Source organism: Anabas testudineus, chromosome 17 (genome assembly GCF_900324465.2).
Source record: "Anabas testudineus chromosome 17, fAnaTes1.2, whole genome shotgun sequence".
In the NCBI taxonomy this organism is placed as follows: Eukaryota; Metazoa; Chordata; class Actinopteri; order Anabantiformes; family Anabantidae; genus Anabas; species Anabas testudineus.
Genome location: NC_046626.1, coordinates 1,512,717 through 1,573,664, shown reverse-complemented (window position 1 = coordinate 1,573,664; position 60,948 = coordinate 1,512,717). Strand labels below are relative to the sequence as shown.

The 60,948-nt window shown below is 39.5% G+C and overlaps 5 protein-coding genes across 7 annotated transcripts in view; 4 read left to right on the top strand and 1 right to left on the bottom strand.

The window, feature by feature from the left end:
- Positions 1 to 5,591: 5,591 nt before the first annotated feature.
- Positions 5,592 to 18,174, top strand: c17h5orf22 (chromosome 17 C5orf22 homolog). Its single transcript, XM_026375351.1, has 10 exons — positions 5,592 to 5,809; positions 7,359 to 7,504; positions 8,844 to 8,993; positions 9,159 to 9,292; positions 10,923 to 11,248; positions 13,435 to 13,497; positions 15,931 to 16,052; positions 16,679 to 16,745; positions 17,458 to 17,597; positions 17,715 to 18,174. The coding sequence occupies exons 1-10, from the start codon at positions 5,735 to 5,737 to the stop codon at positions 17,869 to 17,871; spliced, it is 1,380 nt and encodes a 459-aa protein (XP_026231136.1). The 5' UTR covers positions 5,592 to 5,734; the 3' UTR covers positions 17,872 to 18,174.
- Positions 18,175 to 20,732: 2,558 nt separating this feature from the next.
- Positions 20,733 to 26,860, top strand: LOC113172463. Its single transcript, XM_026375433.1, has 7 exons — positions 20,733 to 21,072; positions 23,952 to 24,096; positions 24,205 to 24,300; positions 24,872 to 25,016; positions 25,152 to 25,297; positions 25,424 to 25,563; positions 26,331 to 26,860. The coding sequence occupies exons 1-7, from the start codon at positions 20,748 to 20,750 to the stop codon at positions 26,477 to 26,479; spliced, it is 1,146 nt and encodes a 381-aa protein (XP_026231218.1). The 5' UTR covers positions 20,733 to 20,747; the 3' UTR covers positions 26,480 to 26,860.
- Positions 26,861 to 28,493: 1,633 nt separating this feature from the next.
- Positions 28,494 to 32,196, top strand: LOC113172368 (actin-related protein 2/3 complex subunit 5-A-like). Its single transcript, XM_026375306.1, has 4 exons — positions 28,494 to 28,747; positions 30,209 to 30,281; positions 31,133 to 31,309; positions 31,496 to 32,196. Exons 1-4 carry the CDS (start codon positions 28,608 to 28,610, stop codon positions 31,556 to 31,558), a joined length of 453 nt encoding a protein of 150 aa, XP_026231091.1. The 5' UTR covers positions 28,494 to 28,607; the 3' UTR covers positions 31,559 to 32,196.
- A 3,829-nt stretch (positions 32,197 to 36,025) lies between these two features.
- Positions 36,026 to 45,940, bottom strand: LOC113172369 (E3 ubiquitin-protein ligase RING2). The gene is made up of 9 exons (XM_026375307.1): positions 45,884 to 45,940; positions 43,624 to 43,720; positions 42,858 to 43,018; positions 41,749 to 41,831; positions 41,531 to 41,663; positions 41,327 to 41,426; positions 40,941 to 41,113; positions 39,216 to 39,405; positions 36,026 to 38,372 (listed from the first exon to the last, which is right to left on the bottom strand). The coding sequence occupies exons 2-9, from the start codon at positions 43,708 to 43,710 to the stop codon at positions 38,271 to 38,273; spliced, it is 1,029 nt and encodes a 342-aa protein (XP_026231092.1). The 5' UTR covers positions 43,711 to 43,720; positions 45,884 to 45,940; the 3' UTR covers positions 36,026 to 38,270.
- Positions 45,941 to 46,993: 1,053 nt separating this feature from the next.
- The window catches only part of LOC113171439 (ADAMTS-like protein 2), a 28,203-nt gene continuing 14,248 nt past the window's right edge, over positions 46,994 to 60,948 (top strand). For all 3 annotated transcript variants that reach the window (XM_026373786.1, XM_026373785.1, XM_026373784.1), the window contains exons 1-10: positions 46,994 to 47,114; positions 51,485 to 51,574; positions 51,780 to 51,883; positions 56,452 to 56,527; positions 56,615 to 56,717; positions 57,062 to 57,207; positions 57,623 to 57,746; positions 60,234 to 60,314; positions 60,601 to 60,776; positions 60,888 to 60,948. The exon at positions 60,888 to 60,948 is cut by the window's right edge. In XM_026373786.1, coding sequence (XP_026229571.1) covers positions 47,022 to 47,114; positions 51,485 to 51,574; positions 51,780 to 51,883; positions 56,452 to 56,527; positions 56,615 to 56,717; positions 57,062 to 57,207; positions 57,623 to 57,746; positions 60,234 to 60,314; positions 60,601 to 60,776; positions 60,888 to 60,948 — 1,054 coding nt within the window. In that variant the 5' untranslated portion in view covers positions 46,994 to 47,021. The remainder of the gene's footprint in view (positions 47,115 to 51,484; positions 51,575 to 51,779; positions 51,884 to 56,451; positions 56,528 to 56,614; positions 56,718 to 57,061; positions 57,208 to 57,622; positions 57,747 to 60,233; positions 60,315 to 60,600; positions 60,777 to 60,887) is intronic.

Sequence of the window (60,948 nt, the reverse complement as noted above, 5' to 3'; positions counted from 1 at the left end):
TCACAGCCTCCTATCCGCCATGAAGACCTGGAAAGAGGGCACACAAGACAAACACACAAGAGGCAAAAAGCCAAGCATATCATTCATACATCTGGAACAGGAACAAACACAACGGAGAAAGAGAAAAACAAGGACAAATATGCACATCAGGGACAGACAACAGGACTGCATCTCCTGGAGAAAGCTCGGGATCCATCTGGTCTGAGGCACTGACAGCCGGGGGGCAGAGAAAGGTCCCAGGACGGCTGATGGTCATGCACAGAGAGGCTGCGTGAAAGATACAGAGAGGATAAAAATGAGAAGTGCAATCCAGTGACCTTGGTTCCAAAAACAGATGGTACATTACTGGTGCCCTTTAGGCACCTGAATGATGAGCGAACTCAACGCCTGTCTTTCAAGGGTTAAAAATGATTCAACCATCTAGAATCTCATTCAACTGTGTACTATGGAGTCATCTAGTGGACAGTGCTACACAGGCTGAGTGTATGGAGCAATCCTTTAATTTCTGCCATAGTCCAGACAAAAACAGAAATGGAGGCCAGTGAATTCTGTCTACTTCTCTGTTTCTCCAGGGTTACTCTCCCCAACAATATGACTAAGTCAGTATGATCCAACCAGATTCAGTGGCCTAAGGAGGCAGAAGCAGCCTTCTGCCAGATCATACAGGCCCACTGATTCCACTCATGCCTCCATAGAAGCAACAGCCATGGTTGGAGGCATTACGTTTTTAGGTTGTCTATTTGTCTAGTTAAGTGAGTGCTATATCACAGGAAAACCTTGATGGAATTTCTTAAAATTTGGCACAAATGTCTACTTGGACTCAACAATGAACTGAAATGATTACATTTTGCAAGTCAGGTCTAGCCCACTGACCTCAGGTCTGGCCCATTCTTGAGAAAGTGATATCACCAGAACATCCTGAGGAAATAGCTTCAGTTTGGGCAAACTTGAACTGATATGAGTCTGTAAACTACAACTTTGCTGCTTGGTGGAGGCAAACAACCACAATTCTTTCTTACAGGTGGGTGGAACAGTAATGTTTTAATTAAAGTCACCCTGATCCAAAAAATGTAACTTCTATGGCAGAAGCGCTGAATGATATTGAATGACCTGAATGAATATGCAATTAAACAAACATGTTTGAAATATGTGAGACTCACTGAACAAGATCCTATTTTTATTTGAAAGACAATAAATCGGAGGTGACAGCACGAACACTGCACTGGCATACAAAGAGTGAATCAGCCAAGGACTCCATTGAAATCAGTCCCTTTGAACTTTGATGCCTGATGTTACTTTACGAGGGAAAATGATTCAGGAATTTCTGAATCTAAGTCACTCTATTCACTTCCAATCTAATGCAATCAGCAAAGCCAAGCATATCCCTGCTTTCATCCTTTTGATCAGAAGGAAAAACAATTTACACTTTTTTCATTTCAGAGGCAGTGTGAAATGAAAGCGGAATAAAGGCGAGTCAGTAGAAAGGGCAAAAGACAGAAAGAGATGGGAAACAGTGGGGTGTTAGTGAATGGATGAAAAGCACTGAGCAAATTTCATTAAAGTCATCCATCATAAACGTGCTCAGCACACACACCACACATACACACACAGTCACTCACATATACAGAATTACATCCCACAAAGAACCCCTGCTAGCTGGTGGTAGCTGATAAGTTAGCTGGTTTTCTTGTAGAGTACAATTGAATGTAGTGCACATATTAAACACAAGCTCCAGACATTCAAAACTAAGGACATGTGGGTATCACCATGTACAAAATGTTACTCTGGTACAGTGGACATGCTCATAATATACCTCCACCTTAACTGATTTTATTATTATAAACATCAACATGTTGGTGTTTGATCATTCCAATTCAACCATATCACGTGTCTGTTGGAACAAACCAGAGCAAGGAAGCACAGGGAGAGAGCCCTCATCACAGGCTGGAGGGGATTTAAAATCTAGGACAAATTGGAAATCTACACAACTCACAGTCTGGCCGACTTGTCATTAATGTCACTTATGTCGTTGTCATGGAGACACAGCCACCACCACCCAACTCCAACCCCTCCTCTGCCTCCAGTTCATCTTCCTCACTTGCTGCATGTTGCCCTCTGTTTTTCTGCTGCTAACTTTCTCGTGTCCCTCCAGACTCTGTTATACCTCACTTGGCCAGCCCTACAGTCTTTTTCACCTTTTCATCTGCATCCTCTCCTCATTCAACATGCTGTAACAGTCAGGTCACTTACTTACTTTTACATACAGTAGCTCCGAATCACGAACCCCTCAAAGTCTGGAAAAAATATTGGCTTCTGTTAGAAGATGGCTTCTGATTATAAATAATGCCAGTTCCCAGTATACTCAGCAGACTGCTACAGTATGTAACTATAGCTGCAACAGTGGGATTGTATTTTCAACCCTTTGTGGATGAGAGCCTTTTTACTAAATTCTGCCCTTTTTTATATATATAATTCCAAAAAACTATTTGGTAGATATGCATTTCCATGGTGTCATTGTAAATGACACCAAGATGTGTCCATTTTCTTCTGGATCGAAAATTGATTCATTGGTGAAGGGTTGAACATGAATAAAAAGGGCCTTTTTAGATTTTGTCTCTTTTATATCTCCATATGTATGTAACAGGTAGGTCACGGTTCAACGTCTGACTTCCTGGCTTTCATAGCAGATTATCATCTGAACATATGGTCTACCTCTACCTCCTTAGGCAAGACCTCCTTACATTTACCATGCCTTTGCCTTGTACCTTGTCTCTAACTTGTAAGTTGCTTTGTATAAAAGCCAAATAACTAAACATAAAAATTTCAATGTAAACTCCACTAACCTACACGTCTGATGTACTTGCTAACCCTAACCAAACTAAAAAGCTTGAAGACCACCTCAATACTAACATTACCAACCTGCTTTGCTGTTGACTCCACCGGTCAGCCTGCAACATTTCATCTTTTGTTAATAAATCTTCTTATCTGTGGTCACTAAAGAGACAGTTATAACCCGTCACAAGATAGGCTGCTCTCACTGCTGTGTGTGTGTGTGCCTATTAACATTTATACTAATACTTTTCACACAATTGTAATGTGAGTGCTAACACGCTTATATTCCTATGGCATTAAGCCAAACAGTCCAGCTCATTCAATGTGTGGCTGGATCCTTTTCCCCGGACAGTAATAGTCCATGGAACTGCCACTTAAATAACCAAAATGACCATAACCAAGACACAGAGTGTATCCTAAATCACTCCATATTCACTCATTCACTACCCCCTATATTAAATACACTTAGTCCACTCCCTGTTGTAGTCCTCTCAACAGGGAGCAGAAAATTGATATTTCAGACACCTGCTAATGATCATCATATATCATTATCATGTTGTCCATTCATCCATTATCCTAACCACTTTACCATCTGAGAGTCATAGAAGTGGAGGAGCCTATCCCAGCTGTCACTGGGTGAGAGACAGGGTACATTCTGCACAGGTCTGCAGTCTATCACTGTTTAGGCATATAGAGACAGACAAACATTCACACCTATCTGAAATTTGAAGTCACAATCTAACTCCCCATGTATTTGAATGTTGAGAGGAAGCTGGAGTACCTGGAGAGAACCCACACAGACACAAAAAGAGCATGCAAACTCCACACAGAAAGGCACCCAACCGACCCATGCATTCATACCCAGGTCCTTCTTGCTATGAGCCAACAGTGTTAACCACTACACCACTCTTATCATACTGTGTCATCACTAATTTTCTTATCTCTCCCACAGGGAGGGGTGTAGTGTGAAATTGTTAGAAAGCTGCCTTCTTCTCCCCCCTGTAGATCTGCCCATGTTCCAGAAACATCAAACATCTTGGAAAACAAAAGGTAAAGTATTAAATGTTTGGGAGAACATTTTGGAGTCTTGCATAATTCACAGTTTGATGACTCAAATAATTTCCTCTGAATAAAACACAATGAAGTGAAGCGCTCAGGTAGCAAAATGGTTACAGTGCATCCCACTCAAGTTAACCTCTTTCATATCCTCAAATTCCCTGTCTGCTCCCTACTGTAAAGTAGCTAATAAAAGCTAAAAAGCCAAGCGACTTGCACAAATACTGTATATTGTTAAATGATGACATTATTGTTTGTATATGTTACATGGCATGTTTTGATGCCAATATTTTACAGGGTAAATTTTAGCTGTAATCTTTTCAGAAATTCTTTTGCGCTCCTGTAATGCAGGATTTTTTAGAACTGCTACCTACTGAAGAATCTGTTTTAATGAATTTTTCACCAGAAGCAGAAAATAAAGCTGTTTGTGGTTCAGTAAACTGACCCTTTGCAATAAAATCGAAGTTAAACACAGCTAAGGCCAAAACAAAGGAGAGTATAGTTCACCTAATTGTACCCTGAGCAGAAATCTCTTTTTTATTCACATTTTCTATCTTTTCTTTTTACTCCCATTACTCTCATTTTTTCATCTGCAGCAAATCTCCTGCTGTGTTTTGTGTCTTTCTCTCTCTTCCAATCCCCCAATCCACGTAGACTGAGTACGCTGTTATACTTTTAATCTTGTTCTTTTTCTCCTTCTCTCTTCTTCGCTTCACTCACCCCTATCCTGTCTGTGTCGCTACCTCCACTCATCGTCCTGCTGTCATCTCCTATGGGCCGCGGTCCAAACCAAAAGGAAGAGAGATCAAAGCATCCCATTGCTCTCAGAGGCCACCAAGATCAAAGGGTGGATACAGAAGCAGACTCTGTCTCTCACACACACACTGGATAAATCCCATCACACATCTACACAGGAACACTGGTGCAACTGATGGAGCTGGTGATGATAAAAGAGAAAATGTTTTCAGGTGTTGGATGTCCAGTTTTCATGACGTATTTTTCAGCATTTCCAGTCTCTTCCTAAATTATCAATGATCATTCTTTTTCCAGTAACTTGTGGCCTTAATAGCCAACTTTACAACATTATGGGTTAGTTTATTTCACAGGATCATTTTAACACTTGGGGGTAGTGGGACTTCATTTATGGCTCTCATTTTCCTATTTACACAGGCAATAGCCCACTAAACTTAGACATGAGCTATAAAACAACCACAAAGAGACCCCTGACAGTAGATGAAAACAAAAACAATAAAAATGACCAATAAGACAAATATGTTTAACAACACTATAAACACACACGTTTAAGCTTTTACTTTGGATATTCTTATCTCAGATTTCACATAATATAAACTGTTTGGGAATATAGGCTACTGAAATAAAGATTTTGCAATAAAGAAAATTAGCTTTTGATATCTAAACACTTTTGTTTAGAAAGCAATAAAAGAATACTTCAGGAATTAAAAAAAAACAAACAAATTAAATGATATTAGCTGGCATCATTTTTTGTGTGTGGTGAAGGTAGCCCATTTTACTGAACGCAAAAGTGTCTGAACTCGGGTTTTTCTTATATAATTCTTCACAACTTGCCACTTTTAATATAACTAACTTCGACAATGTTTTCATTTTGACGCTGAACAACACTGGGAACCTTCGTTTTGTTGACTTTAGATCCTACCCGGACACAAAACAACGTTGTGCGCCGCTTCCGGTCGGGATGTCGTTCCCACTAGCTGGGTTAGAATTAAGTAAAATATCTGAAGCTGGTTTTGCGATCTTTAAATATATATGAAAGTGTAATAAAAACGTCACCGTCACAGATGGCTCAAACTTGAGTTCCTCTGTTATAATGAGTTGTGTGAGGACACCGCTAAAGAGGTTCTACAAGGAGCTGCCAGTGTGGATTGTAGAGGACCACCACGATGTAAGCTTGTCTTCTATGTCATACAGCTTATAACTCGAACACTGCGTTGGGTCTTAAAGAGTCAACTTGAAATGAACACTGTGTTAGCCGAGCTAGCAAGCTAAAACTTTAGCTGACTAAATCTCCTGGCGAACCATTGACCGTAAACACGTTGTTTTTTATTTAATTTATTGTTATTGCTGTGTTAAGATGCTGTACGGTTAAAGTTCAAGTCACAGGCTCAGCTTTCACATCGCTGCTTTGCTACAAGTCCAGTTGGCTTGTACCTTTTACAGTAGAGGTGTTAAATGATGAGCACAGACACAATGCATTATTGGTTTGATATGAACAGAAATGAACCGTGTCGGAAGGATCATCATAAAACCTGGCTTCAGTTCAGGTGAGGTGCTTTTGCCTTTATATACCACCATAATGGACTGAAATACAAAAATTGAAATGGCTCATTAGTATTTGACTGACAAGAAGCTAATTGGCTAGATGTGGTCCATTCTGTTACTTCGAGACAAATGAAGCAGATAAAAGGTCTGGAGTTGACATCACATACTGAGTTGGTATTTGGAAGCAGTTTAACTGGAGCTACCAAAATAAAGTCCAAGGAGATCTCAATGCAGGTGAAGGAGGCCATCATTAAATAGAAACAACAACATCAGGCTATAAGAGAGATAACAAAGCTCAACAACATGTAAAAGCCTGGAAGACCACAGAAGACAACTACAGTGGATGATCACAGAATCTTTTCTTTGGTGAAGAAAAACCCCTTCACAACACCAACAGAAGTCAAGAATACTCTGGAGAAGGAGTTTACAACAAGGTGCTAATCACTGGTAACATTCAAGAAAAAGAAAGCCAGATTAGACTTTGTCAGAAAATACCTAACATTCTCCCATATTCGCGATTAAGATTCTCTGGACTAATTAAATCAGGATTAACTTGCACGTAATATGATCTCCAGTGGGAGAGAATTTGGTGATGTCAGATGATGCTATGACTTCAGACAGTCATTGACTGCAAGTGTTTTTTATTCAAGTATTAAATATTGTGGTTACATTGACAATTATGTCACTTTGCTCAAATATTATTGACTAAAAGCTGTTTACCTTCACTGACAAATCGTTTGATTGTGTAGTGATCACATTTCAACGTTTTGGCTATTTTACTAGTGTTGCATCTTCTTGAAAGATATTTGACAGTTTATGTCTGCTCGGTGTCTTGTAGGTCTCTGTTTTTTTTCCTGCAACATAAAAGCTGCCTAATAACCTCGATGTAATCCACATTCTCTCAACTATAATTTATAGTTGCTTATTTTGGTGTCATGAAAATAAGGGTTGTAGTGACTGTGAAATTATGTGTGGCATAGTTTCTGTATTGGTTTCTGAACTGTTACAACCCTAATGGAAATATTAATAAATGTCATGTAAACTGTCTGTAGAAATACTTCTGTAGCAGATTCTGTGCTTGCAATGAATGGTGAGCAGTTAGCTCAAAAAAACAGCACGCTTTAGTGACATAATAGTTGGTCAAATAAGTTAATTTACTGTATCTCACCTAGGTTGTTTGTCACATCTACCGTGCCATTGCATCAAGACATCTCCCAGAGAAGAACATAAAGATGGTTCATTTGGACTCCCACCCTGACCTCCTCATCCCTGTCAACATGCCTGCTGACACGGTCTTTGACAAAGAGAAACTCTTCAGGTACGTTTTTGTCTGGAATATGCAGTATGTTAATCCTCAGCTCATCGAATTTCAAATGTCAAGGCTGAGGCTGTTATATCAATGAGCTGCAACTGGTTTGTGTACAAGCTCAGGACAATGTGAACTTTAAGAAAAAGTCTTAACTCAGCAGAATGTACACTGTTAAAAAAAAAAAAAGAAACACCTTTGAATCATAGTTTAGCATCAAGTCAGGTAAACATCTGGGATATTAATCTGATCAGTTAAGTAACAGAGAGGGTTGTTAATCAGTTTCACTTGCTTTTATGGAAATTACATTTACAACAGGTGAACTAGAGGGACAACAATGAGACAACCCCCAAAACAGGAATTGTTTTACAGGTGGAGGCCACTAACATGTTTCCTCTCCTCATTTCCTTAATTTTGTCATTTTTTGTACTTGTTTTGCATTTGGCTAGCATCAGTGTCACTGCTGGTAGCAAGAGGCTATACCTGGACCCTACAGAGGTTGAACAGCCAGTCAAAGTCCTCCAGGGAAAATTACTCAAGCATGTCAATTAATAGGAAAATAATCAGTTGTGAGTCTGTGAGGACCTGCCTAATTCAAAGAAGAGAAATCGAGATATTCACTTTCAAAGTCTGGTCATGACAACACAGGATTGTAGAAGTGAATCATGTCTCAAATAGTAGACAGTTCCTTAGAAAAAAAGTTGTTGATGCTCACCAGGCTGGAAAGGTGCAACTACAACAACAACTACTACTACTACTTCTACTCCTACTACTACGACTACTACTACTACTACTACTACTACTACTACTACTACTACTACTACTACTACTACTACTACTACTACGACTAGTAGTAGTAGTCTGCTAAAAGAACACTGCTGCCTGTCTACACTTTGCTCAAGGCCATGTAGTTAAAGAGAAGGCAACTTGTAAACCTCTTGAGAGATGTCATATTTTTCTGATGAAAGATAAGATTCAAACAATGTGTTAGAAATGAAATTTGCTAATCCAAGGCTTATTATTGAGAAGGTAATTTAGCACAATACTGTGTCTGGGGTTCATCTAAATCTAAATGAGATTCTTTAAAATGTCCCTGTTTGTACTTTAAAACACTGATTCAGTTCCTTAATAGAGGCCTCAGACAATTTCTTTTTAATATATTTATATAAACTTGGAAATAAGTTTGCTCATTTCGAAGTGAGGACATAGATATTTAAGAGCTTTCTTCAGTGATACTATAAACAGGAGGTTTGGTTATACATATTGGATTCTGGAACAGTGTTCTGAAAGTCCAATTCACATGGTATCACAACTAGAAGTTATATTTCCTCTGTTTTTTTTTTTTTTTCAGTGAGTTGAGTATAGAAAACTGGATAATGCCCATGGTGTATGCTGGCCATGTGTCATGTGTGATGTGGCTGCATCCATACTGGGCCCAGCAAATCAGAGAAGGAGAACACAGGATGGCTGTGGGCAGAGATTCCTCCACCACCACCATTAGGTAGGATACCCTGAAACTAACAGTTTAACAGTCTGTAAAATCATTAGCAGAAATAGGAATATAGTTGTTTTCTTCCTTATCATTTAGTTTTCCTTACATAATCCTTATGAACTCTACATGTTACCTCTGTCTGTGTCTCTTTCCCTCTGTCTCTGCCCTTTGCAGGGTGACGAGCACAGACAACTACTTTCTCAGTGATGGTCTGTATGTTTGTGAGGAGCATCTGGAGGACTCTAAACTTCTCACATTGAACGTGATCAAAGTCAATCCTGTCAAACCAAGTCATGCATCACTCACAGGTGAGTACTGCCCGTCCAAAAAAAAAGTTATCACCTGGATATAACTATATATGATTGAATGAATGATTATTCTTCAGCTGGCAACAAGTTATTGAACCCTAAATGATGCAATGAGCAGCCTCTCATTTCTTAAACAACCATGTCAGAAGATAAATCCTGTCGTCACGGTAAAGATGTTAATCTGTTTCAGAAGGGACAAATTATTGGCGTGAATCAAGGAAAGAAAACATCTAGGGAGACTGTTGAAACTACTAAAACTGAGTTAAGAACTGTCTAATGGAAGAAGGTCATGTGGTCTGAGTGATGGGAGTATCAGGGTAAGAAGAGAGAAGGGTGAAGTGATGCACCCATCGTGCCTAGTGCCTACTGTACAAGCCTGTGGACGTTATGAGGTCAGCTGACTGCTTGAATATACTGAATGACCAGGTTATTCAAACAATGGATTTTGTCTTCCCTGATGGTGTTGACCTACAGTACTGTGAAAAAGTCTTAGGTACCATTACATTTTTCTTTGGTTTGGCATTGCTATTATAACTATATACCTATTTATGTTGTAGTCACGTGATTAGAATACAGATAGTGTTCATAAGAAATATGTTCACAGTGATAAAAACACAAAAATATCAGAATAAACAAGTTTGTTTTGACATTATGTGGCTAAAGTGACAAATAATAGGTGTAACCTATGTAGAGGAATCTGGAAAGGTCGAGGACAAAAACAGAAGTGGATGATCTGATGAGAAGTTTCCCAGAGTTTCGTCTTTGAGAGTCCAGCAAGAACCTGGTTCAGCATCTGGCAGCTTCATGTGGATGCCAAGTTGGTCCTTCCGCAGCCTAAAGAAACTTGAACAGAAATGTTTTTTGTGGAAAGACAAAAGCCAAGAAACCACTTTAGTGTTTTTAATGTAAAAAAAAAAGAGAGAAATAAATAGTGGTCATTGTTCATAAAAGAACAAAGAAAATGGTGCCTAAGACTTTTGCACAGTACTGTATTCCAAGCTGACAATGCCAGGATTGAGCTGGTTCAGAGTGGTTCAGGGAGCATGATACATCATTTTCACGCATGAACCGGCCACCACAGAGTCCAGACCTTAACCCCATTCAGAGTCTTTGGGATGTGCTCGAGAAGACTTTGTGCAGCGTCCAACTCTCACATCATCAGTACACGATTTTGGTGAAAAATGAATGCAACTTTAGACAGAACTGAACTGACGGGCAGTGTATTTTTTCTTGTTGAGGTCAGTAATTTTGTGTACTGTTCATTTACACGGATACGGATAGAAAGGAGTTCCAGCAGAAGGTTTACTGTGCTGCATAAGTTACAGGCCTGATCTGCCCTAATTGACAGTGAGCCAGCTTTGTTGTACCAGAAAACCTCAGTTAAACCCATAGATAGCGGGAAAATAATCTCTCTCAACTGACTTGATGAGAGTTAGTTATTACATTTTTCTTTTACTTCATATATAGTTCTTTTCTTTTGTGTTATTTCTTTGTCCTTTTGATTATATTTACATTCTTCCCTCAAATACCTTTCTATGTTATTCCTTTCAGTAGGATATATTTTATTTTCCCACTAATGATTCATTTTCCTCTGACACAGCGAGTAGAATAATCTAACATTTTATTTCAGAAAAGAAAGCAGAGGAGGACCCAGAGAGGTGTTTAGCTAAGAGACGTCGGACAGAGTGTAATCAGGCTGGGGAAGCCGGCTGCTCCCAGTCCCGCTCAACATCGACAGACACACTGCACCCAGCAGAGGGCAGCAACATCAAGAAAAAACAAGGGCACAATGGGATGGCATTGGGGGATGATGATAATGATGATGAAGACGAAGGATCAACCGATTATATTGTTAAGAGAATAAATGCAGTTTTGTCAGAGACTGAGCCTTACATCTTGGACATCGACCTGGATTTCTTCTCATGTAAGAATCCCTTCAAGGAATTATACACACAGGTACATCCCTTTGCATGAACCAGTTTCTGTAGGAAGATTTGATGTTATTTTTTAGTACTTTTGTTAACCTCCGTCATCTGTTTGATAAGAAAGCTACAATGGTTCCAGAGATTTTGCAGTCTGTATTACTTTGCACATTTTTTAGATATTTTCTCCATGATGATCTACACACTGTTGTAAAGCCCACCAACACTTCATTACATTTAGAGTATTTGGGAAACACTTTGATCCAAAGTGACTTACAAGGTACGAAGCAGAAAAAAAGCTAAGTCAGGCTGGGGACCTTCAAAGCAACATGTGATGAGAAGAGAAGTTTCAATTTTGTGAGTCAAGTGCCACACAGGAGAGTTGTTATTTATTATATTTTTATATCAAGTGCATAGGAACTTGTGTAAACTTCAACACTTATTTGAATATTGGGAGTGAGGCTGATGAGCGAGCAGACATAGGTACCCAGAACTGAAGAACTTTGTTAGAGATCTTTTTGTGTGTGGTGGATGGACCACAAGGAGCTGGTTGCTGGCAGAGAACAGTGGGCGAGAGGGACAGTAGACCTCAATGAGGGCATTCATTTATGAACAAGTGTGGAGTTGATCTGAAGGGGTTTACCCATCAGAGCTTTGAAGCTGATGGGAGAAAACACATCAGATCAACTCTACGCATGTTCGTTTCAGAACACCCTCATCCACTATAGGCCAGTACAGCTGTGAAATAGGGTTGTAAGAAAATATGAATATACTATCATAATATAATGTTTTGTGAAAAGGTATAGATTCTCAGAATGACTGTATCCATTTTTTTATTCATTAATTTTACACTAAATAATAAAAAAAAGTTCTGTTTTTTTTAAAGCTTATGCTGCAAATGGCACAGCATTAGGTAATAGATAAATCTGAGGAGATTTGTGGTGGTATATGTGCCAGTCTCCTCGTTCAAGACGCTGTAGCTTAAATTCATTAGCGTTTCCCAAATTATACAAATGTAAAAAAATAGTTGTGGACACAAAAATAAATGGGCTTACACTTTGAATTATGGTGGCTTCAGGACCACAGGTATTCAGTTATATATTTTAATTAAAGCATCATAACATTTCTGATTAGGTTATATAATAATTTATTTAATTTTGGCTGTCATCTCTTACTACTCCCATGGTTCAGTAAAAAATTCAAAAAATTCAGTCAGGTAAGTAGGAATTAGTTCTTAAAAAGTTACTATTAAAAATATAATTATATCTAAAATATAATATTATAAGAAATAACAGTAATGGAACATCACAGGTAGGAAGGCACTTTGTGATGCGTGAAACATACAACAGTCATTCAATAAATAAGGTGAATTTTTGGGTATAAGGACTTCGAATTGAGATAGAAGCTTACTTACTGGGAAGCTTACTTTTCTCTTCAAAATCCTTGCAATGTCATCCACTGACACCCTTCTGTCAGACTGAATGAGGTCATTGACTGATTCGATCACCTCCCAGGCCTGCCTTCATCCTCAACACTGCTCCGTCCTTCTTTAAACAATTTAGCCCACTTGTAGACATTTTTTGGCTGAAACATGTGGCACCATACACAGTTGACATTCTCCTATGAATTTCAATGGGTTTGCACCCTTCAGCAACCAAAACCTTGATAACTGACCGCTGTTCAATCCTGGAGCATGCTTCTTGGTCAGCCATCTTTGTTAATCGCCAAAACTCAAACTTAAGGTTTTTTTAATCTGCAAAAGAAATTAAATCCATGTGAAAAAGAAGTAAAACAAAATAAAAAAAGTAAGCTTCTATCTGTACTAAAAGTCCTTATACTGAAAAATTCACCTTATTTATTGAATGACCCTCGTATATACCATAACTTAAAGTGGGCAGCAAACTGGGTTGGAATTAATAGAATTGCAGTTGGATTTATGGATATAAGATTTAACCATGACAATGAAAAAAGTGAAAATATACTTTTAATGAAGAATATTTTTAAGGTAAAGGAGCAGAACCATAATTTGCCCATTTTGCTCAATATTGGATTCAGTTTTCCAGCTGTTTAGCTAAAAACAGACTAATACTAGCCTGAAGAACTCTAAATGTGCCAATTCACGTATACAACTTTATCCACCTACATAAGGAAGTGACTAAAACGTAGCATCAAATGTGTTCACTCTAGTTGACCCTAGCTCAATTTTGTCTTTGTGTTAAGGAAGAGTACACCATCCTGAAGGAGCTCTACAGCTTCAGGGGACCCAGCCCAGATGCCGATCAGGTCGAGGTTTTTTCCAATTCTATCATATACCATCTTACATGTACACACACAGAGTGGGATTATAAGCAATAGTCACCAGTGGGGTTGAATGTACAGTATAAGCAAGGAGTGATGCATCAGTGATGACTATATGCACATACATTACAAAACAAAACTGGTACATCATTATGCATCATCAGTACAATGTCAAATTATTTTAAAATTGTAGTACTACAACAAATGTTTTTTATTTTTAAGGTGTAGGATGTCTAAATGTCTAAGCTCATGCAAAATTGAAAAAAAAAACACATACATCAGATCTAGTGTTTGTTTCCATAATTTCAGCAGTATTTCAGTAGTCTCCACAGTGGACTTAAATGAAACTTAATTGTAGACATTGAGCTTCAATTCAAGGGTTTGGTCAAAGATATCGAATTTGTTGCACATGTAGTAAGTACATCCTACAGCTTACTACATAAGTAAGAACACCTGTGATCAGTGCAGCAGAAATGATTGCACCTGTGAATGGTCAAGTTTATAAAACAAACATAAAACATCTCAGGACCTTAGGTTTTTACAGGAAATGCCTGGAAAAGATTGGATGGCGTACAAGAGCATAAGTAGCTAATGGTACTGCTAAACTGTAACTAACAGTATTTTTCTTTTTTGAAATTTGATTCCTCTTACAAAACATTACATTAAACAGACACGAGAGCATCTAACTGGCACAAACATTATCTTTCCAGTTTAAGGTGTGATGCAGTTCTAACCTCTTATAAAATGAACATACGCAGTATGTACACACACAAGTGTGTGTCTAAATTGCACTCAGTCCTTCCTACTATTTACATTCTGAGATTCACACTGACATCCTTTGTCAGCCTAAAGTGTTGAAAGTTGTACAATAAAGACAAAAGCTGAATTAAAATACAGTGGATGGCATTGGGCAAGGTCACCCCACCGGCACCACCCCTGAGGAAGGTGACATTTATACATGCAAGTTTGTAAAACCAAACATACAATAAGAAGATTTAGGTCTCAAAAAGCTCCGAGGATGACCATGATCCTATGCACACTGCAAAATCACTAAAAAGAGTTTTGAGAGAACACAAAGTGTAAACTTTGACCAAGTTTTCCCTCTGACTTAAATCTAATATTATGTTCTCTGGAGTATGTTGCAGCTGAAGCTACTGCAATGAAATCCCTCTAGCAAAGAATAGCTGAAAAAAAAACATTTGTGGAAAAGGAGAGAATTGTTCCATACTGGCACAATCGGTGCAAAGAGAAAAGAACATAAAACACAGTATTAAATGAAGAGCTGTAATTACCATTTTATGGATACTGACCATGGGTGTACCGTATTTTCCGCACTATAAGGCGCACCGCATTATAAGGCGCACCTTCAATGAATGGCCTATTTTAAAAGGTCAGCCTGAAAGACAATCGGCGGATCCTCACACAGAGAGGTCGGTCAAACTTTATTAATAGGCCATCATACCTTTCAGTTCATAAGTTGTGACAAAGGCAGCTAAAAAGTATTATAGTGTTGTTCTTAAAAATGTATCAGAGTGAGAGTTGTGTATTTTAGTTGATCTTTGTTAAGATAATTAGTTGCAGAGTGAGCGCTCTTTCCACTCTCTGTTCAATAGTACAGCTTTGACGTACTAGTTTCCACAGTAAAACAAACTGGTTCATGTTTATGCTGAGAGTGCTTTATACGTTTGTGCCTTGGAAAGCATTTGTCTTTGTAAGTATTAACATGTTTATTGTCATTAGAAGTATGTTAGTTGTTACCTGTTGCATGTGATAAATTACGTGTGCGTGTTATTGTAATTAGCTTCATTCAAGTCAAGCTAGCGTGTCCGAGTGTAACACACCAAATGTGTAACGATGTGTATTATTTGTTAATTTAGTTTCTTTCTGTTACATAAAGAAAAGATAGGAGTTTATCCTCCAACTGTAGCCATCTCACTTTGTTCCCTGGGAAACTCTGTTTAGTCTTCTTTACTTGACCATCTTGTTGCTGCCTCCACTTCCGCACCATTGATTCGTTAATGTTAAACGTCTATTCCCGTGTTCTACTGCGTGACTGACTCAATATTGATCCATATATAAGGCGCACCGGATTATAAGGCGCACTGTCGGCTTTTGAGAAAATTGAAGACTTTTAGGTGCGCCTTATAGTGCGGAAAATACGGTACTCTGTTTTGTTGTATACTTCATATGCAGTGTTGAGCATGAACAACAAACATAAAAAATGCTAATTGAACTCTTACATAACAATTTAAACCTCTTTTTTTTAACCTAAACAGTCTGTTATCTCTTATAGTAGTTACTAGTCCCATTAACTATGGAGACATTTGTTGTGTTCAATACAGAGGGATTTGTAGAATAGAATGTGTTTTGAGTAGATAATTAACTTGTGGTGTGGTGTGTGTGTGTGTGTGTGTCCAGGAGGAGCTTGATGAGTGTGTGGATCGACGTATACATCAGTTGGAGGACCTGGAGGCAGCATTTGCTGATCTTGTAGAAGATGATGGAGAAGAGACTGTTGCACGATGGGCTAGTAACCCTGGGTAATGCTTGTGTGGGTTAATTTTACTGGTACATTATAGCATATAGTTGAATATCCTCTGCAAAAAAACGCTATAAATCAGTGTTATGATTGAGCATTTCCAGGGGTAGAAGGTACAGTAAATACAAGAGGATTCAGAATAACTGCACAAAAAGCAATGAAATGATTTTGCTTTTATACACCACCACAATGGATTTAAAAAAAGAATCAAGATGTAACTTTGACTTTCACAAAAATGTGGCATTTACCAATTAGTGCCATTTTAATTAATTAATTAATTAATTCTTCAAGACAAATGAAGCGGATAAAAGGTCTGGAGTTGACATCAGATACTGAGTTGGTATTTGGAAGCAGTTTAACTGGAGCTACCAAAATAAAGTCCAAGGAGATCTCAATGCAGGTGAAGGAGGCCATCATTAAATGGAAACACCTTTAAACACAATATTTCTAAGCTGCTAAAACACAGTTACAGTCTATCATGTGTTTGTTGAACACACTCATTAAACACACAAAATGAAAAGGTAAGTGAAACACTAAGCTCCTGATTTCACTGAATAGCAGCTGGAGTCAGGTGTTGATTTTTCAATGTGGTCAGTGCATTAAAGGACTTTTTCTCATATGTGTCAGGATGGCTTCATTAGCCCCACTGGTTTCCAGTCTGAAGTCAAGAAACACCTCCCCCGACTATGAGATGGTAAGAAGAGAGATAGCGTGTGTGTGGTGTGTGTGTTATGGTATCTGTGTTTTCAGTCTCAATCCAGACTGAAATCTCTGAGGTGTCATGACAGGTTAATTCTTGGGATAATGAAACACTGAAACTTCCAAACCTGGTGAACCACTGATGTTTCTTCTTGTGCTATATAATCTGCAAATTTGTGGTTGTGACTAAAATATCTCCACAATAATTAATTGGATTTTGAAAAGATTCAAGACATTATGATATTATTCAAAATTTTAATTGGACTTCATAATAAGGCATTCATAACATCCCCATTATTCTCAGCTGGACTTTTAGCACATGCTAATATGATAACAGGCTTAAGTGGTGATTATAGGAGACATCTGTATAAAATCAATATATTAGCATCACATTGTGATGGTAGTCTTTCATTTTGTCACATTCACAATTGTTTAATAATAGAATGATAGTACAGCATCTAAGTAAAGCCATGCATAACTAAATGTTATGGCAGATATGTTTCATTTCCATCCTCTCCCGTTACATTTTCTCCCACACTGCCTCTTACATTTTTCGTTCCTTCTGATTTATTTTACATTTTTTATTTTTTGTGTCACTCCTCTTCTGCTGTTCTTCTGGCCCCAACTTCCTCCACCCCACTATTTTATCTCCCATTCTGCTGCTCCACCCGTGTTCCTCCTCCACTCGCCCATCTGTCCTCTCTCAGGTCCACCAGGCAGGGTTGACCTGCGACTGCGTTGAGCTGCCTCACCACATCAGCACTGACGAGGAGATTGATAGACTCGTCTTAGCCCTAAGGCTGTTTCTGGTGCCTCTGCCCAAACCCATCCTGGTCACTATGTCCAGGTAAGTACGCAGAGTGAAAGATCTGCAGAAGAAAGGGTTGGAATTGAATTTTGAATTTAGCTTATCTTGTGTAAGTGTTGTAGTGAACAAAGAGGGGCTACTCTCTGTGTTTTTCAGGTCCAGTCTAGATGAATACTGCCCAGTGGAGCAGGTAGACTCAGTTCAGAGCAGAGTACTGGCTGTGCTGGAGGACCTGTACGGACCACTGGACTTACACAAAGACTATGAAAACACCAGTACAGAGACTCCGAACTGCCAGCCCCACGACTCCTAACAAATGCACACACATCACATCACATCTGGATGTACTAGAGACAAGCACATGAAAAATGATACATGAAATTCTGTTGCACTGAACCTTCAAGGACTCTCATGTCTTGTATTTAAACACTGTGGCACCTACATAAAGTTGTGGGTCTTGGATATACTGAAAGCACAGAAGAAACCAGATTACTGTGAAAATACACATCTAATGTGATTTATTGTTAATCAATCTCATCCACTACAAATATCATCACATCTGTATTCTTCTGTGCCATAGAGTGCCATTTTTGTCAAATAAATAAATAAAATCAGACTGTCGCATTGTTGCACTGTGATGTGTTCCAGCACTACCCCACACACACTCGTGCTACTTTAAATCTCAAATTAAAACCCTATATCTTTTCTTTTCAAAGTAAGAGAACATTGGCCTAAAAGTATTGAGGCCTTCATTTTATCATGGTATCGCTCATCATGGCACACGTTTGTTTTGTAAATTTAATATAAAAACAATCTATGATTCAAAATGTCCGATCCTTTTGGAGTGACACTTGTAAACTGCCCTATTGTGGATCTGCACTGTAATTATCAAATACACACTGCATGTCAGTACAAAAACCAAGACATGAAGTCCAGTGAACACTGAGTAGAACGTTTTGTCAGGAGGCCATGAGGGTTATAAAACATTTAGAAAAGCTTTGAGTGTTCCCAGCAGCACAGGGGATTATACAGTGATTGTACAATGGAAGACATTTGGAACCCCAGAACTCTTCTAGAACTGAACTGGTCTGTAGCCCCAACTCAAACCACATAGAACTGTGGAGAGGCCTGACGGTGGCAGTTCAGACACTTTCCATTCAAAGTGAGAGTTCGTTTTTCATATTCGGATAAGCTGAACAGGAGATGAATGGACTCTGTAGAAGCCACCATGTATTTTTAACTACTCAATAGTTTCTACATTAAACCCACATCAGCTCTGTCTCGCACCACGTGTTGGCTTCTGAATGAAAGCAGGCTCCATGGAAGAGGAATTCATTTTTGAAAGAGACATATGAAAAAAGCTTTTCTGTTTTGTAAAGAAAAGAAAAATCTCAAATTTAGTTTAATATGTCTAAAGCTCGTTCACTCAGAAGCACTGTGCTTCACACATATTAAACAAAATGTGAGATCTTTCTTTAATGATATCACCTCTACGGTCACAGGAGACAACCTGAATCTTCATAAAGAAAAGGAGACCTGTGAAACGCAGTTAGGGTTATCTCACATTGTACTGAAGAACCAGAGGGTTCCAGTGGTCTGGCTTCTGTCAGCTTGCTTTTAAAACAATAGCAATGTATTGCATCGAGCCAGTTTCCAGCAGAGGCACGCAGCAGTTTTTAGGACTAATGTTTTGATGAACCCACGGTGCACTACTTACCCCAAACAGGGGAGGCCAGGGATGGTTGTAGTACGCCTTGTTTGAGCATCAGTAACTCAGTGGTTGTTCATGTGGGGTCTGTCAAACCTTGATACAAGCTGTCAGAATTAGCCTACACCACCACTGCACTTGGTTGAACCCCCCCCCCAACCTGATCAATGAGAGATATTTATCTGACAAGCAGTTCATGGAAAATCTCTTTTCATGTACGTTAGCTAGTTAACTAGGTTAATGCCTTTAAACCTGTTAATTGGCTGGATGTTAAACTTAAAGTTAATATCCTGTAATAGTTTATAAAGGTATCCACCAGTATAATGTCAGAGTCAGAGTATAATGTCTGCCAGCTGACGCTGACAAGAAGTTGGGTGATGAAGCAGGACAATGACCTCAAAGTGAATCTACTACAAAATGACTTCAGAGACACAAAATCCATATTTTGGAGCGGCCCAGAGCTCAGACCTCGACCCAACGGAGATGCTGTAGATCGACAAGATTGAAGAGAGGCGTTCACACCAGACGTCCTAAAGAACGTGTCTGAGCTTAAGCAGTTTTCTCAGGAAGAATGGCCCAACGGTCCTTCAACCAGCTATTACTACTGCACTGCTTTGGTTGTAAGTACAAACTTGGTATGATTGCAGTAAAGAATTGAAAGAGCATGACTGTGTTTTATCAGTTATGAAATGATATTTGTGACTTTGGTGAACATCTGATCACATATGACCAATTCATGTAAAATATCAGGAAAGGAACTAGGAACTGAATCTTAAGAGAAAGTCATATGTGTGATTTAACAAATGAATATGACAAATTTCACTTAAACTGTTCTGCATGTTTCTTGATTGATTTCATTCAGTCCTGGAGCAGCAGTTTAAAGCAGCCAGGTGTTATCACAGCGTCATCTTTAGTTAGTGACTCTTTTCATTTTCATATATTTTCATCTGTGTTTGATTGTTTTTTGTAAACTTGCATTAGCTCCGAGTTTTGAGTTGCTTACAGAGTACCCTGTTACTTATTATGTAGTGGTGCTGGCAGAGTGTTTGCATCAGTTTAAACTGATAAACTGCACTGAGGGATTCAGCTGCTAGCTACTACATGCTCTTTGCTTATAGACATAATCTAACACTCCGTCACTAATGCATGGTTTCTATAACAAAACGTTTTCTTAGGTTTACTGGCTGAACGTGTCTCTGTTTACATCCAGAGTCAGCAGCCACGAGTGTTTCCAGCAGAGGGCGGTGTAAGCCCTCGAACGCCTCTCACATTAGTTTAAACCTCTTCAACCTCGTACGTTTGACAACTGTTAAAAGCACTATACAAATAACATTACAAATAGGACAGTGCAGACGAACTCTTCCTGTCCGTGGAACCGGTTAGAGTTGTTTACAGCATTAATAGCAGTTATACAGCATTCATGGAAAAAAAGGTCGAGCTCTGATGAAAACTGAGAACTTGTCGTTTTAGGGGGCGTCTACATGGAGCACGTGAACGCATCATTAGGTCAACGTGTGTTGTTTCTGCTCCATGACAGCAGCAGCTCACCAGTTCACCAGCAGCTCACCAGTTCACCAGTTCACCAGCAGCTCACCAGTTCACCAGCAGCAGCTCACCAGTTCACCAGCAGCTCACCAGTTCACCAGCAGCTCACCAGTTCACCAGCAGCTCTACAACAGCGCAGAGAAGAAGCTTCAAGCCGCTCAATGAAGGACAACAGCTGCCCCCGAGTGTTGCTGGTCGTCCTGTGCGCCGCGGTCTTTGTTGCCGTGTTAGTTATTAACGCTTTGGCTGGAGCAGGCAAAGGTGAGTTAGAGTCACGTTGAGTTTTCCAGTAATGTCGTATCTGAAAAACCAAGTTTTAACACGTTTCATTTGCTTTAACACGCTGCTTCGTTTTCTTCTTATACGACTGTTTACACTGGTTCCGCCGCTCGGTCGGTGCTGTTAGCTAACGGTACCTGGTCACAAGCTAGCGTTAGCTAAACGAGCAGCGTAGAGAAAGAACCAGACTCACTCCAGAAGAGCAGTCCAATAAAAAGAAAAGACCCCCGACTGTTTCTGTTGAGTCCTGATTAAGTCGAGGGACTCTGTGGACGAGGGTCGTTCTTCTCTGGTCGGGGTCTGGGTGTGGCACCCGAACCACCGTGGCTCCAGTTCTTTCTTTCCCTGTTTAACATCCACTCACTTCTGGGCCGAGTTGTAGCTTTTTCTCTATTGAAAGCGTGTTTTCCTTGATTAAAACCGTTCCTGAGAGCTCTGTGGAATATTATCTGACATCCAGAGGGATTCCTAGTAGTTCAGTACAGCTTCTTATTCCACTTTACATTCAGGATTAGATTAGATTAAGATACTGATAGAAGTGTCAGTATCTTAATCTAATCAGACACAGTAACAGTGTAGTTTGGGTTTCCTGTCATATTGGTGAGTTGTTAGTAGATTAATGTAGTTTAAAGAGGTTTCTAATGGTTTCATTGTTCTACATTTATTCAGTGGTTTGAAAAACAAGAGTTCAGGAAAGTCAGGAAGTTAGAAAAATGAACTTTGCATGTGAAAATAATGAAATTCAGTGAGTCACTCCTCGGTGAGTCACTGAGCGAGGAGAAGAGAGCGGACAGAGACGGAGCTCGAACATGGCACAAACTGAGTAAAAAAAGAAGAACCAGCCACTTTAGTGTTAGTTTTATTTTCAGTTGGACTTTGATTTCAAAATGTCAAATGATGATCTCAATGATCTCTTCCTCATCCAGTCATCTTTTGTCTTGCACATGTGGTCTCCAGGTTCTCCAGGGAGACGTCTCCCTGGGAAAGCAGCTCCATGTTTCCATACTAAATCATCTTTGGAGGCTGCTATGCTGCTCTTGCTTTCGCTTGTGTCCTTGTTGTGCTCAGTGGGTAATGTCATCATATGTCATCATACCTCTGTATCGCCGGCATTAATGCGGAGGGTCTGTTCTGGCACCCTTCTGTTGGCCAGCTTGTTGAAGTCTTCCTGTGGGCTGATGTTTGCCCAGTTGGAACAGTACCAGCCGAGCCTTAAGTCCTGGCGCAGGCTGTGCAAATGTGTCCATGAAGTGAAGGAATGCCACAAACAGACAACACTGCTTTGTTACTGGCCTGTAATTGTATTTGATAGCAATTGTAAGTGAAGTGAATTTCCCCTTTGGGAGATGAGTCAAGTGTTACGTTGTGTAGTGTATCTTATCTTACCTTCTATCCACTCTTTTTGTTTTTGTTAGTTGTTTTTTTTTTTTTGGTGGTTTCATCTTTGGAAAAGGTAAGTTTGAGTTCATTTGAGCACTTTCTACAAGTACATATGAAACTTTGCATGGACAATCAAACTTGCACTGAGTGATCAGGGCTGTGGCAGCTAACCTGAGAGGCTGAGCAGGATGGCATAATGAGGGGGTGTAGGAGCCTAAAACAGATGGTCTGTTATGGATTTCCACAGCGCTTGATGCCAGCTGATGCAACATTTGAAAAACTCTTGAAAACAAATTGACCAGACTGAAACATGGGCATTTTACTAGCAATCAGCATTCAAACACATGCTCACCTCAGACTTTTGGCTTCTGACTATGACTGAAACAGATCAGACATAAACCTAGTTTGTACTCACCCCTTAAAACAGTTTGGATTAGGGATGCACCAGTAGCATTTTGTTCAGACCAAGTTCAAACAAGTACTTGATAGTCATGCAGTATATTTACTATTAAAAATGATGACTTGACAAGTTATTTATTTTTGTATTTGGTCTGATTGAAATTAAATAACTACAGTAGGAGACTGTAGCCAACATGTAAAAATTAACATGACATGTTATGTACCAACAAACACGTCTATACCACCACTCCAATTAAATATAACACAAGCAGTGTCTATAAACGTATTTACATCTCTTGGAGTTTTTCACCATTTATTTTTTATAAAACTAAATCAAAGTTTATTTAATTTGACTTTTTTGACTAAAAGTTACCAAAAGTATACTTTCTCATTTCAACATTAAACGGATATCCATAAAGACTTAGAAATTAATTAAGATGAAAAAACTGAAAATAAAATCTACATCATCACTAATGCAGCAGGTTTTGTTGGAATATGTTTCTGTTTTATATTTGTAGTTAATTTTTAGACACTGAATGATTTTCAGTACTGCATGCTACAACTGTTCTCTTATTCTCTGTTTAAGGTAATAAAAGATAATGTGCTGGTTTCTTCTTTTGGGCACACAAATAGTTACTTTTGATGCCAGATACTCTCTGTAACTGTGGTAAAATAATCATGTTGATTTGAGACATTCCAGATGTTTTTAGACCTCAGCTCAATCACCTCAAATACTCGTGTCTTTACACTGATACACGTCCACTTAGTGTTAATTTTGTATTCAGCTGTAAGCAAAGAAAACTGTAAAACTGCAGTTTACAATCTTACAGACAATGGTGTGTCTGCGGCCTTGAAGCAACAGTGTGTTTGGCCCTTTCCCATTTCCTCATGTCAAAGTTTCCATGCTCAAAGCCAGCTCCATGAAGAAATAGTTTTCACAGTTTGGTATGGTAGAACGTGACTGGAGCTCTGACCTCAGCCACACCCAACACCTTTTGGGTGTTGAGTGGGAACATAAGCTGCAAACCAGGCTGTGTTAGCAGTGCTCAGCCACCTCACTAATTCTCTCGTTGTTATTCTAGGACCTTTCTATTCTTCTACTGGTAATGTGTCAACACGCTATGAGACAGACATCACTCCAGCTGGCTGGACCTTCTCTATCTGGGGTGTTATCTATACCTGGCTCACCTTGATGGTCTTATACATCACCTCATATGTATGCAGGGGGTAAGTAGCCATACTCAAAATGTACTGACATAGATTGAGCTTGTCTGATAACGCTCTTGACTCAGAGCAACCAACAGATGAAACTGATATTTGTCTTTCTGTTAATAGATCCTGGGCTCAGAGTCTGCTGCCCTACACCTTCTATTTTTGCTGGCTGTCGAACATGGTGTTGAACATGGCATGGCTCCTGCTGTGGGACAGAGAGTATGTTTCCTGCTTATTAGTTTATTTTGAGACAGAAACAGAGACACTGCAAACAAAGAAATGTTACAGATGTGACTAAACATGTTGGCCAGGTAGGGATGAACCATTAAAAAGTAAACTGCATACACTACAAGGTATAGGTAAAACACAAATATAGAAAATCAAGCTTGTTTGTCCCAGGTCTAATAAAATTCCTGCATTTCTGAAATATAGCATTGACGAAGATGGGACGTCCCTGTGTTCACAGTGACTTTGACCTATGACCTTTGACCACCAAAATCTAATGAGTTCATCTTTGATCCCAAATGACAATTGGTGCCAAATTTGAATAAATTCCATAGATTTTACATTCGGAACATTTGGGTGGCCAACAACAAGAACTACATAAAGCATTCAGTGGTGCTGGTTTATCGCTGGCAGAAAGACAAAAAGAGGAGAGCATTGAGGGATTCACCACGTGATTGTGAACATCATTGGAGAGCTACTGGTATTTTGTTGTCAAGAATTTCCTGAATTTGAATTGTCCCCTTGTAATAAGTCAGATGACCTGGAGGTTGTCTGTGTCTTGCAGGTTGATGCTGGCAGCTCTGGTTGTATTAATCCTGATAGCCATATCCAGCTACAGTGCTTTGTTCTGCTGCTGTTTTGCCACAGACTATTATGGATTGTGGTTACAGACATACCATCGCAAAGACCTGGCCTGTCTCAGAATACTGGTAGGGCTCATTCCGCTGAGAGTGACTTTTTATTCTGGATCCTATTAATAAATAACTTTATTAAATTTAAAATCCACTCTGTGTCTTCTGAATTATATTCTCAGTCTTTGTGCTTCTAAATGTGCATATGTTCAGGTCCAGAATGGTTTAGCTCTCTACTCCACATGGATATCCATTGCCTCTCTGATCAACTTTGCACTGGTTCTCCACCTCTGGGGTGTGGACCGGAGCACAGCAGCAACTGCGTCTCTCTGCATCTTGTTTGCTGAGGTGGTGCTATGGTAAGCTCTGATTGGACAAGGGTCAGTAAAGAATGATGATAAGACCAGTCTTGACCATTGTCATGGAATCATTTCTTTCTTTGCGTGTGTTTGTGTGTGTGTGTGTGTGTGTGTGTGTGTGTGTAGGTTCATTCTTGAGAACTGGGTACTGGACCGTTGGGTGCGTAACATCCTGACAATCTACCCTGTGGTGATCGTGGCTCTGGTCGGAGCCATCTTTAGACATTTCAACCCAGCCGATCCCACACCAAACACAGTGTTCATGGGTGAGTTGAATTTAAATGTCAACACTGAGCACTATGACTTCACCGCCACGAGCCATACTTTTTTGTCCACCTGACATACATACTAGCCTGCTAGCATACTGAGCGTGAGTAAGTATTATTCCCCTCAAGCTTTTAATGAGCAGTGCCTGATGTTTTCTGGACATTATGCTCAGAGTTCTGACTGGAGAGTAAATTTTTTGTCTCATCCTACTAGAAAACCTCTAAACTAATAAGATTTATCAAAAGGTTTCAAGGCTTGTCTTAAAAGTAGAGAAAGTGTCTGCATTCAGTCCCTACACCAACCCTGCAAACAGTCCTGGTGGATCTAGTCTTCTTCTATTCCACAGTTATTGAAGTCAGTGTGCATCTGCAAACACTTAGAGCTTTGGAACTTGTGTTATGCACTTGGCCCAGCCTGTGCTTCACCACAAAATCATGGAGTTCTACAGAATGAATTGGACTGCATGGCTTGATTTTTGTCCTGACCATGAGCCAGGCTGTATCTCAACACATTTCGAGCACTAAAACCACAGGTTTGAAAAGGAAAAGGCTATGAACCAGGGAATTCAGTGTTAGATTTTTAATAAATTGGCAAAAGATGTAACGTGCTATTGAGTGTAGCTGCATGGAGAAAATGTAATGTATTCAAAATGATCTCTTCACTGACTTTTTATAAAACAAAGATGTTATTGCACCAACAATTATTTACTTTTTAAGTGCATGGTTTCCTCACGGCTGAGCCAATCACTACTTTATCTTTCTGTCAGTCGTGCTGCTGGTGTTAGCGTGTATCCTGCTGGTTTCCCGAGTCTGTACGGTAATCTGGAGGAACATGTGGCGGCCCCTCCACTCCCCAGGTTCAGCACGGCTCATGATATCACCCCTTGATGGCGGCAAATTCAAGATGTTTACTTAGGCTGTGGGAACACACGCACGCAGGCCCTCAGCTCTCAGCCGAGACACATTCGTATTCTGTATTCACACATCCACTGCAGTACTAATTGGGAAAGAGACGTCACTCAGAGGATCTTAAAGTTTTCATACATAAAACCATTGAAAATACTTAATACTGTCAATATGTAAAATACGTTTATATACAAGGCATGCACTGACTTGGTTATGTTCTCCTATGTTCTAATGCTATTTTAAAGCGTTTTGTTGCATTTATGACTTTTTGATTTTGTATTGATACAGTGGCAATAGACTAAAATCTGTCATCTGTACATCTTTTCTAAAGTCACATTTGAGTAGTGTTGAATACATCTGGATTTGCCAATTAAAGCTTTCTGTTTCATAATGTTGCAGTGTGGTTTTCTCATTATGAAATCAAATGGGAAAGAAAAAAAACAACCACTTTTTAAATTATGCCTCCCAACCATGAAAACTTGGAGCAGGTTCAAGCTCTCGTTTATCCAATGTGTAATAAGGACTCTGAATCGTTGTACATTGCTGCTCCTCAAGTCTTATGTCCCTTTTTGGGGATCTCTGAGAATATCTGCACAGTGCGTTGATCCAACTACAGGAGAAAATGAAGCAGCATCAGAATTAAATGTATGCTGAATTCAGTTTAATGCATGCAGATGTTGTAAATCTAGTGCAGATTTACACTGAATATTTTTATCCACTATCATTGTAGGAATGCTGTACAGCTGTAGAAACACTGTAAAGTTGGTAAGACATCCTCCTCAGTCTCTGTTGGAAATATGTTTGCTAGTTCCTCCCAAAGAATTTCCTGTCGTTCGTGTTTGGCTGCGGATTCAGCTGCCATCGCATCCTCAGGGCATTGTAGAGAATGGAGACTGGGGTTGGGCGTGTGTGTTGATTCACTCAGATGGAACAACAAGGGGACACTGTGAAGAAAATGCAGGTGACTCAGTGTTGGTAAGAGCTGCTCTAGCAGCAAGTGGTTCACCTCAGGGATCCCTCGCCTAAAGACTGTTGCAGTTGTTCCATCTGATCTGCTGATTCACATTCTCTGCTGCAGATTAGGTCAGTGATGCAGTCAAGAGACTTGCTGCGTCGAATCAAGTAATTTGGGGCCAAAAATTGAGACAGAGGTTTTGGGTTTGTAAGCAAAGTTGGTTGTGTTTCACCATGTTGTGCCGTAGCTCATGGGAGAGATGTCGCCATCATGGACTGCACATACAGTACAGTCATGCTGCAAGTTGTTGAAAACATTTATTACTTTGCGTTCACATTCAGCAGGCAGCTGTGCTTATTCCCAACAGTCCCTCTGTTGTCACAGTCGGCATCCACTGAAGCAGTCAATGCTCACATGGACAGAAGTACTGTGAGAGATTTGTTTGCTTTGTTTTTGTGTCCTCTAGTGGTAATAATATCTTAATGCAAGTTGAATATAATCGAATTATATATTTTTATGGAGCAGTGGTCATCTGTTTTTATTTCAGTATCATAGTTCGACATGAGGTGGTGGCTCTTGGGTAAAAAAATAAAGCAGGTGGAAAACAAATCATTTGTGAAGTGAAATTTAGTAGAACGTTTGGTTAGAAAAACGAATCAGTACATCTCATCTCAGAGCTCTGGACTATAAAGACTTTTCCATAGGGACAACCCTACTCACCTACCTACTTAAGGGCAGGTACCTTACATTTAACAAACACCTTACCCTTTACTGAACAAGGGTTTAAAGTGTGTAAAGAGTCCAACACATGGACTGTGGGTGTCCCACTGTGCCGTAAGTTGTAAACCTTAGAAGATTGTAGAAAAGGTCTTTTTGTGTTTCAATCTCTATCACAACAACACCAACAATAAGAATTAGACCAGAGTGTTTAGTAGGAACCACTAATATCGGTATTTGAAGAATTGGGCAATTGATGAATAACGGCAACCTGCCACTGTGCATCCGGTCCAGTAGGTGGCGCTGAGACCTCAGAGCTGTGGTGCAGCAACCGCCAATACGTCCGACGAGGGGCAAAAAGAAAAGGAAGTAAGGAAGCGGCAGCAGTAAGTGGACAGCTGAGCTGGAAGTAGTTACTGTCCTCAAAGCCGGTTTTCTCTGAGCAGCCTTTGCTACTGTGTCCAAAATGTCCAAAAATACTGCGTCAGACCGGTTCAGGAAAGTAGATGTAGATGAATACGACGAGAACAAGTTTGTGGACGAGGAAGACGGAGGAGAGAACCAAGGTGGTCCGGACGAGGCAGAAGTGGACGCTCTGCTCAGACAATATCCTTCAGCTGTAACGTTGCTTTTCTTATCCTGTGATAACGATCATCAACGATAATGAAGGCCAACTGGCTCCTAACTCCGGCTCATGAGTTCCTGTCGTCGTGTAAATAACGCTAACGTTAGCCAACTACTCAGCTAAAGGCTAAAGAAGGCCGAAATAAAAGCTTAACTTTTGCCAATACTCAAAATGTATCTGTGTTTAGTGATGCTGTTGTGTTTAGCTAAATACGACAAGGGGACATGTTTCAGCATGTTCTGGATACTTTGCAGCACATTTCCTTTGAGTAGCTGTCAGATTGTCGCTTCCGGGTGTCAGTGCAGGAGGGTGTGGTCGTGTCAGTAGTTAGTGTCCGATGATACCTGGCTTTAACATGATGTGTCTGTGCTCCTCATGATGTGTCTGTGCTCCTCATGATGTGTCTGTGCTCCTCATGATGTGTCTGTGCTCCTCATCGCGTGTCTGTGCTCCTCATGATGTGTCTGTGCTCCTCATGATGTGTCTGTGCTCCTCATGATGTGTCTGTGCTCGTCATGATGTGTCTGTGCTCCTCATGATGTGTCTGTGCTCGTCATGATGTGTCTGTGCTCGTCATGATGTGTCTGTGCTCCTCATGATGTGTCTGTGCTCCTCATGATGTGTCTGTGCTCCTCATCATGTGTCTGTGCTCCTCATGATGTGTCTGTGCTCCTCATGATGTGTCTGTGCTCCTCATGATGTGTCTGTGCTCCTCATGATGTGTCTGTGCTCGTCATGATGTGTCTGTGCTCGTCATGATGTGTCTGTGCTCGTCATGGTGTGTCTGTGCTCGTCATGGTGTGTCTGTGCTCCTCATGGTGTGTCTGTGCTCCTCATCGTGTGTCTGTGCTCCTCATGGTGTGTCTGTTATCCTCATGATGTGTCTGTGCTCCTCATGATGTGTCTGTTATCCTCATGATGTGTCTGTGCTCCTCATGATGTGTCTGTGCTCCTCATCGCGTGTCTGTGCTCCTCATCGCGTGTCTGTGCTCCTCATCGCGTGTCTGTGCTCCTCATGATGTGTCTGTGCTCCTCATCGCGTGTCTGTGCTCACTCAGACTTATTCAGATGAATCTGAGGCCGGCCACGTGCACAGACATGCTGTTGATGTTTGGGCCTTCACTGCATTGAAAACTTTAAACAGATCTTTAAAAACGGGCAAGTCAAAGCTCTACCAGGCCAGATTTTAGGTTTTAGAGCCCCATGTGCTGCCATCCAGACAATGTCTCTTTAGTGAAGGTCTTATTTCAGTAACACAATGCCAAACCACATTCTGCACCTACAACAACATAGCACAATAAGAGTCCTGGTGAATCCAAACGTGTCCCCTTCTGAGTGTATGAAGCAAAAAATACAACGGAGCCACTGAACTGTTGATTTAGTATGAAATCTGTGTTTCTCTATGCTGTGAAACTCTATAGTCCTTGACTGTTGTTTTGTAAGGGAAACATGAATGGAGCTCTGCAAGCTGTGCTGAAGAACCCTCCAGTCAACAGCAAGAACCAAAATGCCAAGGTATCACTGTTTATCATCATTAGTCTTCCGTACTAAGCCACCTAGAGTAGTTCTTTGGTTCAGACTATCTCATCTGCAGAAGCAAGTCAAGGAACACAACCTGATGATTTAATCTGAACTAGAATAACTCCTCCAGATGATGTCATCTGTTCAAGGAAAGGCAGAGGGAAGTTAAATGCCTCTCACATACATTTATTTACAGACTAGACCCATGCAAAGAGAGTTGACAATCAGTGAAGTTGATGCACACGGAGCAACAACCGCAGCTGTCCTTCAGCTTTTAATAGCTGTGTGTGCATAGCAAAGGAAGTGCAGAGAAAAACTGAAGAGGAAGTACGGAAGAAATGAGTTGGTTTGTCCTGCACAATCCAAATGGCAGATTAACACTGATTAACATGTCAGTCTTGCCACACAGCAGTGACAGAGCTTCATGCAGCAGGAATGAAATGCTGTACTTAAAACTTGTTACATATAGACATTCTGCAGAAAGCCTGTTAGACCGTGTGCAGATGGAAGCTCAAAGTAACAGTGTGGAACCTTTTCTCTTATCTTCTATTACACCTTACTGTTCAAACTAAAGCTGCACTCCATCCTGAGACAGCTGCGCTCACTGTAAGAGACTGTGCTCTTTACATTTCCCCACTCTTTATATATTGCAGTAACTGGTGTTGATGATGATAAATGTGCAGCTAATGCTTTTCTAATTTGAACTCCAGTTTAAATTGGCTGGATAGATTAAACTGAAATGTGATGTCAGGGCTTCTTCGTTGGACACATCTACAGAAAAAGGAACATGTCCAGAATACTCCTGCAGAAATCTGAAGTACAGTATCCTGTGTGTGTTTGTGTAGGAGCGCGCAGAGCAGCTGGTGGTCAAAGTGCTGAGCAGCTTTAAGAGCAGCGACATTGAGAAAGCTGTTGGCTCGCTGGACAGAGCAGGAGTGGACCTGCTGATGAAGTACATCTACAGAGGCTTTGAGAAACCATCTGACAACAGCAGCGCCGTGCTGCTGCAGTGGCATGAAAAGGTAAAGCAGTCGCTAATGATCAGCATCTGTTTGGTGATGGTTATTGTTCTATTGTCACTCGGTTGTTTAAACCAAGTAGAGAAATAGAGGGAATTCTACACGGGTCATGAACTTAGAAGCACTGTTGGAGATGTCTTTGAAGCCGTCTCAGTGGGATTTTCACTCTGTGTGTGTGTGTGTCCTCAGGCTCTGGCAGTGGGAGGAGTGGGCTCTATCGTTAGAGTTCTGACTGCCAGGAAGACTGTCTGATCAGCTGAGGCCCACTGGACACCATCTGTAAACAGACGTTAGTCGATATTCTGGAGCTGATATGACACGAGCTACTTCTGTTGTTTTCTATTTTTGGACATGATCCCTGTTTATTTTTCTACTGGATCTGAGTGTCTTCCTGTTGCAGTTCTTTTCCTCTTTTGCTCTGCATTGACTGTTTTCAGTCACCCTCTCCTCTGGGATGTAGAAGCGCTGACAGGCAGGCGTGGTGGGGGGAGGGGGGGTGCTGGCACCTCCGACTGTTTCTGCCATCTGTGCAGAGAGAAGAGATGCACATGCACGTCAAGCGCTTCACTCAGACACATTCTGTACAAAGCAGCTCTGCGTTCCCTTCAAACTGCTTCACAGCTGCTCTGATGCATCCAACATGCCTCCTCTACCTCCTTCTTCCTTTTCTTCCCCTGAGTCGTCCTGTTGACGAACGACTCAGACTGAATCGACTGTCACAGACCAGTGACCTTTTGCCCAGTGCATGCTGGGATTGGAGTTATTTTTCCTTATTCTCTAACTTCTGAACATCTACATTCATTGACTTCTTTTCTACTCGCACCAATTTCAAAATTGCTTATGTCGTTTCTTTTTATATCTGAAATAAAACACATAAAGAACACGCTAAACCTCGGTACTGACTGATTCTATTCATGTTCTTGCATTAAGTTTAGTTCAAATCATGAACCCAGACTTTAACCCTTCACCCTGGGTGACGGTAAAGGACTAATGAAGTAGAATGTCTGATCTAATAAAGTCGATCAAAATATTACAAAAATCTCTAAACTTTGCCATAGAAAGAGTGAGAATGGTTCGTTTGTGACCAGGTTGTCACTAAGGCTCATGAATGAGCTGAACCCACAGCCCTTGTAGAGGCAACAACATGCAATAGCTGTTCAGGTTTGGCTTTGAAACTGTCCTGGACAGAAATGATAGTACCCTTTACTTATTATATTCTCGCACAACCTTGTGATCACTGCATTCAAGTGATTTCTGTAACTCTCAGTGAGACCTTTGCACCTGTCAACAGGTATTTTAACCCACTCCTTACGAGTAAACTGCTTCAGCTGTCTCAGGTTTAAAAGGTGCCTATTCCAGACTCAAGAAGGCCACTTCAGAATAGTCCAGGGATTTGTTCTTAGCCAGTCTTGGGTGTCAGCTGTATGTTTCTGACACTGGGCAGCACTATTTGCTCCAGAATGCCTTCATAGTCTTGAGATTTCATTATACCCTGCACAGATTTAAGAAACCTTGTGCCGGATGCAGCAAAGCAGCCCCAGAACATAACAGAGCCTCCTCAGTGTTTCACAGTAGGTACAGTGTTATTTTCTTCATTTTTGCGTCTGTGAACATAGAGCTGATGTGAATTGCCAAAAAGATCCAGTTTTGTCTCGTCTGTCCAAAGGACATTCTCCCAGAAGCTTTGTAGCTAGTCAATATGCATTTCCTCACTTTTTTATGATTTGCTTTCAACAGAGTGATAGAGTGATGTGCACTGATCTCTTTGAGAGATTCTCTGGTTACTGTTGGTATTATCCATCTCTTCAAGTTTTTAATCAATTTTCCTCTTATGGCCACAACCTGGGAGTTTGTCCACAGTCCTGTGGACCTTAAACATCTAAATAATACGTGCAACTATTTTTCACTCTTTAAATAGGCAGACTGACTGATTCCAAGTTTGAAGACCTGTGATGCTGATTACAGGACACACCTAGTTTAACATGTCCCTGTGGTCACATTTTCTAGGGGTACCATAATTTTTGTTGTTTTTTTAAACAAAAACATAACACAACACAACTCAAAAGCAATGTCTGACTTCCCTCAGTTAATTTGTAGAACATTTCATGTCATTACTTTTGTCAGCTTTTCACTTTTCAGTGACCAAAGGGGGTTTTCTTTCTGAGCAGAAAGCAACTGTAACAAAGTGAAGCTTTCTTTTATTTTTTATCTTGAATATCTTAGAACATAAACAGGACTTTACGGTCCATGTTGAACACACAGATTTATTGTCCAAACAAAGATGCAGTATACAGGTTACACACACACACACACACAGACAGACACGCGGGTACCAAATGAGGCAGGAGTGAAGCTGTGGAGTTATGACTTGAGCGGTTGATTTCTACCTATGACCCACTCCCATTATCACAGCTTAGCTTTGAAATTCTCTTTCCTTAAGCTAGAACCATGGAAAGTCATGGGTTTGATGAGCCAATTACAGACACACTGAGTTAGCACATTAACTTGTACAACAATTACTGAAATCAAAGGTCAAAGTTCATTCTCGAACAAATAAATGATTTGACAAAATAATCCTAACTCGAGTTCTGTTTTGTTTTTTTTACTTCATAGTGATGAAGACCATGAAATAATGTTAGAAGCTCAACAAAAAGCGGTTATGTGGATCTAAAGTTAAGATGTTTTTTGTCAAATTAACAGTAATAACATGGGTCATAAGGAGCAGTGCGCAGGTTGAGGGCAGTAGCAGTTTCTATGTTAAGGAAACTGTAGCGAGACTATAGGACAGGCTGCATTCTGCAATGCGACTAAACTCTGGTTATCAACCCTGGTTGATTTCATTACCACAGTACCCATCGGGTGGCACTGCCTCTCATGTCACATGCTGCAGGTGTTACATGCAAAGTGCACTGCAAAATGTCAAATGTGGCTGTGACAACAGAAAAGCATTTCCAGCTGCCCCCTCGTGGTCATTAGCTGCAGCCGTGGCAGGGCACACAGACCCTATCTGAAAGATGAGACTGCTTACCATCTGTATTTTTACCGTTTTCAACAGCTCCCATACAGACTATAACAAGAAGTTCCAGGTTCCATCTTCCAGAACCGCAAAACCAAACAGTGGTTCAACTGGGGAACTGTGGATTTGGAGAATCCTTACACTCTACTCACCATAACGGCTGCCAGTCTGGAAGCTGATTTTGCCTAATTGGCAGTGTCATAGAGCTCTGTTGTTGTCTGAAAATCATTAGAAACATCATCACCCTGTACTGGGTGATGTTTATTCTTTACAAAAATGTAGGCACCATATTTACCTCTAAACTACTGGGACAGTACAGGGGGGTAATACAGAAGAAACCTCAGGCAACCCTCTGTGCCTGAGAGCTGCTCCAGCTCAGCCTTTTCTTGCCGAAAAGTGATTAAAAATCATTTATCAGTAAAACCCGCCACTGCACTGGATGCTCATTTCATTCTGACAAAAAGTATGACCTGATTATTAATTATTTTTAAGGAGCTCCAAACACTGAGAGCAACCATCTTTCTTACACCTTTTGACTTTAAGATAAGAAGTTTCAGCGTGTTACACATAAAACTGCTGTATAGAAGCTACCACAGGATTCAGAACAGAGATCATCTGCATGCGCAGTTGATTCTTTCTTTTCTTCATAAGAAATGATGGTGTTTATTTAAAAAAAATCATCATTTCACATGTGCCCAGTCACCCACTACAGCGGGGCACTAATGTGTTTTAATAGCTTTTGGTGGCTAAGCTGAGGCAGCGCTCAACAGACAAATGAACAAAATCAGACTGAAGACAGACGGACATTATTGTGAGCAGAGGTGATTCACTGTTGGTTTTAGTCTGTTTGGGAATTGCTAAAATTGTAAAAATATATATATTAAAAAAAAAAAAAACAAGACCAGTCTTCTGCTTTAATATTACTTACTTTTTACGAACACCTCACATTTATCCTCAAGTTTGGTTTAGGTTAGGTTCACAATAATTCTATCGTCTAACTAATGAGCCTGTTCAGATCAGGCGTGGCAGTAGGTGAAAACACCCTAAATATGAGGTCTCCAACTTTCCTCAGACTGAAGAAGCTACTTAGATGATTAGGAAAATGTTTTTGAAGTCAAGTTGCTATGCTTAACTTGCTCAACTTCCAGATGCTCTTGGCAGTACTGATCGTGTAGGGAGCTTCATACACACAAACATTTCTCTCTACTGGAAAACAAGCAGTAAAAAATGGCGTTTGTGTCCAGGTGCACAAAGGCCATTTTTTACTGCTTGTTTTCCTAACAGCATGTTTGAAACACTGGTGAAATGGCTGAACTTTGTCTAATTGGAATAATAAGAATCTACCAGATTTGCTGTTTTGGTTTCACATTCACTCGTCACTTACTCACTTACTCATGTTTTAATTGTCACGAGCTGTCTACAGTATTCTAGCGTAATGTACAGATCCCTCTCTCAGCTATAGGGAGAATGAAACCGTGTAAACAAGTGTATAAAACATTTGAGTACATTTGTTGTGTAGTACCATGTCTGAGCTGTAGACGAAAAAACGGCTTAAGAGAAAGAAAGTCACCTGACACTGATTCTCACCAGTGGTGATCTGTGAAAACATTACAGGAGAAAGTGAATACTGTAATGTCCTGACCTGTCCTTAGACATCACACACACTCCATATTTCCATGTTACAAAAGACATTTATAAAAGGACGGGCCATAGAGAGATATCAGAGCACAGTTTGTCCCTACAGGCAACACATCAAGACAACAGCTATGAGATTCTACCAGGGATTTCACAATCCAGGGTTTCTTAAGGACTCTGAGAAGACCACTCTTTAAAACCACAGCAGAACCCTGCTCCGCTGATGGCGACGCAGCTGGAGTCTAATGCGTTCATACTGGAAGCATAGCATTCAAAGCTCTCTTTTGTTCCCTGTTGTCTATGCTTCAGTTTCGCAGACAGCCCCTGGCAAACAGATGGCAGCCATTCAAACCTTCACCATTTTCTGGTTTTATTTGAAAGACAACAACAACAACAACAAAAAAAGACAGCAATTGCAACATCATTGGAAAAAACAAAATGCTTTGTCTGCTATTAGATGCAATTAGATTTACTTGCACTGCCCACTGCTCGTCAGTATCACCTTTTAGCGTCTAGTCGTCAAACATCCAGGTGGAGGTGCTTTCTCATAAGCCCCTATATGCTGTGTGATAGGAGCATATCACCGGAGGTGCAAAGCAAAGAAGGATCAAAATAATTTGAATTTTATAAGCAGCTGAAACCTAAAGTCCAGACTAAACTAAAAGGTGGAAGAGGCCACACTTGAAGTGAACAGCTGGTTGTCAAACGGGATACGAGATGGAGATTCAACATGCAAATAATAGTATGCATTTTAAGATACTCGCTCTTGGAAAACATTTGTAGTGTTACACTCAGTCGTTTATATAAAAACGGACAAATTGTTTTGTCAAGAATGAAAAAAGTGAGCATGAAAAGTTTTCCAAAGCAGTTTGACAAGCAGTCCTGATGACGTACACTGTCCCCCAGTCTATGAAGTTAAAGGTTCCCTGTGAAATGTACATGTAAACACACAATATGTATTTACATTCAGCCTGAGTGTATGTTGAGCTCTAATGAATATGCTCAGTGCATTTCCGTCTTTATGAAACATTTGTGAGGGCAGTTTTTATACATAATTAAATCCAGAATGGTTTTGCTTCTTCCTTCCTGCCTTTGTTGGCACATTACAGCTACCTGTAGATTAGTGGAATAATGTGGGAGGAATATGTATTATAGCATCTCTGGGTGAAGAGATAAACAAAATAGGAACTGAGATAGTGATCCACAGGCCATGTTGAGTACTGCTGAAGACTTAGTGTTCAATATTGATAGATTCTTGTATTTATCCAGCTGGTCATTTCAAGTTGAACAAAACAAATCACAATTCTATATTAGTCAAATCGACAATAAGGATGTAAACGTAATACCTAAATATGCAGGGTACCAATAATCGTTGTCCAAGTCAACATCTGTCTAACCACCGTCAGCCATGTGATGAGTCAGAATAACAAAACAAAACAGTTAGCAAAACTTGAAAAGCCCAGAAAGATCTCAAACTGTGTAAATTCATCTTTCAAGGAGCTCAATGCTACATTATTATGGTATTATTATTACTTTTCGTAATTGTGTCGTGAAAATATTAATTCGAATTATTTTGACCTTTCTTTGCTTCCATACATGTCAGGTTCATCTGACGTAGGAGTCTACAGGTGGAAGGTGCTCGGGTGGCACATCCGTGCAGAGAAACAGGTGTTGACCGATGTATTCCACTTCATTTCATTCTGTTGTTTTTGTACCTTTATCAATTTGTTATTAATTATATTATTATCATTGATTTGGTAGCAAATATGGTGCTACGTTCTAGTTCCTGTCAGAATACTGTCTTAGGTGGCCTTGATATCTAAGCTATCTTCATCTAGCTTTGTTGGTAGATGTGTCTCACTGAGAGATTTGGGACCAGCGATTTAGATCGAGAAACTTTCATTTGGAACAGACAGAAATCACAAAGTATAAAAGGGGCCTTTGCAGAAGACAAATACAGCATGATACAGTTTCTTAACTTAGAAACAGCTCATTGTTCATTCAGACTGTGAATGGACCCTGGTTTTCTGAGTTGGAGGGGATCTACAGATCTACCTGCTGTACTGATCTGCTACCTTCTACTGAAAGAATGATAGAAAGAGACACAGAAAGATACAGAGAATATAAAACAGGTTTTTTTCTTTTTACAAGAGTCCTTTTGAGGGTTTCACCGACCCCCCATCTCCTTCAGACACACACTGTCCTCTTCTCTTGTTTCTGTGTGTGGAAGTGTAGCAAAGTCCATCTGTTTACTTCCTACTGGTGAGTGTATGTGTTTGTGTTTGTATTCTTATGCGCGTTTTTATCATGTGTCTACTTGTGTTCTTTAGTAGGGGCAAAGTAGAGCTCCATGGGTTTGTTCACCTTCCAGTACTTTTCACTGACCAGCTCCAGAGAGAAGGAACCATTTAGAACCTGTGGACAGAGTATTGACAGTTGAAACATCAAGAAAGTTTTCTCCTTTCTAGAATTCACTGGTGTTATCATCAGTTCTGTGTTCTATCTACATGTGGATTAGTAGATGTTGAAGGTACAAGCACACTGGTCTCCGCCACAGTTAAATGAAATAAACGTTTTACAATTTAGGTAACAGCCAGCTACACACACATCAACATGGTGGGGAAATGTCAAGGAACAAGGTCACAAGGTGATCTAGACAAAGGAGTCACTAAATGACATTTTAAAAACAACTTATTACCAAAACTGTGCTGTTAGCCACATCTGTAATAGTCCCCAAAATCAGGTCTTTCTTGCCTTGATTCAGAGGGCCCAGAGCTTTTAAAGCCAGCATATGAAGTTTATTAGAAAAATAAACTGTATCGATATCATTTTCCATCACCATATGTAATTATATATGCAGTACAAATACATAATTTAGAGTTTAGTGCCTCTTTAAAATAATAAGACTCAAACTTCAATACATAGACAGTAACTAATTAAAGTCATTTAAATCAATTAACGGTGATCAAGCAGGAACAGCACCAGGAGCCTGAGTCTGTACTACATAGGATTCAGACATCGTGACATCATTCATGTAAGTATTTTCTCATAAACACATGTTTTTGTGTGTTTTTTCTGTGTTTATGCCGTGACGTCAAAGCGTCTTCTTTAAAGGACAGCCAAAGGGGAATATGCAGGAAGGGTCCATTTATATATTAGATCACAAATTGGAAAAAATATGCCACTAACAATATGTTAGCCATGCTGATGTGCTGTGTTTGCTGCAGAGATCATCACTGTGTCTGTGTATATACTCACAGTGAACTGGTTTCCAGCAGTAGGTATGTAGATGGTGTATTGTTTCTCTGATGCTGCCTCCACGTTAACAGGACTGGCCTCTGTGTTTCTTCTCAGCTCCTCCAGAGCCAATCGGACAGCCAGGTATTTAGACAGGTGATCAACTGTGGCGTTACCAGATGTCTTAATGTAGCGTGGGACAAACTCCATGCTGCAGACACACACACGACATTCAAACATGGGTCATTGATGAGTAAACAGAAAGCAGACAAGATATAATTAGGAACTTGAGACTCCAACTTCATTAAAACATTTGCAAACTCAAACATGTGTAAATACTACAAATAAAAACTAATAATGTTTGCTGTTCAACTCATGAAAGGTACTAAGATTTGAATGTTCACACAGACTCATTCTGATTGCTCAGCTGAGTGATACTTCTTCTAACACATAAAGGGCTCCATTAGCCTGCAGAGAGCAAACAAACTCAACCGTTTTTATTTTGGTTTTGCAGCAATTCAAGTTCTGTTTTGGGCCTGTTTTGAAAAGCAAGCTCAAGTTAGTCTGGCGCTCCCTGGATTAATCTGGCTTCAAAGCAGCTTTCACCTGACTCTGTGAAGGCTGGCTTTTCCTATCATAGCCAGAACCTGGAATGAAAAGGTGAAAGTATGCTCACAGTGCTTTGCATCCAGTTATATACCATAAAGAGTAAGGATTGTTATAATGACGTTTGATAAGTATGATGGACAAACTCTTCTGAACATATGGCTGATGCACATGTAAGAGAAAAAAGAGTTCCAATGTTCCAATATTCTTGCTGCCAGAGCAGAGAGGAAGGGTTAGAGAGCAGCACTTACTCCTTGTTCATTTATAATCATGGGAAATATTGAACAGCGTGTGGATCATTTTTCTGATAAGAGACCATCTTCATATAGCTGTAAAAGCATCAGCCCTGTTGATGGTCCTGCTGGCAATGAAATCATCTTGGCTCAATTTAATTACAGCTTTATTCATCATACTGTAGATAGGTAATAATCAACTCTTCCTCAGTTCAGTAGAAAGTCAGTTTTAAAACCAAAGTTTATCCACAAAAGCCTGAAACATCAAAGATATCTATACTTATTATTTACCATTTTATTGTAAACTCTGTACCAATGCTGACTCAGTTGTTCCAGTGATCTGCTCAGTATTTGACTTGTTGACAGGTTTTGATCCACTGAAGTTAGCCTGCTCTAGAGGAGGATAGCTGTGCAGCATCTGTTACCATGGTGATTTATCACAATTACAAGGGGGCTAGATTAGTGACATGGAAATGGAATTAACAGTAGTTAGCAACTACTGATCAGATCTGCTGTTTAGCACTAAGTGTAGGCTAAACCTACACTTAGATACTAATTTTTAGCTGCTATCACCAAATCAATGAGCATCAAAAACTTTTGTTTCACTCATTAAAGGAGAAGTCATTCTCAGGGACAAATGATTGGTCATTTAAGCCAATTTATGGTTCTTTCTGGCTGCTGTACAAACCCTACACACACTAAACGCAGACCAACAAAGAGTCACAGCCACAGGAGAGAGCATTCACTGACAAAGTTTGGCGCGGGCTTTTGTGGTTTTGTAATTGTACATGTTGACATTGCAATCCCTGCAGCAATTAGATGAATCATGCAGCAATAATGAGTATTAACCCAGCGAAAAAGTGGAAAAAAGCCCCGTCGCAGTTGACCCGGATGATTTGAACACTACCTGTTGTGACCATCATCCTTCTCCATCAGGGTGGGGTGTGGCCTGAATACCAGTTCTATTTCACTTGCACCACCATCCATCACAGAGTCCCCACCCCCATTCTCAGCAGCATTGTCCATGTCCAAACCGCTGTCATCGCTGGTCTTGGTGCGTTTGATGCTCGGACCCGCCTCCTGGAGAAAAGAACAAAAACTATGTTATCATTATTTGTATGAAGACCAACAAACACCTACAATAAATGTGCAGCAGCAGCATTTCCTGAATGTCAGGATTAGATTAACCTGCTAAAAGTAAACACCGTGCTTCAAAACATCAGTCCTAATAACCACAAGAAATACATACAGGTACATGTTTAGCAAGCCTGTGTGTAGTCTATAATAACATACCTGGTTGCTGTGGACAGAAGCATTGCTGCAGTGGGATGAGTCCCCGTTGTCTTCAGCACCACTGCCGTTCTCCACCGTGTGCCTCTTACCACGCTGCAGCCTGATAAAAAAAACAAAAAACAATCGAAAATTAGACTTAATGGAGAACTAGAGGCTGTGTGTTTTTGCATTTGCGTTTGAGTGTACTGAAACCAGTGCGTTTACCTGGTCATAGCCTGTATCTTCAGCCCCTCCTCTATGCTGTGGGACAGGGCCTGCTGGTTGTTGTGTTTGCTAATGCGGGCCAACACTCTCTCCTGGTGGGCTTCATATTCATCGCGGCTGGGGTAAATCTTACCTAAAATACGATGAATTAATATTTTTTTTGAATGTCAGCAATACTTTGACTATAAAGCAGTACTAAACATCTGGTGTTTACTCACTAATCAGAGCATCAAAATTTGGGTCTGGGCGCAGTGACCGCTTAGACACCAGCTTCTTACGACAAGTAGGACACTCTTTATTACTGTAAGACAGGGAGAAGACAGGGAGAGCAGATATTATGAAACACTAGTGTCAATGCAACAGTGTGGACTACTACTATTAATATATTTGGTGGAAATCTGCTGGAAGTCCTGCACCAATTTCACTTTGTTACTGCTCACATCAGAAGTCTGAAGCATGGCTAAGCTCGACGGAAAACGATGGCTTTGAGCTCGGCTGTTACAAACTGCTGCATGAGCAAGGAGCAGAAATTTGTCATTGCTCCACTGTGCTCTGGTGGCCAAGAATCAGATATCTCAGCCTACTTAAAACCAGCCAATTCTATTCACATCTCAGGTGAGAACATTCACTAGTGAACCAGCCTAAAAAATCCCAAACTATTCTTTTAAGTCTCAGTATATTACCTTAACAGTAACACTGGGTAGTTCTATAAGAACTATGAAATACTATTCATTTCATCATAGTGAAGATGCAGACGTGAAACATGGGAAGAGAGGGAGAGAGAGAGAGAATGACACAAAGCAATGATCCCCAGTCAGGCTCAAAGTGAGAGTGTTTTGGTTATGTGGTGTGGTATGTGCTGTAACCATTCAGGTCATGGGGCCGGTCTTAACAATGGTTGCTTGCCCCTATGCCTATGTAGATTAAGACATTTTGGCAGCAATTGCACCTCCTGTCCTCAGACTTCTAAAGTTAATAGATTGTACACTGACATCTAAACTGAAATCACCGTACCAAGGGAGCTACACAATCAGAGTGATCACCATCAGAATTTAACAATAATGTAACATGTATGCTCCATTATATCACCAATTACTTTAGCCTTTGAGTGATATTAGCATCCACCAGTGACTTAATAAAGTGGTGATAACATTTCTCTGGCTGTGGAGACCACACCTCTCCCCCCTCAGAGATCAGCAATTGTCATTCTCTCCAGCTCTGCTCTGACATTCCACATTACTTAATGAGTTAGATCAGCAGAAGCCAGAGTATCACAACAGGGACAAAAAAGCCCTTCCTACTTATAACTACAAGGTTAAGAACTCACCCAGATCTCAAAGCTGTGATGATACAATCAGCACAGAAACGATGCAGACATTCTTTGGTTGTCATTGTGTTCTTCAACATGTCCAGACAAATAGGACACATTAGTTCACTGTGCAGGGACCTGGGCGACACTGCAATCTCCAGCCCATCTGTTATAGCCTCCTGTGCCAGTATGAAACAGATTGAGAGGTTAGTATATGAGTTGATACATCTATCTGTGGAGTAACACACATGCAGCACAGTTCACAGGTCAGATTAAAATACCATCCCACAGCAAAGGAAGAGTCATCATTTTGGCTATTACACACCTCTGTGGTGTATTTTCAGAAGCGCAGGGGAGCTCCATATCCATCAGACTGTGTTCCAAGGATAATTATACCATTCACTGATATAAACTGATTGCGTGCTTTAGTTGTTTATGTGTGCTTTAGTTCTTTAAAATGTGGGTATTCACTTAACTTGTATTTAAGAAAGATTAGTGACTGCTTTAAATGTGAGACAGTACCATAGAAGGGTAAAGTGATTTTAGAGTGCCACACTAGAAACACATTAACATCTTATGTGGTTGATAACATCAAAGCAAAGTGAAAAACTGAAAACAAGAAATTTGAAATTTTCACCTTTTGTTTTTTACAACCTTGAGTCATAGTTGATTTCATTTTTGTTTTTTGACAAAGAAATACTCCTTCATGTCAAAGTGAAAACAGATCTGAATACTTTTTATAGGCACTGTATGTGAAGGACATATTGTGGTATGATTTTGTTACCTGTGGAGTTCTCTGTAGCTCATACAGACTCAGCTCCCAGGTCTTACTGAGGGGTTGAACCCCATTGGTCTGAACTGTCTGAGTCATCACTGCAACACTGCAAAAAAACAGAAAAACATTTTCTTGAACATCTAGCATATAATAATGACTTCTGGTTACGCCAACAAGTAAGGATTCTGTTGTAAATAAACTGCAGATGGTCTATTTTCTATCTGGACATAAAGTGTTTTACAATTTACAGTTTTAATTCACACACAGCACAACACTTGAAATGATGACATGTGCAAAGGAAAGAAGAACCCTGACTACCTCCTGAATTTGCCCACCATTGTACTACCTTTCATTTCTGTCTGAAATCTCTGTTCTCTGACGATACAAAACTACAACTGACTGCCCCAACTTTTAACAAAACAAACTTTTTCTACGTCATGCTCCTGTCAACTGTTATACATTTAGCTAATAATTACATTAAACAATATGGCAGCTTGCATTACAAATGTACCATGCAGGTATAAAATCCATTTGATGTCACCAATGTTTGTTTTCATTTTTAAGACTGCAGTTTTTTATATTCGGGTATGAAAGAAAGCACAGTCATCTGCTGGTATTTTACACAGAGTTAGGTTTCCCAATACATCAATTCTTAGGGTTTAAATTCATGTTTTGTAAGGCAGCTTACAATAAACAATAATTTTCATGAAACTGCTGTTAAAAAAACTCTCTCTATATAATACAATAGACTTTTTAAATGAAAATATGTTCACTACATTGACAATAGATAAATGGCATCCCAGTAAAACATGTATGGACTGGCAGTTATATATGAAAGAGTAGTGATTTCTAATTAATAAAATATTAAGCAGATTCAAGAATAGCAATAGAGATCTGGTTTCCTGTATATGTTCACAACTTCTGAGCCATATTATGTTATTGTATTTTCCTTATACATATTGATTCAGCCAGATCTAAGCTTTTTCTAATGTATTCTAAGATCTAAGACATTATTTTTATCACTGTATTGCAATTGTCATGTTTTCATAACCACGCATTTCGTTCGTGATCTGGGACAAAAGAATGTGATTAACAGTGTTGATGTTTTACTGTCACACACCTTATACCAGCATCCTCTGTATGAAGATTCTAGCTGACTTCAACACTTTTGAGGTCCCTGATAAGGCATGTTTACTGCAATAAGTCACATCACGCAATTTCTTGTCTTTTTGTCGCTCATTTGAGTCAATTTAATAAGGAAATGGTAACAGCACAATTTTCTCTTTAAAGCCCCATGTCAAAGACATTTAGGTCATGGATTTGGTAGTAAATATTAACTGTAATCTTAAAAGGCTCTCGGTTGGTAGTTAAATCCTGACAATACGATATGCTTTATTCACAAGCAGTCAAGCCAACAGCTAAACTGCTCGTTTATCACATCTAAGCTAGTCTGAGAAGCTGAGATGCTACAATGCTGCGCTTCTGTGACCAGACTAGCATCCATGTGACTGACAGGAGCTGAAAGTGAAGGTGGTCCAGATTGATCGCACAAGGTGGCTCGATGCAAGCTGCCTTGGTTTTGCACACATGCTTAAAATGTCAAAACTAGAACAAAGGACACAAAACCATTGGCACAACTTCATGTGTTCTCTGTGCCGCAGTCTTCAATTGATAATTCATACCAATAAACAACAACCCGATTTGTTATTCAGTCATACAGACGTGATTTTATGTGGTTTTGTTTGCTAGCAAACGACAGCCCGGATACACTGACTTCATTCAATCCGTCTTTATGTGTACCAGCTAATGAACTACAGTTAATAGACAGACCCCGCGCACAGATTTCATGTTATATCTACGGGGCTCGGCTAATGCTAACTACCACCACAGAGCTAGCTATTCTTCGTAACGCTAACATTACAGGCAAACAAGCTTAGAATATGGGACGTATGTAGCCGATAGAGGACAAAGAAGACAGAGACGGTTTCTCTGTGATCATTTTAATATTACCGTCAATGATAAAACCGCTAATATCTAAAATACTGAAAGCGAGTCGTGAATGTAATTCTTCGCTGTGACAGAGGGAAAAACAACAACAGAGAAAGACCCGACGCACCAATCTTCTGAGGTAATCGGTGTGCTTTTTGAGCCCTATTTCCGTTAATTAAACATTTTGAAACTCGTATGTGAACGATCGGTGTTACACTAATCCATACATAAAAGCGAAACATTTCTAAATTGTACGAAATGTAATTGTTTATGTACTTACATTTTCAGTTGTACTACGAGCCGATCCAGTCAGCGCGTTTATGCGAAGGCAATATGGCGGATGCACCAGAAGCAATGTAGTCTGGGAAATTGAGGCACAATGCCAGAACGACCCGGGTCTGAAAAAACACGGAATGAATGGGGATGGGTTGGATAGCCACATGAATCTAAAATGATATTATTTAAGAACAGAAAACATCCATGTTCCCAGCAACTGATAAATCAGCAAGCAGGTAAAGAATAAATGTGCTGTTACTGTACATATGCAAAGCCAAAAATGCATTGGTTAGCATAAATGTTGTATGTTATTTCACTTTTATTCAGCAAATAGAGAAATACTGTAGCAGCATTTTACTCCTCTACATGTATTTGACAGGTTTAGTTACTTTTTGCAGCACATTCTTAATACAAAATATACAAAATGTTTAAGTTCAACCCCAATTCCCAAAGAGTTGGTAAGCTGTGTAAAATCTACATAAAACAGATTTTTTTAAAGCAATGTTTCTTTATGTTCATATTTGGCCTCTTCTTTGCATGTAAGAACTTTACCTTTTATTTTTGGATTTTTGGACACAGTGATTTCCAGTACTCCTGAGTTTATACTGTGTCCATCACAGAGTCCTGTCTGTTTTAAAATCACAGGTTGGGTTCAGCTCTGTTACTTGCTCACAGAGATTTCTCCAGATTCTTTTGTGAACTGTAGATGATTATTTATTCAAAGTCTGTGTAATTTTACATTGAGAACCATTTTTCTGAGCTAGTTTGACAAATTGTAAACAGCTTTTGACAGACTGATGAACCTCCGCCCGTCATGTTAGGAACAATACACGTGGACTGGCACACGTCATCGGGTCACGGTAGGATAGTTTGTTGTTGACGTCGCCTACATCTGAGAACAGGTTACACTCAGTAGGACTTCTGCTTGTCTGGACTATGTGGAGGCACTTTCTTTTTCTAGGAAGAGCAGCCTGTCGCTACCTCCAGCACCTCTGGACAAGAAGCGGGCAGGGGGCGGAGAGCTCCGTGAGGAGGGGGTCGACATGGGAGGAGGAAGGAGGGCACAGGGAGACGGCTGAGGAGGGGGACGGAGGTAAAGGGGAGGGGAAGTGTCGTCTGTCTGTCCGTGACATGAATGAACAATGTTCGGTAACGGAGGCTTAGCTCTCCCGGTGTGCTCCTTTCTCCTGCTACACCTCCCGGTTCTCCCGCTAATGAACGACTGGCCCGTTAAGGTAAATAGCTCGGGGGGTAGCCGTTTGTCCAGCTCCCGGGGCTCAGTCCGTCTGAACGGCGGAGTGCAGTCGGGGAGCGGACTGACCAGCGTCAGTTTGCTCCGTAACGTTACTTAACTTACTCTTCCACTTTGTGTGTTGTTATTGTCCAGGCTGCTGTATAGTCTTCAGCTTAAATTAGTTGTTGTGGCACATTTTAATACGGCTAATGTGTAATTAACTCAGCAACGAACATATCTGAATGAACTTTTCTTACTTCTGGTCACCACAGTGGAAATGTGAAGTAAGCTAGCTAACTGTTTGTAAAAAGTCCACATTTTCCTGAATTAGCACTTGCTTGGATGCATGCTGCGTCGAGAAATACACTGTGTTCAACTAGGTTAGATGAGAAATGAACAGTGCAGCACTGACACGGCACAAATATTGGCTAAATTGTGACTGTGCTTTCGTTTCTCGAGGTTAATGAGGTTTATCTTAAGAATGTGCTCCCCCCATTCAACTGGTCTGTTTGTGTTTGTGTCATTTGTGGAGCTGTGTCCTTGACTGTTGGATGCAGCAGTAACTCTACTTATAAGTAGATCAAACATTTGATCACACTCAACTGATCAGTTGAGTTGATTAAGGACCAATTCGCCCACCAGTTAACGTTGACAGTACTATCAGAAACTACAGTAATGAACTATCGAAGTTGAAGCAGGGACAGTCTGATGTATTGAAGGCTCGTCCTATCAATAAAGGACACCTTTACTGATCTTTAACTTGTTCGCTAATGTTGTGATTTTGGGGGAGTAAGTTTACATGTGTAAACCTTCCTCTACCTCCACTATATTAAATCATCTATGTGCTTTTATGTGGAAACTCCTCCAGTTGGTCCAGATCATCTGAAAGACTTTTTCAGTTCAGATTGCCTGCAGCAAAAATAGCGTTTAACACATAGAAATCATGCTGGTTTAAGATGGTCTATGCTGGTCTCCTCCAGATGACCTAATCTAAATGAAAATCTTCACTAAAGTATGCACTTAACATAATTTGAAGTGAAATTTGTTACTCTGCTACCACAGGTCACATAATACATTCAAATTCTGGGGGCAGGCTGTAACCACTTTACTCTCTAAAAATCTCTAGGTTAACGCTGACCCGGTGTTGGGTCAATATACTGGGGGAAATTTACCCAGGACCAATGAGATGTTGTAACCCAGTATTGTTTAATGTATAAATCCCTACTAGGTAAATTGAAGCCCGTATCAGTGGGCGAACAGTGGGTCTGTTTTAACCTAGTGATTTTTCTTAATTAACATGTTGGATGGCAGATAAATAGTTAAACAAACAAACAAAAAACTTATACATTTAATACAGTATTTCATTAAATTATATTTAAATGCTCTCCTGCTTTTTCTGTTGTCTTATTGACTTTGGAGCATTTAAGCTTGTCTGCTACATCTGTTTACAACAAATAAGGATAAGAGGCTAAACAGAGGATGGGAATGAAAAACCTAATAAGGGATTTTTTGGCAAAACCAAACAAATCCTGATATTTAACCAAATTGAAACATTATTCAAAATGGAACTAGCAATTGAAATCCATCCCTAATTTAAATGGTTGCAAATGAAAATATCATGTTAATAAGAGTTGTACTTTACTGTACTCTCTTTCATGTTCTGACCTCACAGTCTTTCTTTGTAGGAGAAACAAATTCTTTACAGCATTTAGTGATTATCAGGATAAAAGTTTGCCTTGATAGTCCACTCTTAAATTTAGCAATCAGAAAACATAGGGCTGATGTTTTTTCTTTTCTTTTCTTTGTATTACTGCAGAAAATAAGCTCTGTGAGGAACCAAAATATATGATACTTACGTATTTTATTCATCAACATAATTGTCACAAATTAACATCTCTTTTGTGATTTTTGAAACCTAAATACGTTCATGAGAAGCAATAAGCTAGCTATTACCAAACTACACCACAACCTCTTTCAATTGATAGTCTCACATCCTTTTTTAAAAGATGTGTAATGTTTCCAGCAACCTCTCTAGTCTCATTTACCCACTTGCTAGCAACTGCCAAATCAGGAGTGGGGTATTTACTTAGGAATTTTATGTCATGAAGTAGAACATAACATTTACATTTAGTCATTTAGCAGACGCTTTTATCCAAAGCGACTTACAAGTGAGGAACAAGGCAAGCAAACAAAATCTAAGTCAAGAAGAAACAACATCAAAGCAGAGTGCTATCAAAAAAGTGTAAGAGATGTGATAAACGAAAAATAAAATGTATGTGTTCATAAAAATGTCTTGACCTGGTCATAACCATATAACCACTTATTCGAGGCATTGGTAACCAATAACCTCTTAAATGCTTACTTGCTAAAATGCTAAATAGTTTTGGGGTTGTAGGACTAACTACCACAGAACTCTATATAGCATATTTGTAATTTTAAAGTATAAGTTGTTTTTCTACAGTTGCAATCTTCTTATCCCCCTAAAAGCTACTTTTTTTATATACATAGCTTTTTGTTGTGGGAAAAGTCCATTTGTCTTTGGTTATGTAGCTAAATACTTTATATAAGTGATTCAGCCATTCTCTCACTCTGTGAAATAGACAGTAACTGTCAGGCAAGCAATCTTATTCACTCCAGTCTCACATTTCAGGACGAAAAACACTGCTGACTTTCTGTTTGGCTACACTGGTCATTGTGCACTAAATCACCAGTTAGCATACTGACGAATTAACAGCCTATGTTCTTGCTTATGTGTGCAAGCAAAGAACTTACACACTGTACTTAACATGACAGACAGCAACCAGCCTGCCTATCCTGGTGACTTGAGGTCTCATCGTTAAAACCCCCAACAGATGCATTACAAAAGGCTGTGCGATTGTTTGCAGGGCACTTTGGTTTCAGCTGCAGTCCCACCAGCTCTCACCACTGCTTTGTTATGCACACAAGTGACTAAACATTCATGCCCTACACATAGCTGAAAAAAATGCCTCACATTTGTATAGTTAGATTTGATTGTTGTTTGATTTATCAGTGAATTCATTCTTTGTTGCCACTGAAACAATGACAGAAAACATTTATACTGCGTAGTGAACTTAACATATTAAATTAACACCTAGAAACGTAGGGGCGGGTTTCTGGATGGGAAGCTAGGCTTTGTGGATTACGTTAACTACACAATACAAGTTATGGCTACAGTAAAAAGAAAATTTGTGTACTACACACTACTGGCATGGCATCTGATATGCTTTTTTGGAAGATCTTTTCTTCCAAGAGTGTTAAAATAGTATTTGCATAATATTTCACACAACTGCACTAGTTGTGGTGACATGTGCATAACATTATTATTATTATTGTTGTTGTTGTTGTTATTGTTATTATAATTATAACAAACTGATTTGACCTAAAACCCCAAACTGTACTTGGGATAAACACAGGGTGTTTTGTATTCAAGACCATTGCACTGGTAAACGTCTGTCCTTTTTTCAGTCACTGAACAAGGAAAATGCACTTCTGCTGTTAGAGTGGCATAGTCATCCCAGCAATTTAAAAGACAAAGTCTGACCTTCGTCATTAATGAAACCCTTTGCCAGAGCTTTGACAGTAAGTAGTACTGTCTGTCTTCTGCTCACTAATCACATCAGTTTCAAACACACACACACACACACACTACAGCAGTTTGTGTGTTTATGTGTTGAATTAGCCAGAGGGTAATCTAACTGAGTAAGGAACTTGTGTGGGCTTGCTGAGGACCCTGGTGAGATAACACAGCAATGGTCCTAAATTGAGCTGTATGTTTGTTAGTCGAAGGATTAAAAAAATATTACCTGACTGAGATTTGATTAAGACAGTGCAAATCTCATCCTTATGATATACGACAAACCACTACTGTAGGGCTTTGGGGGGGCTTCCACTGAATCTTATTTTCTCATTTAAAATTTTTGTCAGTTTTAGTCTTCATAGTAAAATACAGATTTAAACTGCAGAACCAAAAAAGGACTAAACAAGCTGTGTTCCTGTGGATGTAAACAAAACTTATGTTTAGAAAGAGTGGGTGGCAGTAAGGGAAGTCTACTTACAGGAAACTGTGATGAAAGTAGTCACAAATAGAATACAGAACAAATAAAGCTGTCTTGCCTTTAGCATGCTGTAAATTAATAGACATGCTTCTTTTTAAACTCACTTATGTGAGTTGTGAGATAGAAACAATAACTGGGTTTAGGTACAGTAGAATGCATTATGACAAAGCTAACCACAAAGGTTTAATTGACATTTCTGTATCTGAGGTATCCATTGGTGTGCCCAAGCCAGTACTTGAGGACGTGTACCATGTTCATGTGTATGTGTCCTGTGTATATGGTGTGTGTCTGCTAGGACAGACGTGACGGGTGGGTGGAGCAGCGTAACATCCATCTACAATCACACAGCCATGGAAGACAGCATGTTAAACAGTCAGGCAACAAGGTACTGTCACCAAGTCACAAAGTGACATTTATGTATGTAAATATAATTTGTGTAATAAATGTGTGAGATTCCAGTTGGGTCATTTGTCATTTTACATGTATCACACAGTTAGATACCACCTTTTGCCACCTCTGAGTGTTTTCCTGTCTGAGTTACACAGTAACATGGTTAACAATGCTGTTGTGCTGTGTATATCTTCTCTCAGGAGGAAGTGTTTCAGTGGTGGGGGGAATGGTCCAGCTGGTCCTCTTGTTCCAGGAGCTGTGGAGGAGGAGTGAGGAGTCAGGAGAGACACTGTCTCATACAAAGGTAGCATATGTATGGTTGCATACACGCTTATAGCTAGAGAATGGTTTCTAGTCTAGTCAGAGCTACATAAAGAAAGCAAACTCTGCAAATCTAAAGGTATGTGCACAGCAATAACACACTGGTGAAAAGTGAACACAGACATGGACATGAAAACAGGTAGGGTGTATGTTTCTAGTGATCTTGTTACCTTTGACTTCCCCATGTCAGACTTGCGGAAGTTTCTGTCAGCCAAGATTAACGCCACTGTGCCCCTACTGTTCGGCCTCTCTCTCCCCTTCATCCCCCTACTTCCCCTTTCTTCCCTCTGTCTTTGTTCCTCTCTTCTCTACCTTCCTCGCCTCTTTTGCTTCTCTTTTTCTCACATTCTTCTCCTCTTAAGCTCCACTTTTCTCCTCTTCTCCTGTTTTTTCCCCCTCCTCTTCCTCTTCTGTCCTTTCCTCATCACTTTCTATCAATTAGATGTGACACTCACATAATGACCTCCTACTCACCTTTCCCTGCTGTCCTTCTTACTTTATTGTTTAAACATAAGTGGATGGGCTGAAGAAAATTAGTATGTGTTTTTTGGGTTGTGGCAGGTGTAGCAGTGGGGTTAACATGAAAGACAGATGCATTAACTCCATGTTGGAGTTGTTTAGGTCCTCCCAGCACATTCATACAGCATTAGAATCATATTGAACGTAAACAACAGCACAGATTTTTCTTGGTACAACAGACATATGTACAAAATTTCCCTGATGTGTATCCATCAGCTGGTTTTCATCACTTGATGAGGCAGTCACTGATTGTCAAAAATCTTCAAAATTAAGAACATTTGAAAATTTTTTGTACAATAAAAACTATAGCAGGTATAACATTTAAAAAGGCCTGTTCATGCTTTCCATGTCTATGTGCTTGTCATGGTATCTGTATTGTATATTGAGGTACATCGAGCAACATTTTTTTCTACTGATTTTCTTCATGTTTTGATGATGTTTAGTCAAATACACCAAAGAAAACAGATCTTCTCCTTGCTGTTGCCATTGTCTAGAGTGGCCATCGTTTTTTGTAGTCTGTAACTATTTGTGAATAGAAGAGCAAACGCAGCCACAGTATGAGTAAGTGGTAACTATGAATTGGCCTTGACTGTGGTGGCAGTTTTCATGGATGCATATTGTATAATGTTCATCTTGAAACTATGAAAAGTGTACCCTCCAATGTGTCCATGGTACCACAACATCATCATATTGATTTGTTTTTTATCATGTGCAGTATTTGGTAATTTTGTAGTGTGAATGGAAACAAATACAGTGGTGCTCAAAGGCTTGTGTATTTTAGAATCTTCTCTCTTTCTGCATAAATTTGACCTAAAACAGTTTAGAAGATTTTCAGGCAAGTCCTCAAACTGGACACCCAGTGAAGTGCTGTGACCCCTGCTTTGCAGCAATAACTTAAACTAAACATATCCAGAAATCTATCATATCAGCACTGCACATCAGTTTGAAGGGATTTTAACCCATTCTTCGATGATGCATGATCCATTCTCTTCTGAGTTTAAGTTCACAGATGGATACTTTGAAATTTTCCTGTATAATTTGCTTGTGCAACCCAGAATTTATAGCTCCATTAAATAATTGAAAGTCTTCTTGGTCCAGAGGCACCAAAGCAAGCCTAAACCATGACACTGACACCACATTTAACAGATGGGGTAAGGTTCTCAAGCTGGAATGCAATGTGTGGTGTCCAAACATAACGCTTCTCATTTAAGCTAAATAGTTCTACTTTGGTTTTATCTGTTCCAGAACACTTTTCAAAAAGCCAATGCTGACACACATGGTGTTGTAAACGAGCTTTAGACTTGCAAATGTAAGAAAAAACTTTTGGAAGATATTGGTGAGTGAAGCCTATTAAAATTAGCCATTGCAAAGGAGTCCTTTAATTTCCTAGACATTACCCTGAGGTTCTTTATGACCTTCTAGAATATTAACAGTCTTTGCTCTCAGTGTAAAATCTGTTGGTCGACCATACAATGGTGTTGAATGTTTCCAATTTTTCAGCCTGACAGTTGAGTAGTGTACACCAAGCTCCTTAGAACATTTTTTTGTAACCCCTTTTTAGGTTTACAAATGACTCGGGTTTATCTTCTTAATTAACAGCAGTTAAAATGCCTGAGTGTACTTACTATTAAAGTAACCTCAAATGTCCTAGATATTTGAATGCTTTTGCGACACACACATTTTTAAGATTAGATAATCCACTTTACATAAATTAAGTGCATTTCTTTTTTTGTATCATTTGTTTAATTGGGTTCCTTTCTACTCCCACCACTACTACTTTTGGGATTACACTGAAAATCTGGTCTGATTTATGCAGAAATGCCAAAAATGTTAAAGATTTCATAAACATCCAAGCACCAATGTATTTCAATGTTATCTTGGAAAATTAGTAATCACATTTTGGTTTTGTTCTGTTATAATATATATGCATATAGAAAAAACAAACAGTGACTACATAGAAGATTTTCTCAGTATAAATACAAAAGAAGTAACATGTATTGGGACAATTGTCAATGTACTGTGGTTAATAAATACAGTTGCAAGAATAAGTATGTGAACCTTTTGGAATTTCTGCATTTATTCACTATAAAATGTGATCTGATCTTCACCCAAGTCAAGAGTATTACAATGAGCGACTCAGCTGTTAGCATAAGTTAAGAAAATTAGTTTGGAGGGTTGGACTAGAGCTACTTTGACTGATAAAAACCACTCTAACTTTTTGAGTTTATGGTTGTTAAGAGCTATACTCTCTGTTCGTAATCAGCCAAATGCTGCAAAACTAATTTAGCTTCATACTGCAGATAGATAATGGCCCAAATCATACATCAAAAGTTACCCAAGAGTTTCTCAAAGCACAGAAATGGGATATTGTCCACTGGCTGAGTGAGTCACCTTTTTTAATCTCTATAGATCCTATGCCTTTTACTTACTTAAAACAAGACTGAAGAACAAGACAGGTTGGGGTGGAAAGGGCACGCGCGTGTGTGTGTGTGTGTGCATGTGTGTGAAAATTGCTGAATTGTCAAACCCCTTGAATTGAAGCTAAGATGAATTGAAATCTTTACTTTGCTCATATGATAAGTGTTTCATTTCAAATTCAGTGTAGTGGTGTACAGAGAAGAAAAATGCTTATCATTATTACATTATCTCTGGACCTACTGAACACCTAACTCCTGTTGTAGTGGTTGTAGCAAAAGTATCAAACAAAGTTGTCTATTGGTACCTCCAGCAGCAGACTTAGAACATCAACATTCATTTTGAGGTCTGTGTTCACCTTATGGCTGGAAGGTTCACTCTGCCAATTTAACTCACATTATTAATTACCAGCAGCTCTTGAGAGAAAGATCAGTCTCTTCAGCAGCTAAGTGTTCCACTACATTAAGTTGCTAGTCAGTGGTCTTTGTCTATAATGTACTTTAGGTCTGTCAGAGCTTTTTCACGTCAAACATCTGCCTGGGGTGCTGCTCTCTCTCTCTTATTGCCTGTCTCACTGTTTACTAAAGCAATAATTATCTAATGATAATCTTAAAACAAAACTACCTACTGCTGCTGCTAGAACGGAGGCTAATGAGAGCAGAGTGTGAGCTGTCAAGTCAAAACAATGAAGTAAGAGGTTACAAACTATGATACAAGTGAGTTCTTCAATACAAGCTATGCCTTACCCCTGTTACACGTTATCATTTGACTGATTGCAGAATAATATACACAGTATGCTCATGAGAACCAGAATGCACAGGATGTTCTGTGTTGTGCAAGATTGGATTATTACTCTGGAAAAAGATCTAATAACTGGTTGTGCCACCCTTGGTGGCAACAACTGCAATCATGGATTTGCCCTAACTGGCAATAAGTCTTTCACATCACTGTGGAGGACTTTTGGTCCTCTCTTCTATGCAGAGTTTTAATTCAGCCACATTGGAGGTTCTTTGAGCATGAATGGCCTGTCATGCAACAGCATCTCAATTGAATTTAAGTCCTAACTTTTACTAGGCCACCTTAATTTTTTGCTAATCATCCTGCTGCATAAATCAAGCTTGAGGTTATCAACTGATGGATGGCAGACATTTTTGTTCCATAAATTATGGCAAGTCCTCGAAGTCCTGAAGCTGCAAAGCAGCTCCAGATCATCACACTACCACCACAATGTTTGACTGTTTGTATGATATTCTTATTATGGTAGGCTAGTCACTCCTGTTTTCTCCATTTGTGGATAATGGCTCTCACTGTGGTTCACTGCAGTTCAGAATCCTTAGAAATGAGTTTGTAACCCTTTTCAGACTGATATTTGTTACTCATCTGTGTTGAATTTCTTTAAAGCGTGGCATGATGTGTTGCTTTTTGAAATCTTTTAGCATGCTGCACTTTGTAAGAAAGCTGCTATTTAAGTGATTTCTTGATTAAACAGGTCTGGCAGTAATTAGGCCTGGGTGTGGCAAGTGAAATTTAATACTTTTCACTGCACCATATGTGTTGCCGTGTACTGCAGTACATTAAACTCATAGTGTTCTATATTGTATCCTGTTTGTGTTTCAGGTTATCCACCACACAGAACGTAAACAGCTCATATTGTGTTGGTTCTCCTAAACAGTACCAGCTTTGCCCAAACCAGGTGTGGTGCTACATTGATATTAATACTAATGTTAAATTAAAGAAATTAGTTAAACAATGGAAACAGTGTGTTTTTCTTTTTCTCCAGGTCTGCCCCAGTACAAGTGTTAGCTTCAAACAGCATCAGTGTTCTCAATTTAACTCTAAAGCCTTTGGAAGAAGTCACTACCAGTGGATACCTCTTTACCCAGGTATATAGGCAATTCAACATATACAATATAATGTCTGTCTGCCTGTGTCTCTTCAGATATCAGTTTAGCAGAGTCACTGGAACGAACAGTGACTAGGTTTGGTCTGTCTCCATACCCTTCTAGCTATTATTCTGTTGTGAACATTCACACCTTGCATAGTATCCTTTTTTGAATAAATAAAAGTAAATTAGCAGTTTAAGTGATGAACCATTTTAGTAGGCAACTGCAGTAGGCAACTAGGGTAATCTCAAATAATAACCAGATATAACTAATTGAATTTCATTACACAGAAACCATATATTGTTATGTCAGTAAAGTAAATATCTGTATAATTTCCTTTTTAGCTGATTACATCAGCATCTCCAATAAGCCCTGTGACCTGCAGTGTACAACAATCAATGGCGAACGACAGCTACTAGTTCCTGCCCAAGATGGCACCTTCTGCCATGATACTAAATACCAGGGAGTGTGCATAGAGGGAATATGTCAGGTAATCCAACCAGAAAATTTGTCATTTTCTTTTTACCTACAGTAGTCTATTACATGTCCTTTTAGTACTATTAAAAAATTAGGTTATAGAGTTAGATGAAAAAAAAAAAAGCTGTGCTAATTTTTGCTCACATGAAAAATGGTGGTTTCAGGCAAAAGATGCTATCTTGACCTGGTAATAAAAGCTGATATGTTGATCTTTTGTCTCATATTCACCTTTTAATGTCGACCCAAACATATTTAGTATACAGTAAAGGAATTAGCCTCACTTTTCCAATGCTTTTGAAAGGGAGTGTATGTAGATTTTTTATTACACAAATAAGAAAATGCTTCTTTTTGATGAGGAAAAGTGAATGCATGATTAAATGTGAGTGAATAATCATGTTCTTATCATGTTTTTAACTTCTCCTATGAAGCCCGTAGGTTGTGATGGGGAGCTGTACAGCAGTAAGACAATAGACAGATGTGGAGTATGTGGAGGCAATGGAAATTTATGTCAGCGCATCTCTGGATCATACAGAAAGGCACTCACACAGTTAGGTAACACACACACAAAAATACATATAAATAGATGTGCGTACAATAAGTAAATTATAAACCTCAGAGCACTGTAGGGATGATGTGGTAGGATCACCCTCTGTAGTTCAATTCAGCTACTTGTTAGCAACAGCCTTTTACTAAGACACATAAAAGCATAAAAATCATGAGTGGTGTATTTACTGATGAATAATTCTTGTTGTAAAATATTACTTTAAAATCTCATAAGTTATGTGATGATGAATTTGGTTACACTGGCACAGCAATAACAAAAGTTCAGGATCCACATTCAGATTCAAGCCTCAGTCCAGGCTTTGAGATGGCTGCCGCTGAGACTTCTCCAATCAGTTTATTATACTGGAGATTAATCTCTTTCCAAGTGACAAAAGCTTTGAAATAGGACATTAAACATTCCTGTTTAAATCTGAATGGCCCAATATTACCAAAATTGAATTGATTATCATGAGTAGAAGGACAAGATGTCTCACTTCAGGAAACTCTCTCAACATTATCCTCAGACGCCCTTATATCCCTATTCCAATCAATCATACTTGCATCAAGGGGTTACAGTGTAAGTAGGCTAAAGCCCTCAGTGCTGGTGCACAGTGCTTCCATTTCTCTATTTTCACAGAGAGCATGCCCAAACAGTGCTTATGTGGCTCGTCAAAGCCAAGGTATTGGCCTCAGGTGATGATATAAAGTGGAGCTAATGACATTATGTTTTTGATGACATTTTCTCTCTTAACACATTTTCCTGTGCCAACATTTATTCCGGTCCAGAGTTGCATTAATCTTTCACCAAGAAGGAAGAAAAAAAAAACTATTGATGGAATAACCATCAGTCATTCAGTATATTCAGTATATTCAGGGAGTCAGCTGACCTCATAACGTTGCTGAACCTAGACCTAGACCTAGAACTGCAGCAACCCCAGATCATGCTGCCCCCACAGGCTTGTAAAGTAGACACTAGGCATGATGGGTGCATTACTTCATCCATCTCTCTTCTTACCCTTATGTACCCATCACTCTGGAACAAGGTAAATCTGGACTCATGAGACCTCATAACCTTCTTCAATTGCTCCAGAGTCCAATCTCTATGCTCCCTACCAAACGGAAGCCCTTTCTTTCTGATTAACCTCACTGACAAGGGGTTTTCTTAAGGCTGGACAGCTGTTTAGTCCCAATCCACTAAGTTCACCCATCACATTGTGCATGTGGAAATGGAGAGTTTTACTGTTGTTTTTCTACATTTTAGTTTCACCAAACATTGCCGATCATGATCATTTAAGATTTTTGTGAACACATTTTTTCCTCGAAGATAATGGTTCCCCATTATCTTTCCAGTTTTTTAAAATGCATGGGACAGTTCTTCAGCAAAGTTTTCTTTGCTTGATGCATGCCAATAATTTGACCCTTCTGAAACAGATTAACATCTCTTAAACGACCACAGGACGTTTCCTTTGACATGGTTGTTTAAGAAATGAGAAGCTACTCACTGCATCAGTTAGGGTTAAATTACTTGTTGCCAGCTGAAACATAATCATCCATGCAGTAGTTATCCAATGGGAGACTCTTACCGACTGGCGTAGTTAAATCCAGATGGTGACTTTTTTTTTTTTTTTTTGACGAGCAGTGTACCTGACTGATTTGGTATATTGTGGAATAAAACATACTTAGGAGTCAGTGAAACATCTGATTCAACTGAACAGTTCAATTTACACTTTTTGTGTTACAGTGTGTAGGTCAGTCACAAATTGGAAGCGCTCAAAGTCTATTACACAATCACTGTGGTTATGCACATAAAATACAGGAAGATGCACATGAAGTGAAAAATATGTTTTTGGTATCAGTTATATGCTTAAATTGTGACTGAAATGTGAGTGTATTTGCAGGCTGTATAGATGGCTGAATTGATTGAAGTAGGACCATTTTGCTGCTCACGGTCCTCACTGTGGTGGTAAAAGGACTCATATTTTGTCAGTCAAAAAGAGTGCAGATGATTACGTGAGCCCAGCGATTCACACAAGCCCAGTGTTGACATGATGTAATCCACAGCATCTCCTAGTGTGTTCTGTGGTGAACACTGCTGTTAGCAACTGAAAAACAAGATTTGTGCTAGAGTTTGGAGACTAATGTTTTACCTCCCTCAGTTAGACTGCTAAATCAGGTGCACGTTGGCTTTCTAAGGACATTTTCTAAATAAAGCGGGAAAAGGAGTTTGAATGAACAGTGATGCCTAGTCGTCCCTTAGCAAACATACAAGCAAAAGGTCCTAAGGATAATTTTGAGCATGTTCACTGAAGTGAGACACCAAGACATTGATTAAATAAGGCTGATATTATATATAATTACACTTTTGGGCTTAGTGTTGACTCCTACCAGAAACATGGAAAAACACAGAAACATGTTTTGGACATTTCTTTATTAATGCCGCACCGGTAATCATGTCACATAAGTGTAGTGTGTTTAAAGTGGGTCTTTTGTCATCAGGATATGTGTTCGTCACCAATATCCCAACTGGAGCCACAGATATTCAGATCATAGAGAGACACAAGACTGAGAACATCCTGGGTGAGAACCTACAACTTCTTAAGGTCAATATACTGAGTGTTACATTACCAGATTTGAAAAAAGATTTAAAGCAAACTGTATCAGCTCTAAAATGTTTTCATGATAAAATCGGATATTTAAAAAATATCCACCCTAAATCTGGGTATTTTGATAATCAAATCAAAAACAAAAAACAGTAGCTACATTGGTACTAGTCTCTTAAAAAAGACTAATTATTATGTAGTCTAGGTATATTACATATATCAATGTCTCAGTCCCACCCCTTAATGTTTCCCCTCCTGTGTAGCCCTGTCAGATGAAGCTGGTCATTTCTTCTTCAACGGAAACACTGTGTTTGACAATCCTCAAAACTTTCGTGTTGCGGGAACGGTGTTTAAATACCGACGTCCAAACAGTGTGTTTTCTGATGGGCTGGAGTATATCATGGCTCAGGGTCCAACACTGCAGGGCCTCAATGTTATGGTAATACAGCAAAATCACAGGGTCTAAGATTTTGTATCTTACTGTACATGTATTTCCTTTTTTTACTTCAAGTTTACTCGTGGTTAATTACTTTTGCCTTTGTGTATGTAGTATTACAACTTGAATGGAAAACTCCCCCACATCACCTATGAGTACACCATCCCACTGAAGT

Excerpts from the sequence above, each read along its gene's own strand:
- LOC113172368 (XM_026375306.1), top strand. The coding sequence starts at position 28,608 with ATGTCCAAAAATACTGCGTCAGACCGGTTCAGGAAAGTAGATGTAGAT. Across the intron at positions 30,282-31,132 it reads GCAAGAACCAAAATGCCAAG|GAGCGCGCAGAGCAGCTGGT; the intron begins GTATCACTGTTT and ends GTGTTTGTGTAG. Across the intron at positions 31,310-31,495 it reads TGCTGCAGTGGCATGAAAAG|GCTCTGGCAGTGGGAGGAGT; the intron begins GTAAAGCAGTCG and ends GTGTGTCCTCAG.
- LOC113172463 (XM_026375433.1), top strand. The coding sequence starts at position 20,748 with ATGGAGCACGTGAACGCATCATTAGGTCAACGTGTGTTGTTTCTGCTC. Across the intron at positions 24,301-24,871 it reads CTCCTGCTGTGGGACAGAGA|GTTGATGCTGGCAGCTCTGG; the intron begins GTATGTTTCCTG and ends TGTGTCTTGCAG. Across the intron at positions 25,564-26,330 it reads ACCAAACACAGTGTTCATGG|TCGTGCTGCTGGTGTTAGCG; the intron begins GTGAGTTGAATT and ends TCTTTCTGTCAG.
- c17h5orf22 (XM_026375351.1), top strand. The coding sequence starts at position 5,735 with ATGAGTTGTGTGAGGACACCGCTAAAGAGGTTCTACAAGGAGCTGCCA. Across the intron at positions 5,810-7,358 it reads TTGTAGAGGACCACCACGAT|GTTGTTTGTCACATCTACCG; the intron begins GTAAGCTTGTCT and ends TATCTCACCTAG. Across the intron at positions 17,598-17,714 it reads ATCCTGGTCACTATGTCCAG|GTCCAGTCTAGATGAATACT; the intron begins GTAAGTACGCAG and ends TGTGTTTTTCAG.
- LOC113172369 (XM_026375307.1), bottom strand. The coding sequence starts at position 43,710 with ATGACTCAGACAGTTCAGACCAATGGGGTTCAACCCCTCAGTAAGACC. Across the intron at positions 41,664-41,748 it reads AAATTTTGATGCTCTGATTA|GTAAGATTTACCCCAGCCGC; the intron begins GTGAGTAAACAC and ends ATCGTATTTTAG. Across the intron at positions 41,427-41,530 it reads AAGATACAGGCTATGACCAG|GCTGCAGCGTGGTAAGAGGC; the intron begins GTAAACGCACTG and ends TTTTTTTATCAG.